The sequence below is a fragment of the Pyxicephalus adspersus genome, chromosome 10 (assembly GCF_032062135.1).
Source record: "Pyxicephalus adspersus chromosome 10, UCB_Pads_2.0, whole genome shotgun sequence".
NCBI classification, from domain to species: domain Eukaryota; kingdom Metazoa; phylum Chordata; class Amphibia; order Anura; family Pyxicephalidae; genus Pyxicephalus; species Pyxicephalus adspersus.
In genome coordinates, this window is record NC_092867.1 from 46751067 (window position 1) to 46808752 (window position 57686).

The 57686-nt window shown below is 37.5% G+C and overlaps 2 protein-coding genes across 4 annotated transcripts in view; both read right to left on the reverse strand.

Moving 5' to 3' along the window:
* Positions 1–11961, reverse strand: part of LOC140339375 (elastase-1-like) — a 17375-nt gene extending 5414 nt beyond the window's left edge. The window contains exons 1-5 of the mRNA XM_072424071.1: positions 11473–11961; positions 5563–5672; positions 2082–2176; positions 1222–1502; positions 557–720 (exon numbers count right to left, since the gene is read on the reverse strand). Coding sequence (XP_072280172.1) covers positions 557–720; positions 1222–1502; positions 2082–2176; positions 5563–5672; positions 11473–11569 — 747 coding nt within the window. The 5' untranslated portion in view covers positions 11570–11961. The remainder of the gene's footprint in view (positions 1–556; positions 721–1221; positions 1503–2081; positions 2177–5562; positions 5673–11472) is intronic.
* Positions 11962–24211: 12250 nt separating this feature from the next.
* On the reverse strand, positions 24212–51672 carry GPRIN2 (G protein regulated inducer of neurite outgrowth 2). 3 transcript variants are annotated; one of them, XM_072424069.1, is made up of 3 exons: positions 51487–51672; positions 32511–32712; positions 24212–26136 (listed from the first exon to the last, which is right to left on the reverse strand). In XM_072424069.1, exon 3 carries the CDS (start codon positions 26112–26114, stop codon positions 24309–24311), a length of 1806 nt encoding a protein of 601 aa, XP_072280170.1. In that variant the 5' UTR covers positions 26115–26136; positions 32511–32712; positions 51487–51672; the 3' UTR covers positions 24212–24308. The 3 variants fall into 3 exon arrangements, with proteins under 3 accessions (XP_072280170.1, XP_072280169.1, XP_072280171.1); XM_072424068.1 differs by lacking the exon at positions 32511–32712; XM_072424070.1 differs by lacking the exons at positions 32511–32712; positions 51487–51672 and adding an exon at positions 28145–29570.
* Positions 51673–57686: the final 6014 nt, after the last annotated feature.

Genomic DNA, 57686 nt, shown 5'->3' on the forward strand with positions numbered 1-57686 from the left:
TGTGATGTTGGTTTTTAATGCACATAAAATATTTTAGGACACTATTTGTTTCAGAATCTTTTTTTTCTTCATTTCCCTTCTCTAAAAAACTGGTGCGTCTTATGGGCCAGTGCGTCTTATGGTCCGAAAAATACGGTAATAAAAAATAAAGAAATAATAATAATAATAGAAATAAAAAAAAAATACCTTGGCCACTTCATCTAAGGACTGGTAAGTTTTGCTTTTGATGTTAGATACATTTTTTGGTATGATTGTAAAGAGAACAGAAAATATGTATGCTTGGCAGGTTTATTTAACAATGTATGAAGGCAAACAAAACATTGGGTGTTTTAAACTTCACCCTACACGTATCCATAAATATGTTATTCATTATTATATAACCGTAATAACTGATATTTCCTAATGTGTGAAGAGTCATTATAATTATCCAAATGGCTACCATAAATCAAACATAAATTGTGTTCCACCATACAGACAGATGTGTCATAAAACAATCTCTAGGGGACATTTTAAATAAATTAAATCAGTCCAGAAAATAAAAGTCATATTTAGTTACCTGACAAGCAGCTGGAGGTCCTCCAATGTCTCGGAAACCTGCACAAATCATTGATTCCCGTATTCTTTCTCCCCAGAATTTTTTCTGCTTGCAAGTCTTGTTGTCAATGATGGGCAGCTTGGCTTGGTTAAGGACTTCTGAAAGTGTCAGGTTTTCCTTTCCACCTTTAGAAAAATAGATGCGAGAATAAATAGGTACATTTCTTTCTTTCAAAACAGGAAATATATATATATTACAGTTAGGATTGTGTGGATAGTGGAGAATAAAAAATATACTATTAAAGCAATGTTTATGACCATTTTGAATAATGTGTTTAAGATTACATATAAGCAAAACATATTTAGTGTGGTTTAGGTTCACACTACTAACATTTTCCAACCTACACAATTATAGCTGACACTACACTTAAACAGATTACATTGATTGATATATAGCTGCAATTATTTGTTATAAAGCTTCTTCAGCTATTAATGTCCAAAAATGTAGATGTACAAAGTTTATAGGGGTTAAATAGGATTAAATAAAATATTCCACCCTGTTGATCTGTCATAATATTTAGGTTCAAGTCCAGGAAAATATTTTCCAATTAAGGCTTTTAAGCATACCTAACACTGTAATTAGTCAAAACATATATTGGGGCCTTTCTTGTTTTAAAATCAGATTACCTCTGGTGTCCCCCCATCCGGTTACCCAGCAGAAATGGCCTGGACGTAGAGTGATTTCTTTCTTGGGAAGGCAGGCATACTGTATAAAGTGAGTAGGCATTATATCCCCCACAGGCTTGACTAATGCAATGTCGTAGTCCAACTCATTTAATTGGGGATAGCGAAAGCGTTCGTGTCTATAGATGCGCTTTACATCATAAATTTTTTGCGTAGGTTCCGTATAGTTGAGGTGATGCTTCCCAAGGACGATCCTCCAGTTGGCTGCATCCTCTGCTTTCCCCCTAAGAAACAGATGTGAATGGAAAAAAGAGTTAAATGAATGTCTTATTAATACAATCATATTTTCATTTAGGGAAATCCACTCACAGTTTAGAAGACATTGCTTTGATCAAATCTTGAGCAAAATTTGAAAGAGTCTTGGGGACAATAGATGCATTCCTCCTACAATTTTGTCTTTTAAAAGCAGTGGAAGGTTGGCAACTGTACTTTAGAGGTACCTGACAACTAGAGGTACCCACTTCCAGTCATGGTTGGAGAGTCAGAAGGAGACAGCCCAAAAATATTTCATATACCAAGGGTCATAAAAGATCTGGAACATCCAAGTGACTGGATCGCAATCTGGCAAATGCATGAATCATGTAATGGCGATAAACAAGTATACCCAAAAAAACTTGAAAAAACAGAAACAAAAGAAATAGGAGAAATTTGTGGAGTAGTTCACACAAGGAATGTGTTGGATCTGGGTCATTCTCATTTGTTAGGGTGTCATTTAGGGATGGAAGTACAAAGATTGGATTGAGTCTTTCCCCTTTACTTATACAGTTATTGCCTCTGACTAAATATGGAAATAAATAACTTACTTTTGAAAACAGTGGGCTGCAGTGAGAACCCAATTTTTGTGAATGAGCGTCCCACCGCAGATGTGAACATACTTCTTACTTCCTCTAGACCGAACCTTAATATTAAAAAAAAACACAATTCATTAGATTCATATCGTGGTGTGTTATAGTAACTCATAAGTAATTGCAAATTCTGTTTTTGTGTGCCAAAATAAAGTACTTTAATTTCATATATTCAAAATAAAAATATGTATATATGTGTTGTAGAAACAACCAGCTGTGAAGGTTTTTTGGAAAGGGGAAAAAATTTGCATGTAGACATGCCAGATTTATATTACAAAATATCGAAGGAAACCAAAAGGAAGTACACTGGCTGGAACTAAAATTCTGTACACATAGGGCCAGATTTAATAAAGTTCTCAAAGCCTGGAGAAGATGGGCTATCATGGGAGAACCTGGGTGATCCAGCAAACCTTGAATAGATTTCCTAAAATCTTTTGCTATTTTTTGGCAAATGTTTTCAATCCTGGATTAGATCAATTTCAGGTTTGCTGGATCAGTTTTGCATCCTAAAATAAAGACACGCACATAACCTTTTTTCATTTTTATTTTTCAATGCTTCTTAGAACATATATAGAACAAAGATGTAATAGCAATAGGTCAGAAAAAAGTAAAAAAACAGAATCAATGAGATTGATAATAACCCCCCCCCCCCCAAAAAAAAAAAAAAAAAATATTTGAAGGAATATATGGCAGAGATTGTATGCATGTGTCAAGAGTATTACAAGTGGCCCATGAATGTGGAGTGTTTGGGAGGGTTACAAGGAAAAGACCATTTTACATGAAACAACTAATAACACTAGGAAACAATTTTGAACACATTTTTTGTTGACTTCAATTTTTAAGCTTATTTACACAAAAAATAAAATAGGTATGCTGATTCTGAAAGTGAAGTTCGTTTTCTTCTATCACGTCAGGTGTTTTTCTCTACTGCTTATAATAATGCCATTACTGTAGCGTGGATTTGTATAGGCTATTCATTTACATGCAAGACAGTGTGTTCAGAGGTTGTGCACTGCTCTACATAGTGAATAGGCAAAATGTATTTTTCTACTTACACACGTATTTCCTTTCTTTCAATTCATGTCTGGCTTTGCTGTTTTTCGTCGTAAGTGCCTAAACAACCCTGATTCATTTTGCTATATTTGTGGCAGTTTCACCTTTCCCAGTCAATGGGCAAACATCAGCACATTTGTAGGGCAAGCCTATTTGGCATATTTCAAAATTAAACTTGGAGATCAAAATAAGTCTTGGGCCCCTCATAAGGTGTGCAAACAGTGTGTTGAGGGTTTACAGATATAAACAAAGAGAACATGTGATAAGATGCCATTTGGTATACCTATGGTATGGCGAGAGCCAGGAGATCATTTCAGTGACTGTTACTTTTGTATAGTGAAAACTTCAGGATATAACCGGAAAAATAAATGTAACATAGAGTATACTAGTCTACCATCGGCTATACGCCCAGTGGCTCAATCAGATGAAATCCCAGTGCTGGTTTTCATTACACTACCCTCTCTTGAAGAACATGATTATGGTGATGAACTAAGTGACAACAATGATGAAGAATTTGAAATTTAAGAGGACTCTGTTCATAAGGGATTTGATCAGCATGAGTTGAGTGATTTGGCACGTGATTTGGGACTATCGAAGAAGGCTTCGGAACTCCTAGCTTTAAGACTGCGTGAGAAAAACTTACTTGAAAAAGGAATCAAGGTATCGTACTTTCGAACCAGAGAAAATGCATTTCTGCAGTCATTTAGAACTGACAATGGCTTTGTGTATTGCCATAACATACCTGGTTTATTGGAGGAATTGGGAATTCCAATCTATAACTCAACTGAATGGCGACTATTCATCGATAGCTCAAAGCGGAGCCTAAAGTTTGTCCTCCATCACAATAGCAATATATTTGGGTCAGTCCCAAATGGCCATTGAGTTTCTCTTTGTGAAGCACATGCAGACATAAAGAGAGTCATTGAGTTGTTGCAATTTCACCAAAACAACTGAGTCATCTGTGTTGAATGAAAATGGTATGCTTCCTACTTGGTCATCAATGCAGATACACCAAGTATCCCTGTTATTTGTGCATGTGGGACAGCAGAGCTCGTGAGAGGCATTGGGTGGAAAGGAAGTGGCCTCCAAGATCTGCCTTAAAACCAGGTAATCCAAACATTCTACATGAGCCACTTGTTGTTAAGAATATTATATTTCCGCCTCTGCACATGAAATTTTGGCATTTCCTAACCTGTCATTTGAAAAATTAAAGGCCGGTGTGATGGTCCACAGATTTGGCAGCTCATCAAAGATGAACATTTCGTCAGGACAATGTCAGAAGTCAAAAGGAGAGCATGGTTATCATTATTAGCCATTGTCAAGTACATTCTTGGAAACATACAAGCAAATAATTACACATAAATTGTCCAGAAAACCTTGGAGTACTACAAAATGCTTGGTTGCAATATGAGCATCAAGGTGCATTTTCTGCATAGCCATCTTTCTAACTTTCCGGAAAACCTTGGTGCAGTCAGTGATGAGCAAGGTGAACGATTCCACCAAGATTTAATGGTCATGGAAGGACGGTATCAGGGTAGATGGGATGTACATATGGTGGCTGACTATTGTTGGAGCATCCGGATGGATTGTCCTAACACTGAACACTCCAGGAAAAGCTATAGGCATAAATTTTTACTCTAACCGCTTCCCAGATTATTTTCAAATGTTAAATAAAATGTCTTAGAGTAACAATAAATCCTTTGAATAAACAAAAGAAATTTAAATAAACAGTACATTCAAGTTATTTAATTTTTTTTTCATTGTATGTAAAATTTGTATGTTTTTTGACAAAAATGAAGGATACCCTGTATCATAAAAACTGGATGTGATAGCAACAAACTGGGGTCATTTCTGCATTCACCAATCAAAAATTAGTGTAAGATATGACTCAACAAAAATTGTGTTCCCCAGTGTATTTCCCAAGTGAGCTTTGACAAAAATCACCTTGAAGATTCTAAGGAAGTGATAAAAGGTGCTATGGGCAATTCAGATCAAAATAAACTATATGGCCCCAACCTCAAACAGTACATCTGACCAATAAACTCATCCTCCAATAAACACCTACAGTAAAGCATGGAGGTGATAGCACCCTGTTGTGAGGTTGTTTCTCTGTAGCAGGGACCACTGGAGAGGACAGAAGAAAAAATGAATGGGGCTAAATGTTTGGGTTAAACCTTCTCTCTGTCAGCAAAACTGACCACCCATTGACTGAATAAGACAAAGGTGAATCTCCTTATGTGGCCTAGTCAGAGCCCAAACAAGCATCATGCTAATAGAAAACAAAATAGGCACATACATTCATTCAGCACTTTAACTATACAATTATGGTAAAGGAATATTTATAATGACATTTGCCCTATTTATAAAAAGATTACATTAATTGTACCTGCAAGGAAACCTGCCAAGGCCAGGAGAACGGGCGTACTTCATTTCCAGATACAATCCTTCCAGCTGTGTTCTGTTGAAAAAATGCTACTCCACAATCTGCTGGCCAATCTGAAAAAAAAAATTTGCTGAAATATGGGTATATCCCAAAAACATGCAGTTAGGTTAATTGGCTTCCCCCAACATTGATCTTAGAATGCGTTAATGACATATGACTATGATAGGGACATATGAATATGATAGGGACAGCTAGCGACAAGACTATGTACTTTGTGCGTAATATGTCGGTGCTACATAAATACTGTGTAATAATAATATTAATAATGATAATATTAATATTAAAATCTCCACACTTCTCCTTTCAGTTCTAATTAAAACAATGACTCGTTCTGCCACCTAGTGGGCAATCATCAAAAGTGCACAGCTGTCAAAATAGGAAATAATTAGGAAATAAATATTATGAGCTAATTTAAGGGGGAATTATTTATAAATAGAACCCCAAGTGTTTAAAAAATACTTGTGGCAGGTCCACCCCCATCCAACGAAAGTTTGGTGAAATGTTAGCAGACACTCAGGTGACCCTGTACAGTATTTCTCCTTATGTCTCCCTAGGCAGCTATATAAATAATACCGGTATAAGGGGAGGCTGGGCTAGTACACAGAGTAAGTAGACATTGCCAGAGAGAAGAGGGCTATGAACATATAATGTTTCAAATGAATAAAACAATATTGGAAGCCATTTTAGTTTTCTGGTTTGTTACTGTTTTTCCAGGACATTTCTAAGTTAGCCAAAACAAGGTCTAGTGTACAAAGTCACTTGGGTCATATTAAATTGTACAGGGGAATAAAAGCAAAGAACAATTTGACATTGCACAAAGATAAACAATTGCTTGTGTCAATATTTATAATGAAAACCTCCAGCAGCATAATTATGTATTGATACTAAGTCCTCTGCAACACCTCTGAGCTCATAATGCAAAACAAGAACACCAAAAAAAAATGGCCAGAAAACAAATATTCCTAGCACTTTGCTTTGGTATACCCAAGCCTTACTCTGCTGTTAAAAAAGCTTAAAATGAATAATAAAGTTAGATGAATATTAACCCAGGCTATCAATGATCCTTAACTAGCAAGATAATAAAAAAAACTCTACATAACTAAAGCGCCTAAACATAAAGACTGTCATGTTTCCTTCCAATACAAGCAAAATGTTTTCACAGGCACTTCTAGTCAGCAAAGCCCCCCATCCTAGCTGATTTATTAATAATATTAATCATAATAATAATATTAATATTAGGTATAATAAATAATAATAATTGCAGAGCCCTAGCTTTGACTCCCTGGCTTTTACAGAAAAAAAATGTAACATTATTTTTGGTTTTAGCATAGCAAAAGTAGCAATATTTTTGGTAAAAATCAAAAACATTTTTTTCCCAACATAAAATAAAAAAATAATGCATCTGCTATTTTTGATGATTGTTATGTTCCATATTATGAAAGGACATTGTCTGCCTCTTTCTGCAATAACAAATAGGCAGAAAATAAAAAGAAACAGGGCCAGTTTTACCTTAATAAAATTAAAAAAATTATAATAATAATATATTATCAATGAGACAACAGCTACAAATCTTTTGCAGTTGATTGATAGTATGTAGGCATCTTATAGCACTCACTTTTTGGCCCTAGAACTATGATCTTTAACTTCAAAATCTAAAACAAGGAATGCTTTTGCATTACCAATAATATCATCCTACAGTCAGTGATTAAGTGATCAAACATTCATGGCTTCCTATTGTCAACATTTGCAGGACTATGGTCCTGCACACATGCATCTAAGGAGAAGAATAAAAGAGCTCATAAACAGCCCTTGAGGACCACTGGCTGCTCTGTACCTGGAAGAAGGAAGTAGAGGAATAGAGGACTAGGCCTTGTCAGCTATAAAAAAAAGCCCCTGCAGGTGCTGTGGTTGTATAATATGTCCATTGTGAGATTGAAAAGGAGAAAGCAAGCATGTCCTGCTAGATCAGGGGTGTCAAACTATGGCCCGCGGGCAAAATCTGGCCCGCAACGTCCTTTTTTTTGGCCCCCAATGGAATCCTTTATATGAACTGCAGCTGGCCCGCCGCTACTACAATTCCCATCATCACTTGTGTCGGTGAACCAGCAGGCTCTCTGCCTATGCGTGGCCCCAAATTTTACTTTTTTATAGATGCAAGTAATTTTAGTAGCGGTGCTATTTCAATGAAGTGGGAATTTCAGAGGTGGGCCACTCATAAGATTTAGCTCCGCATTGCCCACGTCTGGCATTTCCAGCACTCCCCTCCAGCTGTACTTTTCCTTGCTACTCCAAGGCATGGAATGGTTGGATTTTCATTGAAGAAAATTGTTATTATTATTGTTAGCCTGTGCAAAAAAGGTTACCCATGAAATTTATTTTAGAAGGCTACAAATAGAGAAAGAGGCATATGATTTTTTTCTTAAAAAAAAAAAAAAAAAAAAAAAATATTTTGCCTCTTTCTCTAATATAGGCTTGTTCCAGATTAAATGTGAAGCAAAACATATTTGTTTCCATATGAAAAGGTTTTATATCTAATGAGACAGAAAATTGTCCTCAGTTTGTTCAATAAATTTCAATGTTGGCCTGCAGGTGTGTGTAATTGAGTGTGCTTAAAAAACAAAAAATGATAAAAGATTAATATAAAACAGGCAATCTGACATTCACTCAGACATTCCCTGGTGGGAATCAATTACTGCCATTGAAACACATGGCCTACAAAAAGAGTCCTATGTTCAAATAGTTGTTTGTATATATAGTGCTATATTAGTAAGTTTCATTTACATATGTTAGGTTTTAAATGACAAAAACATTCAACTTATTTTAACTAACAAAAAAAAAATCAGCTTCAATATTACAAAACAATATGATAAGAAAGCCCTTTTTTTCCTGTAGATTACTAAAATTTGAATGGAAAGCAAGATATTGAAATTCAAACAAATGCCTTACAGAATTGTAAAAACTGGTTTTGTAAGGTAGAGTGTGTAGTATGTTGGTATTTGATTGGCTTATATTACCTTCTGCCTGGAATTTACATGCTTAATTTCTTTTCACCCTATTTATAATGTGAGTAGATCGGAAGATTGCTAGAAGCAGATCAGACACACAGCACACTAAACATATGGGGTTTCACAATGCTCACCCATTATCTCCCACACCTTATCTAAATCCGTATTTCTGTGAACAGATTAGGCAATGTATTATGCTTGTGTCATTATTTACATTTAGTCTTGTGATTATGTATGTCTTCACATGACCCTGTCAGCAGACATAGGTCAATAACTAAGCACTCTGTAACAAAATAAAAGTTTGTGTTGCAGCTATGTAAGTGCTTGACCTCATTAGATTTTGAATCCTGCCAATCTTTGGCTAATAAAACATCTCTCATCTCATTGCCAAGACTGAGGCCTGCGGAAGCAAAGTTGCATTTCTGGCACCACTCAAAATGAAATAATTGGTTTTAAATAGAATTTTTATTAATTGTTCTCACATCAATGCTGGATTGACATAGGCTTCAGTCTAAGGTGCAATGACTTCTGGAGGTGGTATCTACCTCATGAATTGACCGAGCTGAATTCACTGTTAAACCCTCATCTACTGATTTATATAAATCCCAACATCAGTGTCAGCAAGGCAGACAATTGGGATGTGTGAGTATCCAATACCCAGACAGTGCTAAATGACATTGTGCTACTGGACCAGCAAGGGTAGAACAATCATGGGTGACACTGGCACAAGGAGGGCAGTGCCACTGCAAGCAAACACCTCACCAAGAAAAGTGTGATCCATCTACTGACCCGCCCATATTTACCTATTCAGCACTACTTACTCCCTGCATAACCCTTCTTTCCAATCCTACTTGACCAGAAGACACAATATACAAAATATACATATTGTATCCTAAGAATAAGAAACTGCAGAGGCTCCAGGTTTCCTACCATCATACCTTCTCTCTCCATTCTACACATTTCCATCAATCCATTTCCCATCCAGCCCATCTTATCTGTCCCCAATTACCAGCCCTCATTTTTTTTTTCAGAGTACCAATAAACCAATTTTCACTCTTTACCCCTTTACTTATATAATATCTAATTTTAAGCCTCTCCTCCTTACCCAACTGACATTGCCAGTTGCACTCATCAAAAACATCACAACGTTATTCAATTAGGCAACATTTTTCCTTCTTTATATCATAAAGATTATACTGTAGATGTTGTATGGAGCATTCAGGAATATATATTACAATTTACATTTTAAAATGATTTATTACATGTTTGTTTTTCCCATTGACTACATCTGGACACTGATGCTGCTGATGAAATTTAAACTTCTTTCCAAGCAATTTTGTTTTCTTTCTGGTGGTGGGGCATTTTTTCTTTAACTGATGCAGAGGCTTTACCCTCTCACTGATACAAGAGTTTCTTTTCCTATCTCTGATGCAGGTGAATTTTTTTTCTGCCATTGACCACAGATACTGGGGCATTCTTCCTCCATGGAGCAGCAAACATTACATACTCTTAAATGCCTTATATCTTTAAACCAAAAACTCACAAGGGAGTGTGCCAGACAGAGAGAGAGACTCAGGCGATGACACTGATACCCTGTGAGGGAGAAACTCTGGATATTCATTTTTTGTGAATATTTTGGAGTCAATAAAAGTGGGCAGAATGGTGTAAATTATTAATTGGAGTTGGGACTACCTATTACAATTATGCAAAGAGTGCACTTGATGCTAATCCCTCAAATTATGTTGTTTAGGAGTGGTCATATGTATGGACCCAGTAACAAAGAAAAGAGGCCCCAAAGTAAGATGTAAATAAAAAATGAGCAGCATTTCTATACTGAAGCATATGGAGAAAGACTATTATTCTGTAATTATTCCTTGAATCAAAGCTAAAATTTATAATTTATTGTTACATTTATATAATTATATACTATATTTATATTTGTAGTGGAAGCATTATATAGGTCACCTCCAGTCATCAACAGATGGTTTAGCTGAAAAAAGGACATCTTTTCCCATCAGTGAACCCTTAGGGATCCTTTTCCTGGAACCTTCTGTCACTACAGCTACTACAAACATTCAATGTTAATTCCCCGGGAAAAGTTTACAAAGCATCTTTATGCATTATGTATCTGTGTTTGATAAACAAATACAGTTCCCAGATCGGTAACAATGAGTCAGAATGCATATGAAATATTTGGTTTTCCAGAAATAGAAAAACATCAGATGTACTAATATTTCTCTCTTTATTTCCTTTTTAATTTATGCTAATTTATATTTCTTTTTTTCTCTTCTCTTTCTGTCTATTTTACTCCTATATTTCTAATTGTCTGTTTTATGCATGCTCTCTTTCTCTTACTCAGTCTCTCTCTCACTCATCCCTCCCCTAGCTTTCTCTTTTACTTCTGTTTTTTTCCCCCTTTTCTTCTCCCTTTCTTTCCCTCTTTGTTTCCTTCCTTCTCCCTTTCCTTCTGTCTTCCTATCACCTTTTTCCCAACCTTTCTTTTCCTTTACACCTTTTTTTCTCTTTATTTCTGTCCACCATTCTCTTACCCTCCGTCCCTTTTTTTCCCTTTCTTTCTTTACTTTTATTTGTTCCTTTTCTCCTTTTTTAATTCTCCCTTCGACTTATATTTTTTCTCCTACCTCTCCCAACTTTGTCTCTTCCACCCCGACTTGCCCTTCTTTATTTCCCTCTAAAACAAAATACAACCACAGGCTGTAAATGGCTGAAATAAAGACACTGGCTCTGCTGTGCAAAGCCATCTGGATTTACACAAATGCAGTTTCCTATCATTAGCAAAGATCTTCCAGAAAAAAAAAACTATCAAGCTACATTGCAAGCCACTTACCTAAGTGTAGAAACTTGGGGTGGATGATGTGCTGTGGCGAGGTTGCCTGTGCCAATGACAGCACAAAAAGCTGGATAAGGAGACCCTTTAAAATCATTTCCAAGTGTGTGAACTGTGGTAATGAGGACAGCGTTCGTATTTATACAGCAGAGGATGTGTCATGATGAGCTTTACACAGGGGACAGAACACTAACTTTTGCTGTTACCAGGGTCCTGATAAATGCACGTATAACAATACCCCCAGATCAAAACACATTGGCCTGGATGGTTCTGTATGTTCCCAGCTTTCTGCTTGTAAACTGACCACTGGGAATAATATCAGCAGTTTTAGAATGGCTGGCAGAAAACAGGCTCAGATGGGAGAATGTGAGGTTTTACTGCATGGCAGGCCAGAGAAATAAATTTGAAAAACCTACAGTAGAGTTTGTAAAGACCAAAGAATTTCTTATTGTGTGTGGCTTCTGATGAAAGAAAATAAACTGCCCAGTGTTTAGGAGACCAGAACAAAAATGAGTAAACTTTAATCCCTCTTTGCAATATTTGCTTTATTTTGATCCAATAAACATGATGTCTCATCTGACCAGAATAGGAAACAAATCACATGGACTGTTCAACCTCCTATTCTTTTTGACATTTACTTCCCACAATTAATTCTGTTTACTCAGTACCTTCTGCGTTTTTTCTCTTGGTCCGTGTTATATAAATACTATTTAAATTGTACATGTATAAAATATCTTTAGATGAAAAAGTAAGGCTCTATATTTGTGGGTGTTGTTTGTTGTACAGGGCCAGACATATTGTAGTGCAGCTGCATGAGGGCCCCTGCAGCAACTCACACAGTCCTTGCTTGCAAGCCTGTCCTCGGTTGACAATTTTCAGCAGGAGCTGTACAATGAAGTTGTATGCTGTAAGCTGGCAAATGATGCCAGGTTTGCATGCAAGGACCATGCAAGCTGCTGCAGGGGCCCCTGCTTGCTAATGACTGCATACTCTTTGTGTCTTTCACTTGCAGAACTGCAAGTATCAGCTTAGAAATTGGGGTGGTGGGTTTGTGGGGGGGGGGGAGTTAATTTCATACAGAGATTTATTGGGGTTGTATCAACCCACTGTTGTCATTGTGTATTTTGCATTATAGCCACATGCAGTTAATACATGATTACACCGATTCAGTTATGTGTGTTTTGCCTGAATACAATCAGAATAAGCAAAAGGGAATCTTCATCAAATCTCAACTAGCAAAATATCTAAAACTGAACCTGCAATGTATGTAACACATGCAGGCATGGGCATAAGTGTGCTTAAAGTATAGATTTTTAGGGAGGCCACCCATATACAGTGGTACCTCAGTATAAGTCCGCTTTGGAATAAGTCAACTTGGTATAAGTCCTGTTTGAAAAATTTTGCTAGGTATACAACCTTTGTTTGGTATACAACCTTTGTGCTAGAACTTGTATGGGTCAAAATGAGTCATAACACCGCGTGCTACCCTTTTTTACCTCTCTCGAGACAAAGCCACGACTGGCCACGAGCGTCAATACACCAGTTGCTACCATTCAGCCAACCCGCGCTATAACTCTCTGTGAATTACATAACATCTCCTCCCTTCTCAGCACCACTCTAGTAGGCACTCGACTCTTCTCAGCAAGGTAAAGTGAGGTTACATTTTCATTTATTTAATCTAATTGCTTTTGTATTTATGTATTTTAGTATTGAGCAGTGTTTAAATTATTTCATACAGTCCCATCAATGTATAATATGCCAATAACAATAGGAATTTTTTTCATGGGAACGGATTATTCATTTTCCTTTTATTTGTTATGGGAAAAATTTGTTTGGTATCAGTCCTGTTTGGTATAAGTCTAAGGATACTGAACGGATTAAGGATTTATACCAAGGTACCACTGTACTTCCTCTGCCTACATTGACACTGCAAGGCCTAATTTGATATTGTAGCATTAGTAACTGGGTATATTACCAATTTTGTGAAAAGATGCTATACAGTTTATTTAGCCATGAATAAATATTGAACAGGATTCTGACATTTTTGTCTCCATGTCATACATGTCTCTGTATCTCTTAGGGCTAATTTAGGATATAGGCTGGCTTGGGGCAGAATCTCAGCATTATGTTTTTATGATCTGAGAGCTGGAATTGGAAAAGCAAAGTTGAAATACTTACCTTTCCTGGAGATAATGGTGCTATTGGTTCATTCAAATGCTAAACACACATCTAAACAAAATTTGAATATTTGTTGGATTTGTTTATATGACAAGAAACAATTAGGGTTAGTTGATACTTCCTAATAGCTTTTAAATGACTAAATGCCTAGGATATTAGTAGAACTTTCTGGTTACGTATCAAATTTCCAATTTTTTGATTAGGCCCATCAGATTCACATATATCTGTATATTTTTAGTAAGGTATTCTTGAATAGCAACACATAAGACATCTTCTCTGACTCAAATTTGTTGCTTTAACCCCATGGCAATATTCCCGAGTGTGGCACGGGGTGAAATTTTCTTTACAGAAAACAGTAACCCCGAGCTACACTCTGGGGGAGATGAGGACTTCCCTGATCATTAGCGAGCCTGCGGCGTTCTCCAGCAAAGCTGGCCTGGCCTCCCATTGGCAATGCCCGGCATCTGCCTCCCCTAGCCTCGCATCCTGGCGTGTGAGCATTGGGGATGCAGATGTTGGCTGGGTATGCAATGTGTGTGCGGCCAAGGCCACGTGCGTCTGGGGGGGGGGGGAGTTGTCATCAATGGCGGGAAGTTTAAACTTGGAAGTATTTTTACATGTCAAATGTACCGATTTGACATGTAAAAATACAAAATAATCATACCGCCAGGGAAGTTAAAAGAGTCGACTGGTTCAATTTTCTGGTAATTTTTTGTTCTAGAACTATATTAGGAGATCTATGTTTAGTTCTTATATAATGTCCATTTAATGCCTTGTAAAAAAGGTGGATATTTACCAAGGGATTTACAAAGGACATCATAATTCAAAACTCAAGATAAACTCCATTTCTGTCTTTAACCTGTTTATAGATGTCTATCCAAAACAATACCCTAGGCTGGAGATACATTCACAAATATCATCAGCTTTTGACAGACACCTGTACAGCTGGCAGCTCTCAGTGTTAGTTGTCACTGAGAGTTTTGTTCCCCAATGACCTTGAGAAACCAATCACTGGTCCTAATCACGTGATCAATAATCATATTTAGTTAAATACATTTTTATGCATTTCTCTATAATAAAACAAGAGGTCATGATTTTTATTTAAACACTAATAAATGCCATTATTGACCTTTAAATAAATGATAATTATTTAGGTATCTTCAAATTAATCAGCTCATGCCAACGCTGCTCAATTTGGCATCTAAATAAAAGGGAGGCATGAAAGTCTTAAAACCATGGAAACACTGCAATTTCCTGAAAATTCTGCTCCATAGAATTACAAGTACCTGCAAAGCTTATAATTTTATGCAGTAGAATAAAGACCTAAAGTGTATCTGTACCCAAATTAATTTTTGCTATGCTTGGTATTTGCCCTATATGCAGATTTCTTAAGCAAATTAATTTTCTAAAAATCTAGGAAAATGTTGTGCCTGGAGATGCTACCAGTAACAGTACTTTATGTTGCAGGCCCATTTATTATATCATTTTAAGACATTAGTTGACCATATACAAAAAATTCATTTAATATGCTTTGAAATACATACATAAGTGGATTAAAAGATTTGATATGTTTGCCAGGAGTTCTTGAATTCTGATAATCAGATCAGAGAAGAAGCAGTATTTAAACAGCCACTATATTGTCCAGTAGCAATAGATAAAATATGTTTTTTGACAACACATGGCCTTAGTCAACAGAGCACAGCAAAAGAAGAAGCAAGAATATATAAAATACTAATAAATTAAAAATATGTAATCATTACTAACACACACCCATCATGGTTTACATACTGAAGTGAAATAGACACAATTAAAAAAACTGTCTTAGGAATCATACTATAGGACATAGGAAATCATCTAGTAACCCATCTAGTAAATTATCTGGTATCCCAGTAATGATAATAAAAAGGTTTATAATACTGCAGCTTATCTGTTGACATATTTCACTGGCTTCTCTGATTGGACATGATTGTTGTAAAATTTTGCCATATTGGAAAAGAACATTTTAATTGGTGCTGAAGGTAAAAATGTAATAGTTTTGTTTTGTTTTTTCAACTTAGCTAATTATGTAACTAAGGTGCATAAATAGTTTTTACCATAAAAAAAAAACTAAAACCTAAAATTACCTTTAACAAAGCTTTATTTTATTTTGATTTGAGTGGCTGTTTTGAGATAGAGCAGATAGAAATGTATGTTTAAATTTTTTAGAAGTTTTTGACTTTGCCAGAAGTTTTTCTTTTAGTAGATAGTCAGCATGACTTTTCATGTCCCAAGCAGACCAGAGGGGATATGAAAAAGTACTTTGTAGGAAAGATAAGTGGATTGCATGAGGAACTGCCAAGAAATTTTGGAGCTTTCAACCAGAGAATTAAGGGATTAGATTTCAAAAGGGTAATTACCTAGAAGACAGAACTGTCAAAGCTGATGGTGAAGAAAATAGAATTTGTTGTTAATCAAAATTAAAGTTTTGCAGGGCAAAACAACTTCATGGTAATGGTGTCCTAGTAACTGTTTGTACTCTCCTTTTATTCTCCCACTGCTCCTTTGAGGTTGAGATTTAGAGTTTATGAGGGATCCCTGTTATATGGGTGGAAGGGATGTGAGCCCCTGGGGAATAACCCACAACAATCTTCAAAAGTCAACTTATATCTGGTGTAAATATAGTTACCAAATCATTGTGGATAACATTAACCCATGATTCACTAACACGTACTACTTGATAAATCCATATTACCATTGCTACTGTGATTAAATTGTATGTCAGTAGAAATGATAAAAATATATTTTTCTTGTTAGGAAATGTTTGTCTGTCAGGAGATTCCGTGCTGTGTGCCATCGCAGTATATTCTGCCCGGTGATGTCATTTGCAGCAGCCAGGAGAAGTAAGCAGCAGCCCCCGCTTCCCTTTAGTCATGCAGCCTGATGTATTTTATCAGCATCCCCAGCACCATTCTGTGAGGCTGTGCACAACTGAAGGGGATCTCAGAGGCAATTGGCTCCTGACTCAGTCCTGCATTGCCATTGGCTACTGGGACTTTATAGCTGCCTGTCTGGCCTATTGCCTGTAACCCCGACTCTGATTTTGTTTTGCCCCTATGTACTTCATCTAGTGGATGGATTATCTGTTATGATATCTGGCTCTGAATTCTGGACTTCTCTATTGAAATCTTGGTACTTTTTTCTGGCTTGTTGCCAGCCCATCTCCAGACACCATCCTTTGTGCAGTAATTCCTGGGGCAACCGAGTGCTCGGAGACGCAACCAGTCTCCCGAGGCTGAGGGGGCTTACTAAAGGCAAAGACTGCAGTGTAGATTGGGGGACTGGTGTCTGGGGAATACTGGTGCGTTGTACCAGTATGTACCAGGGCCTTACATTTCTACTGTAATAAATGCTACCTATTTAATTTACTACTGATCTGAATACTACTAAGGGCATTTTCACTTTGCTAAATGCATTGGCACACATTACAATATGCCATTCATTTTTTATGGGTCCTCAATGAGCTTCAACAGCACAATAAACCACAACACTGCACACAAGTAATACCAATGTGATGCAATAAAGGTTCAGTCACCTTGTTAATTTTATTAGAAATAAATAGGAAAACACAATGGGCATGATTTTTGAAGACTCCCCAAGACTGGAAAAGAGGAACTATCATGGGTGATCCAGCAAACCTGGATTGGATTTTTAAAAAATAATTTGCAATTAGTTGTCAATTTTTTTCTATACCTGGACTAGATCTATTCCAAGTTTGCTTGATCCCCCTAGTTCTTCTATGATGGTCTATCTTTCAAAAATCTGACCCAATGTACAGTATGTGTTCAATGTGCATCATTAAAATACACTAATATGTATTTCCTAGTATAAACAAAAATGTCAGCTGACCAATTCATTTAGTATTCTCATCAGTAATTGAATACCTGGAAATCACTGCACACATATGTGCATATGCGATTTGGCTTGTTTTATACTCTTCCATAGATTGAATTGATCAATAATCATTGATTGGATGTACTAATATGCATGATGACTTTTGATCAATATATGGCAACCCATCAGAACTAATCAAGTCTCCTATTATCATTTGTATGCTTAATTTTCATTCAAAATAGATTGTTTTGTTAAACCAAAATCACACAATAACACAAGGTTTTTATACTATATATTTAAGTCACAAGCTGACTTCTGCTATAATTATCATTTTAATTTCTTAGATTTAACTATAACAGCACTTTTTTTGTGATTGCTGCTGTGTCCATGTATTTTTATTTATCTCCAAAAAATTGTATGTATCATACGTGTATCAAAAAATGTGAATATAAAAAATATATTTATTGGCAGCACTGAATAAAACTATTCCTGTAAATGTAACACTTTTTTTCTTTGTGACCAAAATTCATTCTAGGTAAGTTATATAATCTTCTAAGACAAGGGTGCTCAACCGACAGCCCTCTGGCCCTCTTCTCATTCCCTTTCTGCTCGTTGTCTTGTGGGGGATGGGGCGCACGCATATCCTATGTTTCTCCTATGTTTATTAGATCATGCTGCCAGGAGAGGGAGCTTCCTGAGCATGCTCAGTGTGAGCTCCATAAGAGTGGGCGTGTACTATAAACCTAGCAATCATTTGTGGCTCCTCCCAGCCCACCTTGTACTGTGAGATAATCCCAGCAGCAGCATGAGAGCTGTGTCCAATGCAGCTGTCATTATCCCCATGTATAAACCTTCATATCTCCCACAGCAATTATCAGCAAATATCATTTTGAGAGCTGTTACTAAACCAAATTTCAGCGCCCTAAACATAACAATTTGCAAGATACGGGGTCAGAAGCAAAAAATTCTAATAACAATCAGGTATCTTTTTCCTTTAAGGGGGGCTATTTCAAGACCAGGGTCTCCAAATTTAGTTTGCATGTTAGGGACCCCCAAGGGCCACTTCCATGGCAATGAGCATTAGGGTAATGCCAATTCACTCTGTTCTGTGGTGCCCCAAATATATACGTGCTCACTCACAAAACTTTAAGGCTGCGTTCGGAATGGCGGCGAGGTTGCAGTGCGGTTACCCCTTCCTTATGCCATAGAGCCCTGCCCAACAGGGGTGTGGTGGGGCGGGCACGGGTGGGCATGCCGTAGCCTCAATTTTTTCGGGAATGAGGTGTTTACATAACAATGATGCACATGTGCGCTCGCCATGGCTAGTTACCGTGCCCCCTCTTTTTTTTTATGACTACACCCCTGCTGCCTAGGGGGAGACGCTCAGTACCGCTCACTGCCACCTGAAATCAGATCTGCAGACACTGCGGTGTGAGGGACTGAGCGGCTGATGGGGTGCCTAGTACACAAAGCTGACCAATTACCTTATTTAAACCCTAATTTCTCAGGAACAGGGAGATGTAGGGACCTTTATTTTAAATTAAATTGATTCTAGTTTTAACACAACATAAATCTTTAATGTTTGCATTGTGGCCCGTGAGTTTTATCTCAATGTCAAGGGCGGCCCCCAGATGAAAAAAGGTTGGGCAACACTCCATAATCACCTGGAACAATCAATCTGTTCTAATGAGAAAAAGCTGAACTAGTTGCATCCCTTTAGATGAGGAAACTGTTTTAGAAAAATTAAAACTTCCATTGCAAGACATGTCTAAAAAAGACTGATGTCAGTGTAGTCTTTGTACTAACACCACCTCCTATGACAAGTACACAGCCAGTTCTTATATTGCATAATTTAATATCCAAGTTGTGAATCCACATAGGTTGCATTGTTCTTATTGGTAGTTATGGTCTGCCACATATTTACAAAGATTTCAAGAAAAGATATTTTAAAATATATTTGTATTTCCCAAAATTATCCACAAGATGTCACTCTTCTACACAACTGAGCTATTAATTATTAGTACTTATGTATTAGTATTATGACCGATATACAGGAATTGGTGTCCTAAGTGATTTGGTGTTGAGTGTTTAAAGCGTGTCTCCAAACATTCTTTTATCATTTATTTAGGAAAATGGACCATCTGTTAGATTTTTTTAATTTGCATGTCTTGCCATTGGGGAGATACACTCCTTTATTTGCCCCGCTAACCACTATCATTAGGAAATAAAGAAGAATCCAAAATTTTAGAGTTGTCCCCAGGATAAGTGCACCTATTCTGGGGAAAAGTCTCAGAATGGAATTTTCTGCACCTTGCGACGAGAAGACGAGAATTTCTCTGCGACGAGAAGCAAGGGAAACTTTCCCTCAAGGTATTAAAGCTGCAAAAAAATAATTAGACTAAAAAGTAAGTATTGGTTATAAATACACTTTATCAATTCTATTTTGGTATCAAATGATAATGGTGAAAGAAAAGTAAAATTCCTAGTTACTGTTAGTTGTTTTATGCCATTTCTGTAAAAGCCTACAAAAACAAACAATACTCCACTCAAATTTAAATGTGTTGCATCAGGAGTGCCATCTATGGCTGGTACTACTTTTGTATTTTTGGCAAGAGTATGACAGACTCATCAAGGGTCCCAATGCAATTACATCAGATGCCTTTAGGCACCATTTATGGAGTTTCCATATATGATGCAAAAAAAGCCACGTGGCATGATGGCACAGAGGGTTGGGACCGACACATAGAGAACTATTTTGTGCACGGAGCGTTAGCAATACAGGGCCTGAGGCTACCTTTTTAGCTGACTTAAGGACGTGATGCCCCTGCATGCTCTAGTGTGCATGGAGAGGAAGGTAGATGAAGTTTGGTGTTGTTGAGTTTTGACCCGGTTGTGCCCGTGATGAAAATCCAGACTGTATTTGAAAGCTGATGATATTACAGCTCTTCAGAAAAAAGAGCCTTTGTAAGATTGAGGGTGGAGTGGAGCTGCTGGAGTCCAAAGTAATGTGGGGGTCCCAAGAAATTTACCAATATGAGTACCCCAAAGCCAGCTCTGATGGTTCCAAGGGAAAAAAAGGAGAAGCTAGTAAGAGAGAGGAAGAACAGACAGAAGGGCTTCCTTAATTTAGGAGAAAGCCAGATGCAGCCACAAAGTTTAAGCCCGAATGATTAGTGATGGGTGACAACTAATTTGGTTAATTTTTGCAGTTAGAAAGACAATATAAAAATTTTAATTTATGCTAAAAACTTTATAACATTTATATTTTTATTTAATAGGAGTAAAAAATGCACAAAGAATATATGTAATTTATTATGATAATTGATGTACCAGTATGTTAGTCAAAACTTTAGAAAATTAAAAATTAAAAATTGAATAAATATTGATGTAAATCATGTTTACAAAACCAAGCTATTTTTATACACCATGTTTCAATTTTATGTTATATTACCACTTATAGGATTGGATACTGGTAAATAAAAATTTTGTAGACACGCTGTTAGAAAACGTGCATCAGGCCAGCGATTCCGTGCTGTGTGCCACCGCAATATCCCATTTTGCCCAGCAATGTCACTTGCTGCAGCAAAGAGAGTATAGAGAAACATAGCGGCCCCTGCTTCCCTTTAGCCATGCAGCCTGATGGATGTAATGGCATCCCCAGCATCCACTGTTAGGCTGTGCACAGCTGAAGGGGATCCTAGAGGCTGATCAACTCCTGACTCATTCCTGCACAGCTATTGGCTGCTGGGACTTTAATGCCTCTCTGCTCCCAGTCACCAGTGCCTGTTGTAGTGTTAAGCTAGGCTGACTTAGTGTGTTTTTGTCTGATTTACTGTTGCTGACCTTTCCTGTTCAGGACCTATCGTTTGTACGCAGCCTGGGCCGAGCTTTTGCCTGTGACCCCAAAACTGCTTGTGCTTTGCCCGTTTACTTAATTTGTTGGATGGATATTCTGTGTATGACCTATGCTCTGTATTCTGGACTTGGCTCTGTTGAAATCTTGGTAGTGCTTTATCTGTGGGCTCCTGGCTTGCTGCCAGCTCATCCCCAGACACCATCCCTTGTAAGACCTGGGGGCAACTGAGTCCTGGGAGACGCAACCAGTCTCTAAAGACTGAGCGGGGGAATACTAAAGGTGAGAACTGCAGTATTAGATTGGGGGACTGGTGTATAGTGAGGACTGGTGCTGACCAGGGCCTTACACAGGCACAGCACATCCCACATTACCAGCATACCTTAGTTTGTAGTGATAAATATCAAAGGCATGTTCATAAAACATAGAAGGGTGGTGATTTTTTTCTTTCTAGTCCACTGAAGGATATAGGAAGATTTTCACATCTAAGGCATCCAACTAAGGGATGGGCGATAGCAAAAAAATATTAAGTTGAAAACTGCCTGTAGTCTGAAAAAAGTTAAAAACTGCCTGTAGTCCAAAGCTAGCATCAGATGAGGCCTGAACCATTCTCCTAGAGGAACTTGGAGAACTTGTGAAAAGAAGGTTGGATGTCAGGTTTGCAAATCTTTAGGCTATCTTAGGTAAGAAGATAGTCCTTGGTTTTAACATCACCTTGTCCCCAGTAGGACAACAAAAGGTCACCAGTTTGGACACTTTTTACACAGAATTGGTAACAACAAGAATACAACTTTGTGGGCATAAGTATTAATAAACTGCAAATGACAGACAGATACGGACAGTGACACAGGAATAGGAAAAGGACCCTGCCCAAAAGAACTTGCAATCTAAGATGTGGGGTAAGTAGCACACTATAGGAGGGGGGATATGGAGTAACCTTTTGCAGATGTTTGGTGTGATTGTTGTGTCCGGGTTAGCAGGATGGGGATGTCAGAAGTTGACAGGGGAAACTTTATCCAGAACCAAAGAAAGAGTGTTTGAACTGAGTGGAAGCTTTTTCTGGAAATGTGATTTTAGAAAGAGTGGGGGTTAGGGATGTAAGGCAGTTTGAGTATCAGTGGTCAAGAAAAATGATGGTCCTGGTTACAGATATCTCTCATGTCCTGCCATTGACAGGTCTGGGATGTGGCAAAGAGGGGCAAAACTTAGAGAGGTGAGGTGAGGAGGTTGTGGTCAAAAAGGGGAAATGGTGGGTTGTCAATGAGGAGGTTGCAGAGTTTTGAAAATACCAGTTCTAATGTGTGTGGGGCTGTTTATGTTCTGTGTACGTCCAAAGGAGGAGGTAATGGAGAGCAGTTTGGATGAGGAAGGATGATTGGAGTCATTAACTGCAACATTAAAGTCACGATGATGAAGGTGGGGAGGTCATGGGAAAAAATATATGAGAGCCAAGAGGCAACGTTGTCCAAAAATAGGGAAACTGGGCCTTGGGGCGGTAGACAACAACAACAATGAGGGGTAAGGGTCAGAAAAGACAGATGGAATGTGGTGAAAATGAAGGTGGGTTAGGAATGACTCTGTATATACAGTTACCCGGACGTTCTGGAATTGTCTTCCATATTCTATTTGGCTTGCTCCTACTTATTGCTCATTTAAAAGAACACTTAAAACCTATATTTTCAAACTTGCATACCAGTCTTATTCTATCTCTTAAAACCCTCACTACTTACCCACCATTCCATATCCCTCCTACCATTGTGTGCTACCCCCCCCGCTTAGATTGTAAGCTCCTCTGGGCAGGGTCTCTTCCTCTACTCTTTCTGTGTTACTGTCTGTACTTGTTTGTCATTTGCAACCCCTATTGAATGTACATCAGTGAGTAATATGTTGGTGCTATAAAACATTGTTTATTATTATCAATATTAAAAGCCTAAATGTTAGTAGTTCATGAATGAATTGTAGACTCAAAACCCTGTTACCGTCAGAAGGCATGTTTCATGCAGCCCAGATTTCTTACAAGAGTGGTAAAGTATGAATGGGAGTAATAATAATAATAATAATAATAATGGGAGTCACCTAGTAGAGTATATTAACTAGCTGTCAGTGCTTGGCCCCATCAGGCTACTCACTTAATGTCTTCACAGACAGGGAAATGCAAAGGCAATGCCATGGTGCCCTACAGCTAAAATGTTTTCTGGACATGCAGAACCCAGTGCTTAAGTGTCATGTAGAAACTATAATTAAATAAAAAATGGAATGTTAACATTGAAACAATAAGACATTGATTCACCTAGTTAAAACTAATACATGCTGGTAGTAGGATGGGTTTTGGGCTGAAGTACACATTTTCTGTAACTCTGTGTCCAAGCCTCCTGTAGCAGGAAGTATAACTAGAATGTGAAAGATGTTTATGAGACCTGATATGAGGGCCGTAAAAAGGTAGTATGTGTATTACAGACTTTATAGATAGAACCATAATTTTATTATTATTTATTTTATTTTTTAGCTCATTCGGAGATGAATGTCATATCAATTAACAAGGAGTTATCTGAAGCCTACCACCCCAGCTGAAACTTCATTTGTTAAGTCAATACCTCAAAATCCATGCAAAATAGAAAGAGCCTTTTGATTTTCTTACAAAATCTATATTACAAATAATATCAAATGACTATAATAAAATCTGAAACCATGTCTTAAAAACAGAACTCTTCTTGAATCAGAAAAGCCAACCCATTCTTTTAAAAGCCTTTACTACTAGGTAATAAATACATCAATCAAAATGCTGACATTTATTGCACTACATAAGGGAATGCACAGTGCAAAAGAATAAAGATCATATAATATAATGTAAATTGGTGTTTAATTGTGTAAAATATTGTGAAGATTACAGAAAACTAGCAAATACTTTTAACAACAGCTACATATGTTTTAGTTATCACTCAGATGCTGAGTTTGTCCTCCCACAACATTTAGATTGTCCTAGGGAGCGTATGACAGTTCTCAATGACCTCCTCTTCCCTTTAGGAGGTTGTTCTATTTCACCGGACATTTCAGAAGGCTGCATATGTTGTTCTATTTGGATCTCTAAATGCTTCTGAATGGCTAATCCTAGAACTTCAGGGTCTACTGCAGCTCCATAGACTTCCCATGTCATCCCTTCATCATCCCACCGTACCTCACGTACAGGGGTTTGTGGACATTGTAGGTTAAAGCTTAGTCCAGTCTCAGGGTGTAAATGGGATTGTCCAGTGGTCTGAAGGCAAGGAACGGTTGACACTGATTTATTTTCCATAATAATGATAGTTTGTACTTCCGCATCTTTGCAGCTAAGTGGGAGTCTTTGCTCTGTTGATACATAACTCAAAGATGTCATTGTCCAGTTATCTTTCATCTTTACACCTGGATTAATTTGCAGACCATCTTCTGAATTGTTCATGGTTTTAAGAAGAAGGTTATTGTTCCCCTTTACAGAACTGTTTAAATGCAGCTCTGTAATTGACTGAAGAGGCTGTGGAAATGTAAACTGTCCACATCTTATTAGCTTCCTAGCATCAAGTCCAGATTCACTGGCAGATGATACTAGTTTTGGATAAGCAAACTTTTCAGAAAATGTCAGTTGGGAACACAGTTGTGACTGAGAACCTGAATCTCCGACCGAATGTTCCTGTCCAGCGGAGAGTTGAACAGATGGTATAGGCATAGAGTGGCAATATGCAGCGATAGTGTCATCTGTTTTTATCATGGGTTCATGGCTCCTGCAGCATTGCACAGAACAACTATTGTGAATAACCATCGTTTGGGGAGGGAGCTTAGTTTCAGAAATGTTATCAGAGGACATTACTCCAGGTATATTGTAGTGTGACTGACTATACACATGTTTATTTGAAAAACCATTGGCAGAATTTCTTGGTTCTAAAATCCCATGTTGATGTGTTCCAGGCACTGCATAAACTGTTATATTGTGCTGAATGGAACTGCTATCCAAATGACAAAGGGGAATATTGTGATCTCCATCAGGAGAAATGGCATCCATTAGGTTATTCTGAATATTTGATAGTGAGTGAACTATTCCAGAGTCCTGTGTTACATTACTGAGATTACAAGTCCTATCACTGCCAGACCCAGAAGTACTGCTAGATGAGGATAATATTGAATATGTGGCACTGATTTTATTGTGCGCATTGACAGAACGAGGCACTGATTTTCTTCGTCCACAGCAGTAATCTGAATAGCTCTTTTGGACCATCGTGCTTGGGATGTCCAACTTTTCAAGGCTTTCAGCTTCATATATTGATGTTTCTGAACGCCCTAGCATTGAAATATTTTCAGAAACATTGTATCTGACAAAACCTTGTGTGATCTCTGGCTCTGTAATAGCCAATGAGGAGTCTGCAGATAAGTAGTGATTCTTTTGCTGTGACTGCTCTTCTGCTTTTTCTCCTGAAAGTTGATTGCAGCTTGGTTTGATTTGACACAGATCTGTTGCTGTGTCTTGAGTAGAAAACAAGTTGGAGCTTTTTGAATGCTGAATGCTGTTCTCATCACACTTGGGCACACAAGGAATGCTGTTAAGGCTTTTATGCAATTCTGGTTTAGTTTGTGAACTTCCAAGACTACTACAGGGCACAGCTGAAGAACTTTTTGTCAAGGAATAACAGCCAGGAACAGTCTTTTCAATGTACATTAAGTTCAATGCTTCTTGGCAGGAAGGAGTGGAAAGGTTGTGAATGTTGTTTGCCATGATGTATGCAGTTATCCTGGACCTGAAAATTAAAACACAAAAACATGGTTATTAACTAAACCCTTGGCTGTTGAATTTTTAATACATATTTTTGCTGCACAATTCCATCCTCAAATCCCCATGGACTTTTAAGCCACCTTTAAATCAATCCACATTTTCTAAATATTTGTAAAATATAATTTTTTATTTAAAATGAACATGTAAATAGACAATATACATATTCATTTTTTCTGTGATCTGCCACCAAATATCATATAGGTCAACTAGCCCAATCTAGTTCTGTGCAGGACTCTTAAAGCCCTAACCATACAGCTTTTCCAACAAAGTCTGTATCTTTCCTCATAGTTCACCTTGGCACTCCTCCCAGCTCACCAGCCAAGAACAGAGCCACAGGAATAGGCAGGCTGGGAGTTTATATCCCCAGCCTAATTTCCAGGATGCATTTCAGGTGAGACAGTTATACCTGATCATACCCAGGCCTCTCTAGCTCCCCCACCTGGCCAAGAAGCTCATTGTCATTTAGCCTGGTACCTCAACCCCACCTTCAAGTCAAAAGGAAAACTGTCTGACTAAACAGAAAAATATTCTGCATAACTAGTATCTCGGGCAAATGTACGTGTCATTCTGGACAAAACCCTGTGATTTCTTTGGCCAGCTGTTACAATATGTATATTGTCCATTTAGATGTTGAAAATGAAAGACATATTTTATTATTAATTGACTAATATTTTACAAATATTTAGACGATGTGAATTAATTTAAAGGTGCCTAAAAAGTCCATTGGAGTTTTATGAAGGAATTGTGATGTGGCACCAATATACAGCTGTCCTTGATATATTAATAAAAATACATATTTTTACTGGTCAAGAAAGTAATAATTCAACTGACAAGTCAGTGGGTGAATTAACTTACCATCCCCGGCCCAAATAAAAATATCAGTTTGGGAAGGCCATATGAATTTTTGCATAGGACTACACAGGTAATATTTTTCTGATACAAAAAAAATCTTTCTAAAAACTTAAAGTGTATGTAAACCCAAAACTTTCTCTCACCACATGTGCCTGTGAAGATTCAAAAACTGTGACTTTTTTATTACTTTGTGTGCTGTAGACATTGGTAGAGAGGATATACTTTCAAGAGTGAAGGATTCAAAACATTTGCTAACATCCATTCAGGTTTGCTGGATCACCCAGCTTCACCGATGAAAGTGTATCCTCTTCAATCTTGCAAAACTTTAATATATTAGGCCCATTGGTTTTAGCCCTTCCATATTTTATCCCAAAAAAAAAAAACACAGTAGGTTACTGGGGATTTATGGCCTAAAGTATTTTTATTGCTTGTATATTTTTCATCCTGTGGTGGATTTATTGGTGTGTTATCCTGAATAGCCCACTCAGACAGTATACACTAGTGGTCCAGAATGACGTCATGATGCCAGAACATGCCCACCCCAGCCCATGCCGGTGCGCCCCCCAAGCGGGGTCCTTCTCTTGACCCCACGGCCCACCTGTCAGACTGCTGTGGCCCACTAGTGGGATGTGGACTGGGGGTTTGGGAAACTTGCCTATCTATCTTTATCTGTTATTTAACCTATTACTAATTAGCTATCTTTTCCATATCCCCCTATTGTGTACTTCACTCCTTCTTTGTTTAGGCTACTGTGTGTACAGACATTTGTGTTCCTGGAAACAATAATTTATAGCACAACTAGTGCAAATGAGTACTGTACGCACACAGTTGTTCAGTACTATGAAAAAGGCAGTGGGGAAGACAGCACTGGGGAACAATTTTGAACAAATTTGTTATTGACTTCAATTTTTAACCTTATTTACACTAAAATAGGTATGCTGATTCTGAAAGAGCAGTTAGTTTTCTTCTATCATGTCAGGTTTTTTCTCTACCGCTTATATTATTGCGATACTGTAGCGTGGATTTGTATAAGCTATTCATTTACACGCAAGACACAAATATGGTCAGAGGTTGTGCGCTGCTACACGTAGTGAATAAGAAAAATGTATTTTGCTACTCACACACGAATTTCCTTTCTTTCAGGTCATGTCCGGTTCTGCTGTTTTTCGTTGTAAGTGCCTAAAAGCCCTGATTCATTTTGTTATATCTGTGGCAGTTTCACCATTCCCAGTCAAAGGGCGAACATCAGCACATTTGTAGAGCAATCCTATTTGGCATATTTCAAAGTTAAACTTGGTGATCAAGATAAGTCTTGGGCCCCTCATAAGGTGTGCAACCAGTGTGTCGAGGGTGATAAGATGCCATTTGTATACCTATGGTTTGGCGAGAGCCAGGAGATCATTTCAGTAACTAGTACTTTTGTATAGTGAAAACTTCAGGATATAACAAGAAAAATAAATGCAACATAGAATATCTCAGTCTACCATCGGCTATACGACCAGTGGCCCATTCAAATGAAATCCCAGTGCCGGTTTTCATTACATTACCCTCTCTTGAAGAACATGATTATGGTGATGAACTAGGTGACAACAATGATGAAGAGTTTGAAATTGAAGAGGAATCTGTTCGTAAGGGATTTAATCAGTATTAATTGAGTGATTTGGCATGTGATTTGGGACTATCGAAGAAGGCTTCAGAAGTTCTAGAATCAGGACCGCGTGAGAAAAACTTACTATCGTACTTTCGAATCAGAGAAATTGCATTTCTGCAGTACTTTAGAACTGACAGTGGCTTTGTGTATGTCCCTAACATACCTGGTTTAATAGAGGAATTGAGAATTCCAATCTATAACTCAACTGAATGGTGACTATTCATCGATAGCTCAAAGGGAGCTTTAGGCATGTCATCCCACACAATGAGAATATATTTGGGTTAGTCCCAATTGGCCATTCAGTGAAGAATATGCAGACATTAAGAGAGTCATTGAGTTGTTGCAATATCACCCACACAATTGGGTCATCTGTGTTGACCCTAAAATGGTATGCTTACTTCTTGGTCAGCAACATGGCTACACCAAGTATCCCTGTTATCTGTGCATGTGAGACAGCGGAGCTCCTGAGAGGCATTGGGTGGAAAGAAATTGGGCTCCAAGATCTGCCCTAAAACCAGGTGATCCAAACATTCTATATGAGCCACTTTTGATAGAAAGAATATTATATTCCCGCCTCTGCACATGAAACTGGGCCTGATGAAGCAGTTCCTTAAAGCTTTGCCAACTGAAGGAGACTTTTTCAAGTACCCTATGTTGGCATTTCCTAGCCTGTCATTTGAAAAAATTAAGGTCAGTGTGTTTTATGGTCCACAGATTCGGCACCTCATTAAACATAACATTTCATTTGTACAATGTCAAAAGTCAACAAGAATGCTTGGTTATCATTCAAAGCCATTGTCAAGGACTTTCTTGGAAACACACAAGCAAATTATTACACAGAAATTGTCCAGAAAATCTTGGAGAGCTACAAAATGCTTGGTTGCAATATGAGCATCAAGGTGCATTTTCTTCATAACTATCTTTATAACTTTCTGGAAAACCGTGGTGCAGTCAGTGATGAGCAAGGTGAACGATTCCACCAAGATTTGAAGGTCATGGAAAGACGGTATCAGGGTAGATGGGATGTACATATGATGGCTGACTATTGTTGGAGCATCCGGCGGGATTGTCCTAACACTGAACACTCCAGGAAAAGTTATAAGCATAAATTTTAACCTTAACCACACACTTGAGTAGTTTTCAAATGTTTTACTGAAAAAAAAAAAGTCATAGAGTAACAAAAAATCCTTTGTATGAACATAAGAAATTTAAATAAACAGAACATTCAAGTTATTATTTCATTGTATGTAAAATGTGTATGTTTTTTGACAAATAACCCTGTATCGTAAAAACTTGATGTGATAGCAAAAAACTGGGGTCATTTCTGGATTCACCATCCAAAAATTAGTAAAAAACAAATGCAAAATCTAACTCAACAAAAAATGCGTTCCCCAGTGTGCAGTTGAAGATCACTCTGATGTGTCCTTCTCTGTAAGAAAGTACAGCATTTGGTTGTTCACTGATCTGCCAAGACTTATCAGTGAAGAACATCTGGGAACCACTGTATAGGCTGCATAGGCTTAGATTGTAAGCTCTGGTGGGCACGGACCTCTTCTCCCTCTGCCAATGTTTTGTATTTGTTCATTGTGCAAGTTTGTCATCTGCAGCTCCTTTTTATTGTACAGTGCTGTGTAACAAGTAAAGGTTAATATTAAACAGTAATATCTTACCCATTGTATGATTGTATTACTGTAGTTAGACATTAAGTCATTGATTAACATTTAATATTTTAAAAAGGGTTTTACAAAGCATTGGGAACAAAAGACATAACTCACGATTTGTAAAGATGTGTTTAGAAGCTGCAAGAAGGATTACATGAAGAGATATAGAATTAATGCATACTATTTTTGGCTAAGCTTTTGTTGGCTTGTAAGACTGATCCTAAGTCTGTTGCTCTCATTAATTTGTTTTATGAAAGAAACAAATTTGTTTCCACTCTATGTCTTTAGGCCTTTGTATGTATTTAGGCCTATGTGACCTAATACATTTGCTGTAAAATAAAAACAGAAAAATTACATAAGATTTCTAATCTTAGTAAATAATATACCAAATTTTGAACCACTGAATAGGGGGGTGCTTATTCATTACATATGTATATATATATGTATGTATGTATTTATATATTAAGAATGTAATATGCAAATACAACTCTGCCAGCGAGTTTGCCTACATAATGCTCTCATGTATTAACAAAGGATTGTCCCTATACATATTGTAAATCTTACAGTGACTCATAGTTACATATAATTACATAACTACGAGATAAGATTGAAAATAGAAAAAAGTCTATTCTCTCCCAACTTATTTTATTGACAACCAGTAGTGTTTGATGCACTAACAATTTTGAAAACCAGCTTTTGTGGGTCTACTCATGAAAGCTTGTCCAAAAAATTAAACTTGTCCAACTAAATTTAACTTAGTTCAAATGAAAAAAAAAGTATGATGGACAGTACTTTACTATGCTGTGGCAAATGCTTTAATTCGTCTGCAATCACCTTAAGAAGGAGGTTATAAACCTAATTACGTGTAACCTGATGAGACCTAATTACCTCCCATTGTGCTTCAAGACCCTAGCAGATCCTCTGGCAGTGACTCTCATAAATCTTCAAGCCAGAAGCTTATGACCCATAACTGCTCTTTAAAAAGCACTTAAAAATGGATACCAAAGTAGTAAAAAGTGGTTCCAACTCAATTTTATGGAGGAGGTTAGGACAGAAAACTGCTCTTGGATGCTGCATGAAGCATCTGACAAAAGGAAGCAATAACTAACCCTTTAACCTTTTTTTAGGGAACAACAAAATGTGGTTTTACCTCCTTAGCGGTAATCCCGAGTGTGGCTTGGGGTGAATTATCCATACCAAAAGCAGGGAGTTTAAAAAGCTTACCTGGTCAGCAGTGCCTGCGGCGTCCTCCAGCGACGTCCGGCATCTTCTTCCCCTGGTGATGCCAGCCGGGCATCTGTGTAACCTGGCGATGCCCAGCTGGCATCTGCAATCCCGGGGTGTGACATTGAGGACGCAAGGCCAGGGGAAGCAGTTGCCTGGCATGCCAGCAAATGTGTGGCTGGGAGTGGGACTGTGCGACAGAGAGGCGGGACCAGGTGGGAAATTTAAAATACTAGGTATTTTTAAATGTACGGCTTTTACATTTAAATACTTAATATGCATACTGCTAGGGAGGTTAACTGCATGCCATTGCAAGGGAAAAAACTAAAATCTCTGGTAGGAATTTAGCCTTAATATTACAAATAATTACAAAGTAATTATTTAAAATAATTATTTGAAATCCACTTTAAAATAAACATACATAGGTGGTTATATCCTAAAACCTAGAAAGCTATATTCTGTCTTCTTTGTAATTCCTATATCCAAACTGTCAAGTTCAATATCTGTATGTTAGTAATTCCATGTGTGCAAAATCATGTTCTTAAGATTTTCAAGGTTTCTGAATCACCCAGATTTCTCATATTACAGTTTATCTTCCCCAGCCTAGAAGAGCTTTAATTAATCAGGCATCCTGTGCACCTTTTCCTCTTTTCTTTTATTGAAACTTTGCAATTAATAAGCTGCATTTCCAAATGCTCTGATTAGAAGATAAAGAACTCTTCATTGCTGAAGAACGTTTTTTGTGTTTATAAGGAGTTATTGGCTTAGTTACTCAACCCTGATGATGGCTATCAGACTATCAGGCATTTTATTGGTACCTGCTATAGTATGGAAAAATTAAGTAGAACTATAGTTCTACAATAAAAAATTTCAAGCATACAAAAATTGAAAAATTTGCCCTGAACAAATGAATGCTTCATGTGTAGGAGTTACATTATTCAATAAATATACCAATAAAGATGACCAAAGATTGGGAACTCAGAAGGTGATCAGATGAAGATGGAAGCACCTGTAACCCGTGAGTGTAAATTAAAAAATTGCGACCAGACAGGTACAGTTATTATAGAAGGGACATTGCCTGTCCCCCTCCAATCAAAAGCTTGTCCGCTCAAATTTTCTTTTTTTAACGTTTAGTTCCCCTTTAGCATTTTCTCTGTAAAAAGAAAAGTTAATTGAGTTAGAACATAACAACATGAGTAACATTTTCCACTCAGAAATCTTAATGTAACATGTTTATCACCTTTAAGTCGCGATTTCACTTGCTTAGTAAATGAAATGAAGCTCTGGTGACTTCCAGTTATGCACTGTGCAATCCTTCCTAGGATGCAGGGATGACAGGTGAGTATGAGCCATACTTGCCAATTATTGCAGAAGCTCACTACCCATCAAGTTTAGTTCTGCTTTAAGACTGAAAATTTTATAATGTAATATACCCTTGAACAAAGAATGCCAATCAGATCTAAAAATTGCATTTGCCTGGATAAAAATAACCATCATATTTCAGATCTTGCTTGGTAAATTAGCACTAAGAAATAGCACAATGTAATTTGTGTTAAATGCATACAGCTTAGTTTTGCTGAAATGCTACAGTACACCTGAACCCCTCCATTGAAACAATCTAAATACATTCCAGATATTTGACATCTTACAGTTTGCTTTATTTCTAAAGCAGCCATAGCCTAAAGTAGCCAAAGTCTGTGTCCCACCAGCATAATACAGAATAAACCTTTGCCCTAGCTGGTGAAATAATGATCGCTTTGCAGAGGTCCGACAAAACCCCTACAGAATCAGAGCCAGAGCTCTCCAATCATTTGTGAGCATGAGATTTGTTGAATGCAGAGATATAGACCTGCCCAAACCATTGCAAAGAGACCACTGCTTTCCCACAATGAGAAAGGGTCCCTCTCTGCAGCAACTCACAAAATACAGCATTTTCTACTTTGAAAAATAAATGAATCAACAAACATTGAATACCTTTTGTCTTAATGTACCTGGGACGTGTCAAGCTGTTTTAGATTAAGGGTTTAATTAGGCTTCAAATTATTTCTAGAGAAGAAATTTAGCATTGTTTATATTTAATGTGTTTGGCGAAAGGGGCACCACATTAAACAGATTCTTCACATCTGCTCTATGGGATTATGGAATTAGGGGAAATTCGGCATACAAAATGGTTACGCACAAAAGTGCATTAAACACGTAATGCTAGCAAGGCTTTGATGTAGCATAAAATCTATTTTCTGCAAAGCTGGTCATCTGTATCTTACACACATACATGTAGCAGATTATGTATTATGAATGGGAAACACATATTACCCTTATAGTGTCACCCAGATCAGGAGAAGAATAAGCTTGGACTTGAATACAATTTAGTGAGTGCTAATTTTTTAGCAGTAGGCTTACAGTGAACCTGGGTATATTCTGATAACAGGGGAGTAAGGTTGTAAGTGTATGTAACTTCTAGCATTTATAGACATAGTCATTTTTTTTCTATAAAGAGCTCTGTCCAAGTCTTCGGGGGAATAAGGGAACCTATTATGACTCCCATTAATGACTGAGAGGGCACCAATTATAGAAATGTGACATTTACCCAATGGTATGACTTGCCATCTGAATAAGCATATAGGCAAAACATGAAAACACTTGGAGGTGCCTACTGGACAGGGAGATGATTGGTTCCTCTATATATGATAATTTTAACGAATAGCTAAAACCAATAAGAAAAATGTATTACATTGCAGCTTACCAGTCCTTAAATATAGTGGATGCATTAGTTAAATGCAAATGTAATTAATTATCTACAACACAAAGATAAAAGTCCATCAGAGGAAGGCAAAAAAAAAACCCTGGTATAATTTGCTTCAATGGGTAAAAAAGTTCCTTCCTGATTTCATGAGGCAATCAGATGTTACCTGGATCAACAGTCTCTGTTATCTTTACTTTAAAGCCTTAATACCCAGTTATATTCTGTGCTTCTAGAAAAACATCCAGCTTTTTCCTAAAGCAATCTATAGTAGTTGCTGTAGCTACTTTCTGAGGGAGCCGATTCCACATTTTCTCAGACCTTACAGTGAAGAATCCCTTCCTTATCCGGAGCTTAAACTTCTTTTCCTCCAGACACAAAGAGTGCCCTCTTGTTCTTTGTAATGATCTCAAAGTTAATATTTGGGAAGAGAGTTCTGTATATGGACCATTTATATATTTATACAGAGTGATCATATCCCCCCTTAAACATCTCTTCTCAAGGGAGAATAGATTCAGTTCAGCTAATCTCTCCTCATAGCTGAGCTCCTCCAATCCTTTTATTAGTTGCCCCTTCTCTTTCCTTTTTGTGAACTGGTGCCCAAAACTGGACTGCATATTCCAGATGTGGTCTGGCCAATGCTTTGTACAGGGGCAAGATTATGTCTCGATCTCTGCAGTCTATTTCTCTTTTAATACAAGAATGTACTTTACTAGCTTTAGATATTGCAGCTTGGCATTGTATGCTGTTATTAAGTCTATGATCTACCAGAACCCTCAGATGCTTTTCCATTTCCGACTCCCCAAATGTATTCTCCCTAGACAGTATGAAGCATGCATGTTGTTAGCCCTCAAGTGCATAACTTTACATTTAGCTATATTAATTATCATTTTCCACTTGGCTGCCCAATCAAACAGTACATCCAAGTCTGCTTGTAGAATATAGACATTCTGTATGGACTTAATTCCATTACATAGCTTGGTGTCATCTGCAAACACTTTTGATTACAAACTCTATATCATTTAAAAAGATGTGAAACAGTAAAGGTCCCAACACTGAACCCTAGGGTACATCTCTAATAACCTTAGACCATTCAGAGTATGAATCATTAACCACTTGGGCGTTACACTGATGTCTAGATTTCTGTACCAAAAGCGGTACACTGTTTTTCATAATTTTTTTTTTTTAAATTGTAGACCTTTACCTTTCAGAAATATGTCCGAATAGGGCAAAGTAACTCAATACAAAATTTTGAATTTCCCGCCCCGCCTCCCGCCCGCACCGACGCATGCAGCGACGTCACCGGGAAACCCCGATGATCGTCACTGCACTCGCTGGATGAAGAAAGAAGAGAGAAGACATCTCGGGAGGAGCTGCGGGGAGAAGGTATTTTTTTTTTTCGATCGACGCTGGATCATCGCAGCGGGGACCAGGTAAGTGAGGGGATTTAGACAGTGAGAAAAGTTTGGGTTTATCGATTTTTGCAAAATCGATAGACCCGAACCAAGGTCGGGTTTACCGGCCAGGTGGTTAATTAAAACTGTCTGGATGCGGCCCTTAAGCCAGTTCTCTAATGACCCCAACTTGCATATTCACCGTCTGTGGGGTACAGTGTCAAATGGTTTAGCAAAGTCCAAGTACACTATATAAACTGCTATTCCACTGTCTACCTGTTTACTTACTTCCTCTTAAAAAGAGTCAATTTGTTTGACAACTTTGGTCTTTCTTGAAGCCATGATTACTATCACTTATAATATTATTTTCCAGCAGAAATTGCTCTATGTGGTTCTTTATCAAACTCTCTAAGACCTTTCCAACTATGGATGTTAAACTAACCGGTCTGTGGTTGCCTAGTAATGATTTTGCTCTTTTTGAAGATAGAAACCACATTGGCCTTCCATTGATACCATGCCAGTGGCTAAAGAGTCTCTAAAAATATTTAAATAGAAATATTGGCTTTGAAATAAATGTGCTCAGCTCTTTGAGTAGACATTGATGTAATCCATCGGGTCCTGGTGCTTTGTCAACATTAATTTTGCCCAACTCTTTCTCAATCATATCAATTCTGAGCCATTGTGACCAATTTAAGGCAGTGACATTGCTATTATGAATTTGGACTTGAGCTCTGCCATTTTCCTTTGTGTACACAGAGCTACAAAAAAAGTGTTTAGTAAATCCGCTTTTTCTTTATCCCCAGTTACCAACCCAGCGATAATTGTTAACAAAAACAGTGCAAAACGACTGGCCAACAACACCGATGAACGAAGAATCTGATTGGGTGATGATCGTTCGCTATCTATTGTGTGTACAGTCGATCAGTGATCGTGGATTGTTCTGTGATTTACTTTCTTCTGTACATGTAATTTCCTGCATCGTTCAAACAATGTTTCTAGCATGTATTATATCTGAAAGATCGTATCATTTCAGCATGTACAGAATTGTGCACAGTATGATCGTTCAAAATAATCGTGAATAATCGTTGATTGTTTGTTAATCGTTCGTTTTTTAACGACAATTTTTGCACATGTGTACGTAGCCTTAGCCCTGATATTTGTTCTTTTTGACTGGAGTGCAGGAGAGGCATTAAAGGTCCAATAAACCTTTGATGCCTCTGTAAAGAAAACCCTTTTACTCCATTTATGCTATCAAATAGGGTACTTGTAAGTCTTCTTGTTGCAAAAATTAAATTAAGTGATATAAACATTTTAAAATACTAAAATACAGTCAAAAAAAACATTTAAAGTATCTCATTAATAACACAAACACACATACAAATGGTAACATACCCAAAGAGTGCATACATTTGTAAAGAGAAATTGTGCAGGTATTGTAATACACACCAGAACAAATGATTTTATTTTAGGCTTATTGACCCTAGATCTTCCACAAATCAAGCAACACCTAGCAGGCATACATAGCCTTGAATACAGTATGTTCCCTGTGGTTCATGCCTAATAACCTACCTTAAAATAGTCAAAGTATATAGTATAGTCTAACACTATGTGAACTATGAATAAATAATAGAACTTAAAGTGAACAAAAACTGAAGATTGGCTATCTTTTAGGGAACATCTTTAAATATTATGTTTGCCTAAGCATTGCCCCTTAATGTCTACCTTTGGTCTGGAGTTCTTTCTAAAAAATATTTGCACACTTGGCATATGAGGGTGCTTAGGAACTCCGAAGTCTTCATCCTGTTATATTTTGGGCTCTATTGCATTTGGGCGATGTATTCTAGGACACATATGTGAAGGGTGGATCCACTTTTTTTTCCTTGACTAAGTCAAGAAATCCCTGAGGATTGGCCTATATACTAAGTCAAAGGGTCCACATGTTTTAAGGGGTTAACAGGTTCACAGATCACTATATTTTTAGGATGGTCTTTATTTTATCCAAGAAGTTTATCAACAGCAAACAAAGCACACAAACACAAGGACATATTTACAGCATTGTCCATTTGTGGTGGCAGAGCAGTTCTTCCTGCTGTGGAGAGAAGGCAGAGAGAAAATGTGTGCTGTTGAGGTTGGTTTTATGGGGGATAGAGTTTTTGCTTGTGATCTGTGCATCACACACTTCTAAACCCTACATTTTGTGTATATTAGAGAATCCTACTACATTTACAAAGAATCAATGGGAAATATGTATAACACACATTTTATTTTACTGTGATAATGTAATTTGAAACAGGGATGCTAAATGTGCTGTTCTGTTAGGTTTTCATTACAACTGGGCTGTCTGAAGGCTTTAGCATTCTGGAGCAGTTATTTTGGACCACCAGCATTAGAAAGGTAGGACTACCATGTGGTATATTCATCTCTACACAATAAAGTCGCTAGGTTCTTGCATGATTAGGTACTAGAAATCTTTTGTACACATTGTGGTATAGCACCCTTGTGGCCTGGATCAGAACACTGGCCTGGATCAGAACACCTCTGAGTGACATGCAAACCCAGATCTGGAATCCCAGCAGACCTGTTGTTGGTTAATCTCTCCCATAGGAGAGGAAACATGGAGAAATATACCTTACCTCAAAGATGACTCCTTTTGCCATGTCACAACATGTACATATTAATGAACGGTACAAACAACTATTCATGCACAGCTCTTCCTCTTTTACATTTTTCACTTCATCATTTTAGTGTAAAATTTCATATTTTTTCTGGTGCAGCAGCACACTCAACCTAAAAACATCCATGGTAGTCATCTCCCACTTACCAGTGGAGTGGTCCTGCAAATTGCATTGATGATAATGATAATTGATAATGATAATGAAAATAATATTGTGCTGTGCTTCCATGCAAAGTCTACCTGGATTACACATTATTATATTATTACCGTTAAGATATGTAATATTGTATATGCTCTTATACAGTTTAATCTCTAATACTGGACCTTTGTCATGTGACAATATTGTCTGTCTGTTATTGAGAATGTGTTTAAATAAAGCTGAACTGGTCGTTCTTCTCAGTGAGAGACTTCCTGAGGGGAGAGAAGCATGGTGTCTGTGTGCAGTTCCTACTCTGTCCTAGGAAAGCAGGAGTTCACAGGATAAGATCAGAGAACATTAATATACCGGTTGTCCTATCTCTTATTATAATGGCAACAGGTTATGGGCCAAGGAGAGAAGGAGGAAACCGATGGAACAGACTTCTATTTGATGGACATGAAAAGAATTATGAACTATGGGAAACAAAGTTCTTGGTTCTTAGGAAACCATCCTGCATGAGCCTTCAGATGAATCAGATCTAGATGAGGACAGAAATAAGCAAGAGGAAGCCTATGCTGAGTTAATTCAATTCCTAGATGACAAAAGTCTGTCTCTGATTATGAGAGAAGCAACAGATGATGGAAGAAATTGAAGATCCTGAGAAATCACTATGCTTGCAAAGGTAAGCCACGAATAATTAGCTTATACACAGAGTTAACATCACTTCAGAAAGCTGAATCTGAGAGTGTCGCAGACTATATCATATGTGCAGAAACAGCCATTACAGTTCTGAGGAATGCTGGAGAGACTATAGGTGATGGTCTGCTGATTGCTATGATTCTAAGAGGCTTCCCTGAGACATTTACACCCTTTGCCATACATGTAATACAAGGTGATGGAACGATTAGTCTTTTTCAGACTTTAAAACACAGTTATGAAGTTTTGAAGATACTGAAAAATACCGGGTCAGCCCAAGTGCTCATAATGTAATGAAAACAAGTACCCCTGTTACAACAGCTGCTACAATTGTGATCAAAAGGGCCATAGAGCTAAAACATGCCCGGGCAAATCATATAAAAGGGGGGCACAGTGGTGCAACTAGTGCAGGAGTTCCACACACAAGGAGACATTTTGCAGGCAGAAAGCACGGGACAATGTAAAACATGTGACTGATGATACAGAGCAAACATTATCCCTCAAAATATCTGAAAGCCAGTCAAACTATTTAATATCTTAGGGACTAATGGTTGATACAGGAGCAACATTGCATAATATTACAGACATTAAAAGATTTGACGACACACTCAAGCCAGAGAAAACACTACATGGAGTTGACGGATGGGAAAAAGACTTCTGGTATAGCACTCAAGAGAGGCGAAGCATATGTATGCCTGGCCGACAGTGAGGGAAATCGAGTAAAGACAATATTCCAAAGTGCACTGTATATCCCTACATATCCAAAGGATATTTTCTCAGTTGAAGCGGCAACAAGGAATGGTGCATCTGTTGAATTCCGACAAGACAGTAGCGAATTGGATCATAGGTACCAAATTCATTATCAATAAATTCAACAGAACAGGCTTTATTATTTGAACATTTTTGAGGAAAGTAATGATAGTTGCCATGGTTGTTATGATATTCAAACTTGGCATGAAATTCTTGGTCACTGTAAATATGATATCCTGAAACTTCAAAATATAGTAGATGGAATGAATAATTAAGGTAAGGTTGATAAGTCTAACCTGAGTTGTGAGCGTTGTACCCAGGGAAAATTTGTTAAAAATAGAGAGAACAGAATAGAAATAGAGAGTGTGACACCCAAGCAAAACACCCACTTGAACTTGTACACACTAACTTAGCAGGTCCTAAAGACCCAAAAACAAAGGATGGATTTAGATATGCCATTGCATTCACTGATGATTATTTTAGTGCAGTGTCTGAAAAGTGGCACAGTGTTGGCCACAGAGAAGTTCACTGCATATACAGCCCCCTATGGGACTATTAAATGTATAAGGTCAGACAATTGTACTAAATTTACATCAAAAAATGAAGAAGGGCATGAGACCTCAGAATCTTACTCACCCCATCAAAATGGGACTGCTGGGAGAAACTGGAGAACACTTTTCAAGATGGCAAGATACATGCTAATAGAAAGTCAACTACCAAAAGAGTTATGGACATAAGCAATAATGACTGTTGGTATGATTCGTAACAGGTGTTTTATTTAGTCGTTTGAGGCAAACTCCATATTGACAGGGAGAAAGGCAATTTTTGTAGGATATGACAAAAATAGTCCCTCATACCTGGTGTATTACCCAAACACAGGTAAAGTCCTGAGACACAGACTTGTAAAGTTTATTACAAAGAGTATGATTGAAAGACAAACCCCGACTGATCTGTCAAATAATGATGATATTTATGGGCAAAGAACTGTATACCCCATATCCAGTTCTAATACAAACGAGTGCCTAGTTTCTGAAGTAAAAAAAAAAGAGGACAAAGATGATGGCCAGACACAAGACATCCATTGTCCAGGATATCCAAAAAGAGAAAGAAAAGCCCCTAAGTATCTAGATGACTATGTACTAGAGTCACATTGTAATGATCAGATACCGACAAATAATAATTACTGGTACAGAGCACATTAAGTACCTCGAAATTTTAGAGAAGCCATAGAATCACAGGTTTGGTTAAATGCAATGAAAGATGAGATGAATTCACTAAAGGAGAATGATACTTTTACATTGACCACCCTACCAGAAGGTAAAAATTCAGTGGGAGGTAGATGGGTCTATGCAATAAAACACAATGCAGATGGATCTTAAGTATACAAAGCTAGGTATGTAGCAAAAGGTTACAGTCAAATAAAGAGAGTAGACTACTTCTTTACGCACTTTAATGCAGATGGCAGTACAATATGACTTGGTCCTACATCAAATGGATGTGAAAACAGCTTATTTACATGCCCCAATTGATTGTGAGATTTATTAGGATCAACCAGAAGGTTTTGAGATAAAAACTGAAACAAATGATAGGTTAGTTCTCAAGCTAAACAAGTCACTGTATGGTTTCAATCAGGTAGAAATTGGAATTGAATGCAACATGACTACTTATACTCAAATGGACTTGTAAAGAATTCTGTAGACCATTGTGTGTATATCAAACGATCAAAAAATGAGATAGCAATACTATTGATATGGGTTGATGATCTTATCATTGCTGCCAGCAATGTAACAATACTCAATGATGTGAAGTCAATGCTTGCAATAAGGTTCAAAATGAAAGATCTTGGAAAACTCATGACCAGGGTAGCTCGGACCTTCTAGCCCATCCCTTATAAACACCATTGTCATAACTGCCACCTACCAAACCTCCCCCTGCCCAGCCCCCTCTAGCAACACTGCCTTTTTCTTAACCCCTTAAAAGCTCTGGGCTAGGCCTAGCACCTGGTCATGTAGGCCCTGCGCCTAATTCTTACGGCTACGTGCCTCTGTCTATTTTCTAGGTATTAGCTTTGAACATACTGGTGAGGCAATAAAGATAAGACAGAAGAAATATATATACAAAATGCTTGAAAAATGTATTATGTAAGATTGTTAACCAAAATCGACTCATTAAAAGCTGGATTTTAATGACAATATTGATCCTGTAGATGCAAAAAGGTATCGGGAGACAGTGGGCAGTTTGATTTATTTGACCACATGTACAAGACCAGACTTATACTGGGTAGTTAGCAAACTGTCACAACACTCTTCAGGACCAAATGAACAACACTTGGTTATAGCTATACATGTAATACGATACTTGAAAGGTACTATTGATTTTGAGTTGTGTTACAGAAAATGTAACAAGGTTCTGAAATTTGAGGCATATAGTAATGCCAGTTGGGCCTCAGACCAAAATAAGAAACGCACAACTGGATATTTTTTTAGCCTGACCAAAAATAGTCCACTGATTTCTTGGAAGTCAAAGAAACAACCTACAATTGCACTGTCTTCTTATGAAGCTGAATATATAGCGTTGGCTGCTACAACACAGGAACAGTCTATATCTTGTACAGTTACTTAAAGAGTTAGAGAGTAAATGTCAGTTTGAGCCAGTTAACATTTTTGAAGACAACCAAAGTGCAATATCTCTCGCAAAAATTCCAGTTTGTCATCAAAGATGCAAACATATTGATATCAAATATCATTTTCTTGGATCTGCTCTAAATGAGGGCAAGATAGCTCTTGAGTTTTGTTCTACAAATGACATTGTAGCTGATGTTATGACAAAACTAATAAAGTTTAAGCTACAAAAAAAAGTTATATTTTTGGAGTATAAACCGGTGTAGATTAATGATTATACTAATATTATAACTTTCCAGAAGTATAAGAGCAAGAGGGGGTATTATGATACGTAATATTGTGTAAGCAGGAGTCCACAAGATAAGATCAGAGAACATTATTATACCGGTTATCCCATCTCTTAATATAATAGCAACAATTACCATTATTCTCACTTAATTTATTTATCAGGTTACCCTGCAAATGCATGCCCATACCAAGTGCTCCTTTTTACATCAAAATTATTTTCAGCAATAATCAAAAAAAAATACATTTACTTATAATAGACAGAAAAAAAAAAAATGTGATTTGGGAGTACAAAATTCTTGAGTGCCGTAAAAGAAAATAAAGTAAACCAGAGGAGGATATGCCCAAAATAAACATGGCAATGTGGAAGAGACAGGGGAGTATGAAAAACCGAAAAAGAAAGAAAGCTACTGATGTAATGCACCGAGCGTTAAATTTATGATTGTAATGTATAAACATATTTAGCTGTACCTTTTTGTATACTGTACTCACCGGGACCACTGCAACATCCTCCTCCCTGGTTTTCACCCAACCAGACTCTATCCACCACAATCTATTATGAATGCTTCAGCCAGACTTTACCATCCTTCCCACTACTCCTCTTCTGCTCCATCTCTTTGTAGTTCTCTTCATTGGCTTCCATTCATCCGAGAATCAAATTCAAGCCTCTGTGCTTTGCCTTCAAATCCCTCCACAGTTCTTGTCCCACTTACCTTTCCGATCTGGTAAAAAAATACTCCCCTAGCTGCTCTCTTCACTCCTCCAATGACCTACTAATGACTCCCTCACTCATAACCTCATCACACGCATGGCTCCAAGACTTTTGTAGAGCTGCCCTGACTCTTCCTTGTCTTATTCCTCTTGCTCCTACATTCTGCTCCTTTAAAAGATCACCCAAAATCCATCTTTTCAAACTTGCAAACCCATTTTCTTCTGTCTCTTGAAACCCTCAGTACTTCTCACCATTCCATATCCCCCTCCTAATGTTTGTCTGTCATTTGCAATCCCTTCTTAATGTACAGCGCTGCATATTATGTTGGCACTATATAAATCCTGTTTATTATTTTTTTAATAACATTAATATTATTAATGCTGCTGGGGAAAATTCTTGTTTCATGTGAGTTGGGCTTTAACTTCATGCTGTGGAGATCATGTTAACCATGACTTACCCTCATTCACTGCTGCATGTGTTTCAACTTTCTAGAATGTATTTATATAATGCAGAGCATATCCCGCATTATTTCCACCGATAAAAATTTACAGGAAAAATGAGGGGTCCCCAAGATGGGCAGCCATTTCTTGGGACCAAGCCATTCACTATGCTAGGTATGCTTTAGTAAGAAAAAGTGTCGCAGTACTGGATGTACTGTTTGATTGGGCAGCCAAGTGGCAAATGACATTTAATATAGATAATTGTAACATTATGCACTTGGGAGCTAACAACATTCATGCTTCATACTGTCCAGGGGGAATACATTTGGGGGAGTCAGAAATGGAAAAGGGTCTGGGGGCTCTTGTAGATCATAGACTAAATAACAGCATGCAATGCCAAGCTGCAATATCTAAAGCTAGTAAAGTACTTTCTCGTACTAAAAGAGGAATAGACTGCAGAGATGGAGACATTATCCTGCCCCTGTACAAAGCATTTGTCAGACCACGTCTGGAATATGCAGTCCAGTTTTGGGCACCAGTTCACAAAAAGGACATTGTTGAATTGGAGAGAGTGCAGAGAAGGGCAACTAAATTAATAAAAGGAATGGAGCAGCTTAGCGACGTTTTATGGGGATATGATCATCTTGTAAAAATATATAAATGGTCCATATAGAGAACTCTCTTCCCCATTATTCACTTTGAGATCATTACAAAGAACAAAAGGGCACTCTTTGCGTCTGGAGGAAAAGAAAATAAGTTTAAGCTCCGGATAAGGAAGGGATTCTTCACTGTAAGGCCTGTGAAAATGTGGAATCAGCTCCCTCAGGAATTAGTTTCAGCAACTACTATAGATTGCTTTAAGAAAAAGCTGGATGTTTATCTAGAAGCACAGAATATAACTGGGTATTAAGGCTTTAAAGTAAAGATATCAGAGACTGTTGATCCAGGTAACATCCGATTGCCTCATGGAATCAGGAAGGATTTTTTTTTCCCCAATTGAAGCAAATTGTACCAGGGGTTTTTTAGGGGTTATAGGGTTTTATATCTGGGATATATTTCTCTAGTGGTTGAACTCGGTGAACTTATGTCTTTTTTCAACCTAACCTACTATGTAATTATCTAACTATGTCAGCAGACCATAATTTTGAAGTTTAACGTCCTGTTTGTGTTCAACCCTTTAATGAGAGAAAGTGACATATTGCCCATTTTATTACTTTAGCAAAGAAATAGTTTCCCTGTGTTTCTGAAATTATATTTAAAGCTGCTTGATTAAACCACACAGATTCTAGTTATCTGCAGGCTTTGAAGGCAATGCAGGGCTGGAAATAACAGCTTTAAACTAAAATCAGATCTTAAAAGAATACTTTTCTTTGTACACATATTAAAAAGTAATCCAACATTCACTATTTAATAACTCTCTTTAATCTTCAATCTACTTATATAACAGAAAGTTAAAATTACAGGGCAAAAAGGCTTATGGTAAACACTGGATTAGAAATGATTTGCTTTATAATCTTATAAATAAAAACAGTAAATTATATTAATGTTATACTGGCGATTGCTCTGCATTTGCTAAAATCAACAGAACCTAGAAACAAGAGTATGGGTATATGATTTACACTGTGTGCCCACAGCATTTTCATCCAAACTTGACTTATATGTATCCACTAGCTTACAGCTTTTGAAAGAGTTTTGGGAAGATCTGTAAATTTACATTCAATACTGGACTTAATTCAACTGTATATCATTGGGCTCAAACTGGCAATGGTAGGCAGTTTTTTTGTTCAGGTATTTATGAATCAATATGTTTTTATTAAAGAAAATAGGTTTATACAAGTTACATAAAGAACAAACATGGTATATAAAAACAGAAAAGGAGAAACAACATTTACAAAACTTGGGAGAACATTACATCTGACGTTCATTTTGCTATGTTTTAGACATAGCAAAGGCAGGGGGGATACCTTTGTTCAGGTAGCTGTTGACCCTGAAAGCTGGACTCTAAAAAAACAAAAATCCCTATTCCCATGATGTAAGGTGCATTAGGTCTAGAAGTAACATAAGCCATTTCCTTCTCTATCCCTCATTCTTGAGGTGAAGAGCATGCTCCTTTTTCATCTGACTGTTTTGGGCTAGAGGTGGGCCCTTGGTGTCCTTACATCCAATGGACAAAGTACCAAGTGCCTGTTGCAAGCAGTGGAGGTATACGAATGTCAAAATGTCTTGATGGTTGGATATATATGGCGTGGAGGAATTGATATTCCTACTGTATTTGCATGCAGACCACCCTAGGTAACAATTTTATGTGATGATAAACTTCAATAACTGAAAGAAATCAATACCAGTGATTGAAGACTGGAGAAAAAGTCTTTAGACAGGGAATGAGGAAAACTCTGTTTGACTTACCACAGATCACAGTGTGCAGTAAAATCTTATCAGGCAATTTCAGAACAGGAGAGGAGCCTGTACAACTGTGTAAAATGGGAGGTAGGACTGAAGTTTAACTTTTTGTCACATGGTTATATATAACTAAGCCCCTATCCCACACAAATAACACAAAAAAACCTATTTAAAGACAAGAGTGTCTTTAAATAAAACATATATAAAGTAAAAACATATCCTTCCATAAAGTCCAGTGACAGTGGTTACAGTTTATTCTAAGGTTAATAGCAGGACATATGTTGTACATAAAATGTGCACTCTTGAAAACCTCAAGTATTCAAGGGACATGTAGTTTCATAGGACATAGTCCCAGCTGACAGGGCTCAAATGAGGGCCAGAAGACAAAGGATATTTGTGGACTTGGAGACAGATTAAATATATTGAAAATATTGATTTTCTATGAGCCCATTGATAATAATTTAGGGTACACAGTGGAGAGCATTTCTATTGCCTAATGGGTAGAAATACTCCCTCCTATCTAATGCCCGCTGAATAGTAAAATGCACAGGGGAGGCTGTGGCATTCATATTCTAAACCAGCCTTTTGAGACTTCAGGGAATCCCTTTTATAATTACTACATCCACAGCTAATAGAATATTATCATGGTGGCCAGTGGTAGGGATGTCACCTGGTTGAGAAACAGGATCCATTGCTCTAGATCCTCCCAAAGTCTGCAGAACTTGCCGAAGAAGAAGCGACTGAAGAGGAAGCGAGAATGAGCCAAGACACATCATTCTACTTCTTCTACCTTGTTGCACATTTTACATTTTGCCTCTTTGACAGTGTTCAGCGGGGCATGTGATCTTTGAAAGATTGCCCATCTTTCCTTGGTTTAGTGACAACCCAAAATGTGAGATTGTTCCTCATTCTCCTTCCTAGAGACAATGGTGACCAGAATACACTTCAAAGTGGAGAGATTATGTAAATTTATAAACGTCAGTTTACATAATTTCTCATTGGTCTGTCTGTTTTAGGTCTAATTCACAGCCTATGTGACACAAAGCTTAATAAAAGTAATATATATATATATATATATATATATATAATATACTGATATATACCTATAGTACCAGTTTTGTTTTTTTCCGGCATCTCTCTTTATTAGTGTGGACATGTAAAAGCATAGCAGCATGTTGTTTGGCATTTGAGCAGTGTGTTGCTACACTAGTGCCTCCTGTTGTCTCCAGTGACCCCAGAGTTTTCCCTTTCCTTCTGCAATTAACAGTTGCTGCTGGACTTGCTCCTGACCTATGGTTTATCTTTGACTTCAAGATTATCTGATGTCCTGGCACTTCACTTTTCAGCTGCTTGCCCTAATCCGTTTACGGGCTTCAACCTGAAAGTAGCTCACAGTGAAGCCCCTTATTCCTTGCAGGGTGCTCTGCTAAAAATCAGCAGCTACTTCCACATGCCAGTACACCTACATCCTGGACCAGTGTTTCTCAAACGGAGATCCTCCAGGGGTTGCTTAGGGTTCTTTGAGCAATGAGCATCTCAGGTCAGTTTAGGCATCCTTCCCACTAGCCACCAATGTAGGAGGTATTCTTCCCAATGACTACCAAGCAAATTTACTGTGAGCTGTTGGGGTTCCCCGAGTACCTGAAAGTTTATTTCATAGTTTCCCCATGTTAAAAAGGAAGAGAAAGGCTGATCTAGACTATTTAACACTTGATTGGTTCAGGTTGCATTGTCTTTGAGGTTAAAGTGTAACTATACAGAGATTGGGTAAACTGCCATTGATGACCTGGTTCTATAAGTCCTGTGTGCCAGGTTGGTCCTCTTTAAAATTTTAGATAAAAATAAAAGAAAGGGAGGGTTTTTTTTGGCAAGGTGATCTATATTAAATAATATTTTGATGTATCATAAAAGACATTTAGAGTTACACACATATATATGTATCATTGTCTGTATTAGTCTGTCATTTGCAATCCCTATTTAATGTACAGCGGTGCGTAATATGTTGGCGCTAAATAAATCCTGTTTAATAATAATAATAATAATAATAATAATATATACAAAGCAAAGTTGGTCATTCCCAAAATGTTATTTAGCTGGGAAAAAATTACCTAATATACTAGACAAAAAAAAACCCTAATCGCAAGTAACGAGTAAGGTAACGTCTTGTATCCCGACGTGTTTTGTCCCGGCTTTATCAGGGAGATTATTGGAGAGCGCTAATTCATAAACTGTACATAAGAACAATACATGAATGTTTGAGGTTTAAATACATATGAATTCTTCTTTAACCAGAATTTGGTCACTGTCTTATCTGCCCTCCCCAACTTCTCTATCCTTCTATTCAGTTGCAGAGCAAACAGGGCACTCAAGAAGGCAGCTGGAGTTATACACAGGTACATCTAGGAACCTACATTTTCCTTAGGTCTCTACCCTTGATTAAATTGGAAAGTTCAGCTCTACTCCTAATGATATAAGGGGTTCATTTAAAAAAAAAAAAAAAAGCTGTATGACAACATAATTTATCATTAAGACTTGTAAGGGTTGACTAACTGAAGAAAAGCTTTGATGAAAAACATTTTTCAGCACATTTTCCTTTTATTTAAATACGGTGGACATCTTCCTGTTGTCATCTTCTTTAATGATAATTACATGCATCCTAATAAGCAGAAACAGATTTGTTTCAAGATCCCTATAAATTTCCCATGCAAGCCTCAGTTCACAGAATAACCCAATTCCCTACGCAGAGGAGATGGCAATACATTAAGCCAGAAGAACTGTATAAACTGGCAGTGAAGGCTGAGCTGCAGGGAATTCTGTACAAAGCTATCAGGTGATTGTCAGCTTAGCCAGTTGTAAGAAGGTCAGATACAGCTGAGGGAAAATGCTCGCTCAGGGGAGTCACAAAGTCCCTGTAAGCCAGAAGGATATCTGATTTACTCAGCTGCTCATATGCATGTAAAGTAAACCTTCCCATCCATTTCTATTAAATTGATTTTATACATTTTCAGCTTTCCATAAGCTATATTTACAATATTATTTCATTTTATTGTTATCAGTATATGTGATAAAAGATGAAAACAGCATTTTAAAAAACAATGCAAATTCGCACCTTAAATTAAAAGGAGGCACAATATGTTGGTGCTTTATATATAAATTAGATAAGAATATTAATAACAGGTCGGTACAAGCAGGTTTGTGATTGGCAGCACCAAGAAAACTAAGCACATGCAGCTCAATTCTACCTCCGGAGGAAGATAAGCCACTGCATGCTAAGATATTACTTGTTGCTTTTAGGAACCATGCCACCAGCCCTCCCAACAGCAACACCAGCCACATGCAAATACATGCACAAACTGGTTCCCAGTCCTTTTAAGTTGAATGGGAGCAGTTGGTAGAGCATGTGAGCCTGCAGCAGAATGCTGTGGTCAACTGCAAGATTGAAATGATCCTTAAATAGTATCCTTTAAACAGATTGAAAGGACATGGTATCCAATAGATATGATCAGTAAATGCAGACAGTTCTATTTTTATGCATATCAGAGCAAATTTGCTTTGATTCGAAAGTGAGGATTGCTAACGGACCACTAACCTGCTCCTATGCCATATCTATCTAGCTGTCCAAAGGGGTCACTCATTAATTTCTCCCCTGATTCTGAAGTATTTTGGCCAGTGAAGAAGTGATTCGATAGAGGCAGGTTTATGCAACCAGCAACACATTATTTGACACTTGTTCAATGATGTTCTAAAAATAAGTATGACAACAAAGACCACTTTTTCTTTGATTTTCCTGATCTGCATGTGTTCTAGTTCTCCATCAGTGGGCCTGATTTATTAAACCTCTCCAAGGCTGGAGAGGATACACTTTCATCGGTGAAGCTGGGTTATCCAGCCAACCTGGAATGGATCTGGTCCAGAATAGAAAACATTCGCTAACAAAAAGCAAATGACTTTTAAGAAATCTATTCCAGGTTTGCTGGATCACCCAGCTTCATTCATGAAAGTTTATCTTCTCCAGCTTTGGAGAGCTTTAAAAAATTTGCCCCGGTGATTTCAAAAGTATATAGGCTCCCCAGCCAGTAAAACTGTAGTGCAGTTAGTATTTCCAAAATTAGGTTAGCAATGGCATCTTCTCTGTTACTCAGATATTAGGACAACTGTAATTGCTTGGAAATTTTTGCAGCTATTAAAATATTGCCTTGCCTGTAGATGTCTGGGATTTCCATAATGTGCATCTGAATAAGTTAACTCACCACCTAAATTAATGTTCATGATAATAAAACAGAAAACATTCTGTGAGCAATAGCTGGGTTTGTTTATTTTATTTATCAGCTTTCACTATCCCTGTATTAAGTGATCAGTATTTTTTTAATAGGACTGCAAAATAAAATATCCGTACTGCACCTCTTTAAAACACTTTGGGCTCCATTTAAAAAACATGGAATTTGACATTCTCACAAACATTCCCTGAGTGGAACCAATTAGTGCCCTTGAGCACGTGTTTTATAAATACAGCACTTTTACTGTTTATGTTAAACATGAGAAAAATATATTTTTAGAAACAAATGGCTTTTTTAATACTTTATTTACATTATACATAAAGAATATCAGGTGTATTTGAATATATATATACACCTGATTGAATACATATAATACTCTATGTACATATATAATAAATTGTACTGCATTGGGAGACATTGCAGTCATAACTCTGATTTCTCTATGAATGTATATTACGTGTACGTAGAGTTCAGATTTCAGAGATAATGCAAATATAAATGAATTATCAATGCATAAAAAATACCCCAAAATGCAAACATGTCTACTAAGAAACTGATAAATACAAGAAGTCTCTGTTTTACCATGTCTATACAGAATTACATTTTATCATTGTCAGGATTTGATTATGGTTAGGGAACATCTGTCATTGAACAATATGAAAACATTTGTAGTACATTTTTTCATCTCCTTCAACAGTCTTGGAAGTATTCAAAAACACAGTAAATGCAAATCATTAATTTACTGAAGCTTAGAAAAATGGTAACCATTTACCCTCTACATTAATATGTCAGCTCCTACCTTTTATTGATGAAACTGCAGAAAGTGACAAATCAGGAATGTTAAATTTCTTTAGAGATGAGGAAGTTCTATGTGGCAAGTCAAATGATGTTTCTGTGGCTGTTCTTGGGGAATGAAGAGGAGGCAAGGACCAGGACTAAGCATCAAAGTACTTCCACAGGTATCCCTCCTCTCCCACCTTCTGTGTTAGAAGGGACAAGATGGTGTTATAGAAGGAGGAGGGAGATAAGCTGCAGTCTCAACTGATTACAGGGAGGAGCGTGGAATAAAGACAAGAGCGGACAAGCATGAAGTGTAGGTCAGGGGGATATTGTGTTTTGGCAATCCAAAAAAGTGTAAGGCTGCAAATACAAATGAACAAACCATAGAAAGATGTCACATTAAAATACAAATATTTATATCACATGAGCATTAAACAGCTTTATTGATTGTCGAAGTGGAATTAGATAGGAAGTTACAATTAGAATCACAATCACAATAGAAAGAACATCTTTAAATGTTAATGTAACAATGGCAACAATGGATTATAGATATATAAATTAAATGAAGCCGCAAACAGCTCACTGAAGCCAATTTTATTCTTACTCTTACTCTTACTGATATACAGTGGCTTCAAAGTATCCAAACCCCCTTTGCTTCTCAATTTTCTTATGATGCAGCCTGATGCTACAATCCTTGTAATTCTTTTTTTTTAATCTACACTTAATACCCTATAACGAAAAAAGTGGGAACAGAAAAACTGTTAAAAAGAAAAAACTGAAATCCCACATTTACATGTATTACAAGTATTCTGACCTTTTGCAACACCACTTAAAATTTAGCTCAGATGCCTCTAATTTCTCTTAATCACTGCTGAGATGTTTCTGCACCTTGATTAGCGTCTATAAATTTAATTGATTGAATAATTTGGAAAGGCACAAATGTCTCTATACATAGCCTTATAGCTGACAATGCATACCAGAGCAAACAATCAAGCCATGAAGTTAAAGGAACTGACTGCAGAGTTTAGAGACAGGATTGTTGCAAAGGACAGATCTGGGGAAGGCTACAAAATTATGTCTGCTGCACTGAAGGTTCCCAAGAGCACAGTGACCTCTACAATTCTCAAATGGAGGAAGTTTGGCCAAACCAGGACTGTTCCAAGAACTTGTCACCCAGCCAAACTGAGTAATCAAAGGAGAAGGGCCTCAGTGAGAGAGGTGACCAAGAACCTGATGTTCACTCTGACTGTGCTCTAGAGATCTTGAATGTGGAGATGGGACTAAGTTCTAAAAGAAGAACTCTAACTTCAGCCCTCCACTTATCAGGGCTGTATGTCAGAGTAGCTAGACAGAAGCATCCAAACCGCTTGGAAATTGTAAAAATTCATCAGAAAGACTGTCAGACTGTGCGGAACAAGATTCTTTGATCTGATGAAACCAAGATTGAACGGTGTGGCCTCAATTCTAAACATTATGACTGGAGGAAAACAGACACCACTGATTACCTGCCCAATATCATCCTAACAATTTAAATAATTGTAGCATCAGGCTGCAAAATATCAAAATTGAAAAAAGTTAAGGGAGTCCAGTGCTCAACCCAGGAATTTTTTTGAGCCGGGTGGGAAGAAATTGTAGGCGGGTGGCAGCCCCTGTATTGTGACCCAACTCTTCAGTAGCCACATAAAAACAGCCGGGTGGTTACTGAAAAGCGCCGGGTGGTGCACCCAGCTAAAAGGGGCTGGGGAGAACACTGGAGTCGGAATTCTTTTTGAAACCACTGTATGTAAATTGGGCAGGCTGGGGCTTAGGGATAAGTCATGACTAGGGTAGTTCTGATCTCCCGTCCCCTTCCTAACACATTTTCCCACACCAGAAAATGTTTTCCACACCCGCACCCACCTAAAACTTTATACCCATAAACTTTTCCCACAACTAACCCCCCACTATTGTCTACCAGCCATTATCCCCCTCAGAAAACACACTGACACTTCCTTCGATTTAAAATGGCTGGCAAGCAGCCAATTAATTAACAAAATATAATATAATATACGGTAATTTATGTTAATCTGGTGAATATAATATATTCACCAAATTAACATAAATTACCATATAAAACACATCCATTAATAAACCAATACATTATAATTCACAGTCTTTCACATAAAAAACTTTCCTTCAACCAAATAAACCTGTAAACAAAACCCCATATTTAAACCACTGTGCCCAATTGTACTATAACCAACCAACTCCTGTTTACTCACCAGGCTGCAGGTCTAGGAAAGGTAAAGTCCGCTCCAACCACATAAATTTATTGTTTAACCATACACTGGCCCCTAGCCTCCCAGCACTGCCTCAGGGACCACACCATAACACCATTTAAATGGGCACCCTACCATTGGGTTGCCCTTCGCAAATGACCAACAGGACTCTTACCCTCCTAAACCCCAACCGCCTCCACAACCTAGCCATTACAAACGGGGAGGGTGGGTGGTAATTTTCCTTCCTGCAAAAAACTGTCCCTTACTTTTGACGGACCCTCCTACTTAAACCCTTCTATTCTCCTCCCCTATACTTCCCACCCGACCTCTAACTGATCCCACCCCTATCTTCTCTCACTCACATTAACCCTTACCGAACCTGCAGGGGGCTGCCTTCACACCCTGTCATGCCAGCCCTACGCTTAGTCTCTTGCTGCAGGCTTCCTTTTAAATTGAATCAATCACCAACAAAATTCTGTTTGGACACACTGATGTTTAGTGAATAGTTTTGGCAACCTTTTTTTGTCTAAACTGTCAATAAACCATCAAGTAAAGCGAATATTAAAAAAAGCACATTTTTTTGAATACTAACTCATGAACCTGTTGAATAACTTTTTTCATTCACAGAGCATCTAACTCCTTGTAGCATCTATGCAGCTTTCTGTAAAAGTGCCACGCTCATTTAAAATAGAACTATATATTAGGCATGATTAGGTTCTTCTTGTTATACAAATTTTGTTTTCAGCCACCCCCTGTATTTTATTGGAAAGTGGAACGTTGTAGTAGAGAGAAGACCAGGGGTTTAAAGTTGCTTATTCATAAAGCTGTACTTCAGTACTGCAACATTAAATTTACATAAAGCAATACTTAAATTTGGTCAAAGTTACCAACTCCCAATGAATATCATGAGGTTAGGGTAGTCATATTAGACGACAAAGATATTAATCCATGCAAAAAAAAGTATTACTACAAGAAGTATTAGTAAATATGTACACTTGTCAACACATTTGGCCATAATAAAATAAAATATTACATAATAAAGTACAGTAATATGCATACCTATTTAAACTTTCAAATATAAAAAAATAGTTAATAGTAAAAAATGATTACAAAGAGGTACACCAAAACATAAGGCAAGTAAAATATCTTTTCCACTTCCAGAATACCGTTTGGAAGCAAACTGCCTTTTGCTTCCACAGCAAAAACATCAATTCTAGGAGCAACACTCACTTAAATCCCTTATAGCCTTGAAAAGGTGAGTATTGTTTTAGGGTTGGTATATTTGCAATGAATATTTACTGATAACACTCTATATATACTATCCTGCTTACTAATTATACATACAGAATGTGTGCATGCTACTAAAATGCATTAAACTTTACCCACAGGTTGACAGACCGGACTCCAATAACCTTTAAATTACAGCCACATTTAAAAAAATATATACTTTCTAATTGTTAAAAAGTAAAAAGCTACAACTTGGGTTCCATCTGGGGTGATTAATCCTTTCTACTGGTCATGGTTACCATTGATACAGCTATTGCAGACAATTGGTATGAAAACCTTTTTTTCATAACCTGCCATTTTGTGGGTCCATATGCTGTGACATAAAGTTAACTAACACTTTTTTGCCTGACTGCTTCAACTTGGTTATTCTTGGTATGTGTACATTTTAGGACATAAATGCCATACTAACAGGGTTCACTGAGTTTTGCCCATTATACAAATCCTGCTGTTATATTTCAACCCATATATATTTGTATAATTGATTACAGAACTCTTGCAGAAATGGATCTGTTTTACCATTATTATACTTGAACAATTAGCATCAGATAGATACTTAAATCAAAATTAAAGTTATGTATTACACAATTGTGAGAAGGCAAGATTTGTATTGGAAAATGGACAAAAAATGTCCCTTCTACAAAAAAAAAAAAAAAACATACTTACATGCCTGTTCGCAATCTTTTTTTCTAAATACACTGAGCTGAATATGCTGGGTATCCTTGCAATGAACTCATATCATCCTGGCCAATCAAAATGGCTGATATTCGGCACCTGGAGTGGACGAAGATGGTGATGCCCCAACTGGAATAAGGACAGGTGAGTGATGCAATCAGGCAGGTATGTTTATTTAAAGAACCTGCCTGGTTGCAACTTTTTATTTTCTTTTTCAAAATTGTATCATTATTAAAGTATAACAAAGTAACATAAAACACAGAAAGAAAAAAATACAAAAGATATAAATATAAAAAAAGAACAAGTGTAAAATATATCATCATAGTATGTCAAAAAGCAGTAAATTGGCTGCAGTTAAAACATGAGACACCATGTTTTAGAAAGTGTATGTATAAGTAATCCCAGCAGATGGAATCCATAGGAAGCTCATATAAGATCATTAAGAAGAACGTGAACCATTCTCAGGAACAGGAAACTATGGTTAGGCATACCCAAAATATGTACCATGGGTATCAACATAACATCACATTTTTATTTTTAACATTGAGTTATGCTTTAGGACAGCTGAAACCATGGTTGTGCTGAAACCATGGTGATTATCTCAAATAGAACTTGCAGGAATGTTGCTGAACAGTGGACTGTAATTTTTTTATAAAAAAGGTATTCAAATGTTCTCTTTTGAAAGTTGGTTAGCTACATATCTCTACAAGTGTCCCTCTTGCTGCGTGAATCCTCTTGAATATTAGCACTTTCTACAACAGCAGTTTTTTGGCTGCATTTGTTCATCACTCTCTTTGCTTATAGGATCCTTGCAAATCTCCATCATTCGTTTAAATGATGTTCATCCATATTCCTCTGTAACAACTACTCCATTTGAAGTCTCTACACATGTTTTAGGATTTCAATACTTATACATGCTTCAAGGGAGGCAACAGAAAAAAAGTATAAAATATTTTTTGACACTGAAGAAGCGTTTATTCCACGAAACGAGTCGGCTTCAATTCAAATATCTGACTGCTTTTCTAATGTTTTTTGGTTCATTTTAACATCCAATCATTATACTAAGAAGTTGTGTCTTAAACATTATGGATATGTCTCAAGCAATATGTGTTTGTACTTTTTGCAGCTTGTTTTAAGTTTGATGTACATTGAAAGAGTAATTGTTTTTTTAGGAATCTCCTTCTCCTTGATCTTTCTTCCGCTTTTGACACTGTTGATCACCCCCTTCTAATACAAATCATGCGTTCTACTGGTATCAGTGACACTGCTCTCTCTTGGTTTGCTTCCTATCTGTCTGACCGCTCCTTTCGAGTTTCTTTCAAGGGTAATTCCTCCTCTCCCACTCTCCTCCCTGTTGGTGTTCCCCCAAGGGTCATGTTAGGAAATGCCCTGTCCAGTGACTCCATTCGGTGCACCGTCACAGTATAAAACCCTGTTTGTTCTGTCCTGCAATGTAATTTGCAGCAGCCAGGGGAACTAAGATAGCAGCAGCCTCTGCTTCCCTTTAGGTTTGCAACCTGATTTATTTTTGGCATCTCCAGCATCCATTGATGGGCTGTGAACAGCTGAAGGGGATTCTAGAGGCCGATCAGCTCCTGACTCGGTCCTGGGCTGCTAATGGCTTCTGGAACTTTAAAAGCCTCTCTGCTTCCAGTCACCAGTGCCTGTTATAGCGTCTGCTGGGCTTACCTGTGCTAGAGTGTTTCCCTGTTACTGACTTTTGCCTGTTCCTGACATTCCGTTTGAACTCAGCCTGGACCGACTTTTGCTTGTGACCCCGACTCTGCTTTTGCCCTTCCCTTTGTTCCTCGCTTGATGGACTGATTTCCTGTGTTTTGACTTCAGCTTGTTTCTGGATTTCCTGATAATTCTGTACTCTGTATTTGTGGGCTCCTGGTCAGCTGCTGGCCTATCTCCAGAGGCCATGCCTTGCGCACCAAGTCTGGGGGGCAACTAAAGCTACGTACACACTTCCAATAATTATCGTTGGTAAACGAACGAC

What these genes read in the sequence shown, in the direction of transcription:
- GPRIN2 (XM_072424068.1), bottom strand. Translation starts at nt 26,114, where the DNA reads ATGGCAAACAACATTCACAACCTTTCCACTCCTTCCTGCCAAGAAGCA.